At 47.7% G+C, this 71,647-nt stretch overlaps 3 protein-coding genes and 3 pseudogenes across 3 annotated transcripts; 2 read left to right on the top strand and 4 right to left on the bottom strand.

Annotated features, from left to right (window-relative positions):
- Positions 1-30,910: 30,910 nt before the first annotated feature.
- On the top strand, positions 30,911-32,254 carry LOC123057757 (BTB/POZ and MATH domain-containing protein 1-like). Its single transcript, XM_044480663.1, has one exon. The coding sequence runs from the start codon at positions 31,006-31,008 to the stop codon at positions 32,107-32,109; it is 1,104 nt and encodes a 367-aa protein (XP_044336598.1). The 5' UTR covers positions 30,911-31,005; the 3' UTR covers positions 32,110-32,254.
- Positions 32,255-43,233: 10,979 nt separating this feature from the next.
- Positions 43,234-45,152, top strand: LOC123060059 (thylakoid lumenal 15 kDa protein 1, chloroplastic). Its single transcript, XM_044482626.1, has 7 exons — positions 43,234-43,541; positions 43,627-43,722; positions 43,923-43,995; positions 44,136-44,197; positions 44,381-44,462; positions 44,642-44,702; positions 44,825-45,152. The coding sequence occupies exons 1-7, from the start codon at positions 43,368-43,370 to the stop codon at positions 44,874-44,876; spliced, it is 600 nt and encodes a 199-aa protein (XP_044338561.1). The 5' UTR covers positions 43,234-43,367; the 3' UTR covers positions 44,877-45,152.
- Positions 45,081-48,328, bottom strand: LOC123060060 (receptor kinase-like protein Xa21; annotated as a pseudogene).
- A 7,750-nt stretch (positions 48,329-56,078) lies between these two features.
- Positions 56,079-58,976, bottom strand: LOC123057756 (receptor kinase-like protein Xa21). The gene is made up of 2 exons (XM_044480662.1): positions 56,534-58,976; positions 56,079-56,437 (listed from the first exon to the last, which is right to left on the bottom strand). Exons 1-2 carry the CDS (start codon positions 58,908-58,910, stop codon positions 56,079-56,081), a joined length of 2,736 nt encoding a protein of 911 aa, XP_044336597.1. The 5' UTR covers positions 58,911-58,976.
- A 2,577-nt stretch (positions 58,977-61,553) lies between these two features.
- Positions 61,554-62,771, bottom strand: LOC123056688 (probable LRR receptor-like serine/threonine-protein kinase At3g47570; annotated as a pseudogene).
- Positions 62,772-62,782: 11 nt separating this feature from the next.
- On the bottom strand, positions 62,783-70,964 carry LOC123056687 (receptor kinase-like protein Xa21; annotated as a pseudogene).
- Positions 70,965-71,647: the final 683 nt, after the last annotated feature.

The following is a 71,647-nucleotide window of genomic DNA, read 5'->3' as shown; positions in this document are numbered from 1 at the left end:
TCACGTGATCCAAATCAACTAAACCATGTCCGATCATCATGTGAGATGGAGTAGTTTCATTGGTGAACATCACTATGTTGATCATATCTACTATATGATTCACGCTCGACCTTTCGGTCTCCGTGTTCTGAGGCCATATCTGTATATGCTTGGCTCGTCAAGTATAACCTGAGTATTCCGTGTGTGCAACTGTTTTGCACCCATTGTATTTGAACGTAGAGCCTATCACACCCGATCATCACGTGGTGTCTCAGCACGAAGAACTTTCGCAACGGTGCATACTCAGGGAGAACAGTTCTTGATAATTAGTGAGAGATCATCTTAAAATGCTACCGTCAATCAAAGCAAGATAAGATGCATAAAAGATAAACATCACATGCAATCAATATAAGTGATATGATATGGCCATCATCATCTTGTGCTTGTGATCTTCATCTTCGAAGCACCGTCATGATCATCATCGTCACCGGCGCGACACCTTGATCACCATCGTAGCATCGTTGCCGTCTCGCCAATCTTATGCTTCCATGACTATCGCTACTGCTTAGTGATAAAGTAAAGCATTACAGCGCAATTGCATTGCATACAATAAAGCGACAACCATATGGCTCCTGCCAGTTGCCAATAACTCGGTTACAAAACATGATCATCTCATACAGTAAAATTTAGCATCATGTCTTGACCATATCACATCACAACATGCCCTGCAAAAACAAGTTAGACGTCCTCTACTTTGTTGTTGCAAATTTTATGTGGCTACTACGGGCTTAAGCAACAACCAATCTTACCTACGCATCAAAACCACAACGATAGTTTGTCAAGTTGGTGTTGTTTTAACCTTCGCAAGGACCGGGCGTAGCCACACTTGGTTCAACTAAAGTTGGAGAAACTGACACCCGCCAGCCACCTGTGTGCAAAGCACGTCGGTAGAACCAGTCTCGCGTAAGAGTACGCGTAATGTCGGTCCAGGCCGCTTCATCCAACAATACCGCCGAACCAAAGTATGACATGCTGGTAAGCAGTATGACTTATATCGCCCACAACTCACTTGTGTTCTACTCGTGCATATAACATCAACACATAAAACCTAGGCTCGGATGCCACTATTGGGGAACGTAGTAATTTCAAAAAAATTCCTACGCACACACAAGATCATGGTGATGCATAGCAACGAGAGGGGAGAGTGTTGTCTACGTACCCTCGTAGACCGAAAGCGGAAGCGTTATGACAACGCGGTTGATGTAGTCGTACGTCTTCACAGCCGACCGATCAAGCACCGAAACTACGGCACCTCCTAGTTTTAGCACACGTTTAGCTCGATGACGATCCCCGGACTCTGATCCAGCAAAGTGTCGGGGAAGAGTTCCGCCAGCACGACGGCGTGGTGACGATCTTGATGTTCTACTGTCGCAGGGCTTCGCCTAAGCACCACTACAATATTATCGAGGACAATGGTAGAAGGGGCACCGCACACGGCTAAGAAAACGATCACGAGGATCAACTTGTGTGTCTAGAGGTGCCCCCTTGCCCCCGTATATAAAGGAGCAAGGGGAGGTGCGGCCGGCCCTAGGAGGAGGCGCGCAGGAGGAGTCCTACTCCTACCGGGAGTAGGACTCCCCCCCCTTTCCCTAGTTGGATTAGGACTTGGGGGGAAGGAGGAGAGGGAAGAAAGGAAAGGGGGGCGCCGCCCCCCTCCTTGTCCAATTCGGACTTGGGGGGGAGGGGCGCGCGGCAGCCCCTAGGCCTCCTCTCCTCTTCCTCTACTAGGCCCATTAAGGCCCATTAGGTTATCGGGGGGTTCCGGTAACCTCCCGATACTACGGTAAAATGCCGATTTCACCCAAAACACTTCCGATGTCCAAACATAGGCTTCCAATATATCAATCTTTATGTCTCGGCCATTTTGAGACTACTCGTCATGTCCGTGATCACATCCGGGACTCCGAACAAACTTCGGTACATCAAAATATATAAACTCATAATGAAACTGTCATCGTAACGTTAAGCGTGCGGACCCTACGGGTTCGAGAACTATGTAGACATGACCGAGACATGTCTCCGGTCAATAACCAATAGCGGAACCTGGATGCTCATATTGGCTCCTACATATTCTACGAAGATATTTATCGGTCAGACCGCATAACAACATACGTTGTTCCCTTTGTCATCGGTATGTTACTTGCCCGAGATTCGATCGTCGGTATCTCAATACCTAGTTCAATCTCATTACCGGCAAGTCTCTTTACTCGTTTCGTAATACATCATCTTGCAACTAACTCATTAGTTGTAATGCTTGCAAGGCTTATGTGATGTGCATTACCGAGAGGGCCCAGAGATACCTCTCTGACAATCGGAGTGACAAATCCTAATCTCGAAATACGCCAACCCAACATGTACCTTTGGAGACACCTGTAGAGCTCCTTTATAATCACCCGGTTACGTTGTGACGTTTGGTAGCACACAAAGTGTTCCTCCGGCAAACGGGAGTTGCATAATCTCATAGTCATAGGAACATGTATAAGTCAGGAAGAAAGCAGTAGCAACATACTAAACGATCGGGTGCTAAGCTAATGGAATGGGTCATGTCAATCACTTCATTCTTCTAATGATGTGATCCCGTTAATCAAATGACAACACATGTCTATGGTTAGGAAACATAACCATCTTCGATCAACGAGCTAGTCAAGTAGAGGCACACTAGTGACGTTTGGTTTGTCTATGTATTCACACAAGTATTATGTTTCCGGATAATACTATTCTAGCATGAATAATAAACATTTATCATGATATAAGGAAATAAATAATAACTTTATTATTGCCTCTAGGGCATATTTCCTTCAGTTTGGAGCATAGCAAATTCTTGTGTTCATCCATATACGGAGCCACCAAGGCGGAATTCTGTAGAACTGTGTAGTGTGCTTCAGTGAGAGAATATCCGTCCATACATATTATTTGTTCCCCTCCTAGCGTGCCTTTTCCATCCATTCTGCCCTTATGTCGCGATTCAGGAACACCAATCGGCTTAAGGTCAGGAATAAAGTCAATACAAAACTCAATGACCTCCTCATTTTCATGGCCCTTAGAGATGCTTCCTTCTGGCCTAGCACGGTTATGAACATATTTCTTTAAGACTCCCATGAACCTCTCAAAGGGGTACATATTGTGTAGAAATACAGGACCCAAAACGTTAACCTCTTCGCATAGGTGAACTAGGACATGCGTCATGATGTTGAAGAAGGATGGTGGGAACACCAACTCGAAACTGACAAGACATTGCACCAAATCATTCTCTAACCTTGCTATGATTTCTGGATCGATTACCTTCTAAGAGATTGCATTGAGAAATGCACATAGCTTCACAATGGGTAATCGAACGTTTTCCGGTAGAAGCCCCCTCAATGCAACCGGAAGCAGTTGCGTCATAATCACGTGGCAGTCATGAGACTTTAGGTTCTGGAAATTTTTCTATGCCATGTTTATTATTCCCTTTATATTCAACGAGAAGCCAGACGGTACCTTAATACTGAGCAGGCATTCAAAGAAGATTTCCTTCTCTTCTTTGGTAAGAGCGTAGCTTGCATGACCCTGATGTATGCCGTCTTTTCCGTGCATACGTTGCTGGTCCTCCCGTGCCTCAGGTGTATCTTTTGTCTTCCCATACACGCCCAAGAAGCCAAGCAGGGTCACACAAAGATTCTTCGTCACGTGCATCACATCGATTGCGGAGCGGACCTCTAGGTCTTTCCAATAGGGTAGGTCCCAAAATATAGATTTCTTCTTCCACATGGGTGCGCGTCCGTCAGCGTCATTCCGAACAGGTTGTCCACCAGGACCCTTTCCAAAGACCACCTTCAAATCCTTGACCATATAATGTACATCAGCACCAGTACGGTGGCGAGGCTTCGTCCGGTGATCCGCCTCACCGTTGAAATGCTTGCCTTTCTTTCTTACGGGATGCCTGCTCGAAAGAAATCGACGATGTCCCAGGTATACATTCTTCTTACAATTAGCCAAATATATACTATCGGTATCGTCCAAACAGTGCGTGCATGCGCGGTATCCCTTGTTTGTCTGTCCTGAAAGGTTACTGAGAGCAGGCCAATCATTGATAGTCACAAACAGCAACGCCTTTAGGTCAAATTCTTCCCCCATGTGCTCATCCCACGCACGTACACCTGTTCCATTCCACAGTTGTAAGAGTTCTTCAACTAATGGCCTTAGGTACACATCAATGTCGTTGCCGGGTTGCTTAGGGCCTTGGATGAGCACTGGCATCATAATGAACTTCCGCTTCATGCACAACCAAGGAGGAAGGTTATACAAACATAGAGTCACAGGCCAGGTGCTATGGTTGCTGCTCTGCTCCCCAAAAGGATTAATGCCATCTGCGCTTAGACCAAACCATACATTCCTTGCGTCATCCGCAAACTCCTTCACGTACTTTCTTTCGATTTTTCTCCACTGCGACCCGTCAGCGGGTACTCTCAACTTTCCGTCTTTCTTACGGTCTTCTCTGTGCCATCGCATCGCCTTGGCATGCTCTTTGTTTTGGAACAAACGTTTCAACCGTGGTATTATAGGAGCATACCACATCACCTTGGCAGGAATCTTCTTCCTGGGGCGCTCGCCCTCGACATCACCAGGGTCATCGCGGCTGATCTTATAGCGCAATGCACCGCATACCGGGCAAGCGTTCAAATCCTCTTACTCACTGCGGTAGAGGACGCAATCATTAGGGCCTGCATGTATCTTCTGCACCTCTAACCCTAGAGGGCAGACAGCCTTCTTTGCTTCGTACGTACTCTCGGGAAATTCGTTGTCCTTTGGAAGCATATCCTTTATCATTACCAGCAACTTTCCCAATCCCTTGTCAGATACACCATTCTTTGCCTTCCATTGCAGCAATTCCAGTGTGGTGCCCAGCTTTTTCTTGTCACCTACGCAATTCGGGTACAACAATTTTTTGTGATCCTCTAACATGCGCTGCAACTTCTTCTTCTCCAAATCACTTGCGCAGTTTCTCTTTGCATCGGCAATGGCCCGACCTAGATCATCAACGGGCTCATCTGATGCCTCTTCTTCAGCTTCTTCCCGCATTGCCGGCTCAGCTTCTTCCCGCATTACCGGCTCAGCTTCTTCCCTCATTGTTGTATCATCGTATTCAGGGAACCCATGGCCAGGATAGCTGTCGTCGTCCTCTTCTTCTTCATTGTCTTCCATCATAACCCCTCTTTCTCCATGCTTGCTCCAAACATTATAGTGGGGCATGAAACCGGACTCAAACAGGTGGACGTGAATGGTTCTTGACATAGAGTAATTGTGACCATTCTTACAGCCAGCACATGGACAAGGCATAAAACCATCTACTCGCTTGTTTTCCTCGGCCGCAAGCAGAAAAGTACGCACGCCATTAATGAACTCGGGAGAGCATCGGTCATCATACATCCATTGCCGGCTCATCTTCAATACACAGCACCGAAAACATCAAATTAATACAATACACAAAGTTCATACATAAAGATCATACAACACTTAAATGCAATAAACAAATAACTCTCTAGCTAAAGAATTTAAATGCAACTTCAAATGCGATCAAGATCGCAACTAAGGTAACAATTGATCCAACAGCATAATGATACCAAGCCTCACTATGAATGGCATATTTTCTAATCTTTCTAATCTTCAAGCGCATTTTCTCCATCTTAATCTTGTTATCATCGACGACACCGGCAACATGCAACTCCAATTCCATCTTCTCCCCCTCAATTATTTTCAATTTTTCCTTCAAATCCTCGTTTTCTCTTTCAACTAAATTTAACCTCTCGACAATAGGGTCGGTTGGAATTTCCGGTTCAACTACCTCCTACATACAAATATCTATGTCAACTTGATGGGCATAATTTGTCATAAACATGAAATGCAATGAATAGTTTTAAAAGAGAATATACCACATCCGAATCATAACCCGGATGAGGGCCGACGGGGACGGATATCAAAACCATGGCACTATGTATAACAAACAACGTATGGGTAAGATAATTATACGAGTAACTATATATCCAAATCACACAAACATCAATTTTTTATACAAAACTTCATGAACAAGAGGCTCACCACAAGGTGGTGCCGGCGACGGGACGTTGTGAGCGATCGACGGTGGTTACGATGGAGATTTAGAAGGTACTAAGTAAACCACACCTACATATGCAAACTAAGTGTTATTTTTGACCTCAAATTGCATATAAATCAAATACTAGCACATATATATAATTCCTCCCAAATTACTAAACTCAAAAATCAATCACTATATAAAGCATTGCACGAGCTAATCTAGCAATGAGAGATGAAAGGAAAAAGTTGCTAACCTTTGTGATCATTTGAATGGATGGGGGCCTTCAAATCTTGACAAATTTTGGGCAAAATGTGTGATGAGCTTGAGAGGAAGAGGGAAAAGAATAGAGAGGAGAGGGGAAAGGGGAAGAACAGAGCGAGCTCAGGTGGACGAAGGGTCTATGTAGGACGACCTTTAGTACCGGTTCGTGATACGACCCGGTACTAAAGGTGCTGGAGGGGCCCCAGACTGACAACATCCTGCCACCACTCTCATTAGTACCGGTTCGTGGCACGAACCGGTGATAAAGGTTCGCCACGAACCGGTACTAATGAGAGCGGCCCGACTAGCCGTTGGAACCGGCACTAATGGACACATTAGTGCCGGCTCAAATTCAAATCGGCACTAATGTGCTTCACGTTTGACCCTTTTTCTACTAGTGCAACACAGCACGAAGACCAGAGACAAGTGCCCCTCGCTATTGGTGCTGCAACAAGCACACAACTGGGGGTTGGGCTGCTTGCTGCCAGTGTTGCAAGGCAGCACGAAGGCCGTGGCGGGCACCGCTCACCACCAGTGCGCAACGACACACGCAGGAGGTGTTGGGTTGGAGCTTTTTGTCGCGCCGCTGATAACCCACAAGTATAGGGATTGCAACAATTTTCGAGGGTAGAGTATTCAACCCAAATTTATTGAGTCGGCAGAAGGGGAGCCAAAGAATATTTCTAAGTATTAGCAGTTGAGTTGTCAATTCAACCACGCCTGTAGACTAAATATCTACAATAGAGTGATCAGTAGCACAGTAGTATGATAATTTTGATAGTAGTAGCGATGATAATAACAGTAACAGTAGTAGCAATAATTTTGTACTAGTTGTAACAGTAGTAACAACAGTAGTAACTTAGCAAGAAACAATATGTGAAAAGCTCGTAGGCGTTGGATCAGTGATTTCGTTGGATAATATTCATCATATAACAGTCATAACCTAGGGCGACACATAACTAGCTCTAGTTCATCAATCTAATATAGGCATGTATTCCGTAAATAGTCATACGTGCTTATGAAAAAGAACTTGCTTGACATCTTTTGTCCTACCCTCCCGTGGTAGAGGGGTCCATAAGGAAACTAAGGGATATTGAGGCCTCCTTTTAATAGAGAACCGTAAAAAAGCATTAGCACATAATGAATACATGAGCTCCTCAAATTACGGTAATCACCGGAAAAAATCTCAATTATTATCTCCTTGGGGTATGTAGATCATAACACGTAATAGGTGTGTATAACTTACATGGTAGGATCAAGAACACAAATATATTAGTGAAAACATAAACGGTTCAGATCTGAAATCATGTCACTCGGGCCCTAGTGACAAGCATTAAACATAGCAAAGTCATAGCAACATCAACCTCAGAACATAGTGGATACTAGGGATCACGCCATAATAAAACTAACTCAATTACATGATGAATCTCATCCAACACATCACCGTACAGCAAGCCTACGAAGAAATTACTCACTCCCGGCGGTGAGCATCATGAAATTGGTGATGGAGGATGGTTGATGATGACGAAGACGGAAGATCCCCCTCTCCAGAGCCCCGAACGGACTCCAAATTTGGCCTCCCGATGAAGAATAGGATGTGGCGGCGGCTCCTTATCATAAAATGCGATGAAACTTCCTCTCCTATTTTTTCTCAAGAAATCTGAACTTATAGCGTCGGAATTAGGGTCAGCGAAGCCTCGTGGGCCCCACTATCCACCAGGGCGCGCGAGAGGGGGTGGCGCGCCCTGGTGCCTAGTGGGCAGCAGGGGGCCCCTCAAGTGCGTCTTTGCTCCAGTATTTTTCTTTTATTTCAAAATAATTCTCCAAAAAGTTTCGTCCAATTTCAAGAACCTTTATTTCTGCACAAAAACAACATCGTGATAGTTTTGCTGAAAACAATGCCAGTCCGGGTTAGTTTCATTCAAATCATGCAAATTAGAGTCCAAAGTAAGAGCAAAAGTGTTTGAAAAGTAGATATAACGGAGGCGTATCAGCCGCCCAGGGCTACAATGGAGCGCCATCGGGGTCGTTGAAGCTGCGATGGGGATGGAATGTACTCCGCCGGAGCATCAATGAAGCTTTCGCTAGTGGTGTCGCGCTCGGTGTTGCCATGGAGCAGCCCTAGATGGCTCTCGGTGCCGCGATGCAGCCGTTTTCGGCGGCTCTAGGAGATACGATGCAACGCTCGCCGGCATGGAGTGTGACGGCGGGTGCGTCGGTGCGACAACGGGTGTTTCTTTGCATCGTCGTCATTGTTGAGAGGAGGCGGGTGTTGCAGCAGCACCGAGGGCTGGTGGATGCAAGACGAGAGGATAAAGACAATGGGGGGTGGGGTGGGGGCTGAGTTGTAATGAATTGGACGGGCCACTTGAGATCCTAATTGAATAGCTGGCTAGGCGGGTGATTTCCGGTTGATCCGTAGCAGCCGCCTTAAAACAATGGCAAAGATAGTTTGCAAGATTTAGAGGAAGCGAGAAAGTGAGCGTGGAGTATTGGTGATAGGTGGTGTGAAATTGGCCCTAGGAAATTGAGTATGATACTAGAAAGATAATCGTCATTGCGATTTTATATGCAGGAGAGGCATATGTGAAAATACTAACCGTACTTGAAATCGCATGTATTTATGATTGAAATCCTAGTAAGCATCTGCAACTACTAAAAACTTATTAAGGTAAAACTCAACCATAACATTAAGGGCCTCTTTGATTCTCATGATTCTGAAAATACAAGAATGGAAAAGTATAAGATTGAAGAGGCATGTCCACTTAAATTCTATAGGATTAACAAGGTGTGCTTGATGCCACTGGAAAAACAAAGAAATTGTAAAAAGAGGTTGAATTGTATGTTAGATTTCCTATGAAATGTTGATTCCATAGGAAAAAAATCCTATGGAATCCGATCCTATGAATCAAAGAACCAGCGTATGAATAGTTTCAAAGGATTTCAATCCTACAGAATCCTTTGAATCAAATAAGCCCTAAGATAAAATGCCCCCCCCATACATCTCATATGCAATAATTTCACAAACTTGGACGCGGTAATATCTATTACTCCAACCTTCCTTCCTAAGAAAAATCATTACGTACAGCAGATCCTTAAGTGTGATTCACATACGTGCGAGCTCGTATGATATGCACCAAATGGCAACAATAGATTAGAGCACGCACCAATTAACCATAGGACAAAATTAAGGGATATACTCAAACATGACAAAGATGCAAGTAATCATTGATGATAATTTATAACATCAAACACCATGTTCAGGAGGGGATTATAGCGGATAGTGGGAGAGTGAACCACTATTTAGAGAGGGAGGAAGATGATGAAGATGTTGATGAAGACGACATAGTTGATGGAGACTACGGCGGTGATGATGGTTCCCCAGCGGCGCTCCAATGCCACCAGAAGAGAAGGGGAGAGAGGATGGAGTCGTAGGACATACATCACATTCATGAATGTTTAGCTTCTCTTCCTTTAGGTGTGTTCATCGTCGCTCGGCGTACATAAACTATGTTGCGGAAAAATATTAGCAAAGAGAATTCAAATGGAAATCCTGCACAAAAATAAAAAGAGCAAAATGATGGAAAAAAACTTATTCTATTTTTATAAGCTAACTTGAAACATGCAAACGACAGAAAAGGCAAACAAAAAACAAAGTGTTGGAACAAACCAACATGAGTGTATGAAGCTCTCAGTGAGGTGAAGTAACTACAACATCAATACAATTTATTAAAATAATACCACCACATTTTGATGTAGACATGGAAGTAATCACCCCAAACATAAAATTTTGTAAGCTCAACCCGGAGTGATCATTACGGCGGCGGCTAGTAGCCCGGAGCCCATGATTAGCTCCGGTTGGAGAAGTGAGACGCCATGTAGTCGGTGTTGTCTCAGAATGCGTTGGTGAGGTTGCTCATATTGTTGATGGAGCCTCCGAGGTTGTTGACGTCGGGGTAGGTGGCGTAGGGCATGTCCCCTTGTGCATCATCTTGTGGCTACTCCTCCTCATCCTAAGTTCTGCATCCACCTTCTCCGGTTCGGGGTCCTCTTGGTCGAATGCTTCATCACCTTCATGTGCAACATCATGCAAAATTATCTCCTCTGTCGAGAAGCGGTTAGGCATGGGAGAGATAAACAAGTGCCTCACTCGATGAATTTGAACAAAGTAGTGACTGGCGAGATATTACCATTCCCGCACTAAGGAGAACACAAAGACAACAAGGCGATTACTTACAAGCGGGTTCAAACCGGTGATGTCCAAGCAAAGGGAATTGGCCAAGACAATGATTACTCCTCCGCGAGCGATATCACCTTGTGATTGATTCGCTTGGTGTCCAAGGTGAAACAAAATAATCGCGCCCAAATTTGCGTGTACTTGATGTCGGGGTTCACGACCTTCCTAAAGAATATTTTCTTCATTGACTTTTGGAGCTTCTTCGCGTTCCTACAACGAGTTAGTGATAACATAATAGCTAGAGATAACATATAGCAGGACACTCAATGCAACTAGCTCCATGCTTGTAGCCTTGATAACTCATTTGCCCAAATAATTCTACTGGATGTGATTCAAGCATGTTGTAGGTGCAGCAGAAGTGCTCATCGTTGTTGTTGGGGAAGCTAGACAGGTGGTATCACTCCGTCTGAGACATGTCAGCCCTTTGATCCATGAGACGGAAAGTGATCTGTTCTCCTTGTCCTCCGGTATTCTCCCCAATGATGTGCGAGAGCGTGCTCAAAAACTCTAGCATCAACTGATAGTATGTTTCCGCATTCTGTAAACCAAATGTTGCAAACCCACATTAGTCTACTACCCCTAAAAAGGACAAGAGGGCGGAGAACCAAATCATCCTATCCATCCAAACCTGCAATCCGATTGTCTACATCCCTTTAGCATACTAGTAAATGCGCACGTGCAACGCACGTTAATATTTAGGCAATATACTAATTGCATGCGGATATTAGGTATGCTATTATTTGTATGTTAATTATATGATTATTGCAATATTTGGTATGATATTAATTGCATGTTAAACACGTTAAACGCTCGCCATTGGAGCAATCTAGGTCGTTGGATTGACTTAGTTTGATGGTCGAGATCAGTTGGATCTGCCCCTTTGGGTCTTTTTATATTGGTATAGATATAGACTAAAGGCATTTTACGCTTTAATTACCCACCATGCCATTATGTTAATTAATTACCCACCATGCCATTGGATTAATAAGCAACTAATAATCTCGATCTGACCTCGCTGCTGCCATCCGAAAAGAAAAAAAGTGCCAACAACGCACGCACGCACGCCCCCCCCCCCCCCCCCCCCCCCCCCCGCCCCCATAACCTCTCGCCCCCTCATCCTACCATCCGACGCCACAGCACGGCGGGGATGCCATTCACCAATCCTCCCGCGCCCGAGGCGTCTCACCAGAACCGCCAAGCCTGCCCACCCGGAGATCACCACTGCACACACCCCCTCACCTCGAAGGGACCCTGCCTGTCCGGCTCGAGTTCCTTGCATCGCCACCGACCGCTCCACCATCTGCCCGACTATAGGTCAGGGCGCTCGTCGCCGGTGAGAGGCGCGCGGGAGCTGTTGCTGCCGCCGGGGATTTGGACACACGCGGGGCAGCCGCAGGCGAACGAAGCCGCAAGTGAGACCTCGACGGGCGGCGCCGAACACCGGTCTCCTCCCTGCTACGCGTCGTTGACCTCCCTGCTGCAAGCTCCGCCTTCCTCTGGCGCTACTTCCTCCACAACAGGTTGCTCCATCCATTGGTACCCTACAGAGTAGGTAGCCACCATGACATATCTCTCCCTCTAAATCCCTTCTTTGTGTTGTTTGTTTTTCAGAAAAATTATGGATTATTGTGGTTAACCCAATATAACTTTTGAGGTGAACAGAAAAACTATGTTTCACCTTGTAGTGATTTATGAATGGCATATGCACGCCGGATACCAACTCTGGCATAATGAGCTTAAGGACATAATGAAAGATTAGTATGCAAGTTTGTTATCAATTTGATGATACACGACCAGTAATACTTGTTTCTTTTGCCTGAAATAAGGGCTGTAGTGAGTTGTAACTTACAGAAAAAGATTCCATCTTCCCTATATTTCTATTTCTATACTAGCTACTTGTATATCGTGCAGCACTTCACTCGAGTTTAGCTCCTTGTATATTCAGTTCATCCCCCCCCCCCTCCCCCATATTTATCATGTTAGGAATCTGTTTGTTGTATGAAAAGAGGGTAACTTATTAGAGCAACTCTAGCAGACCCCGCAAAACGCCGGCCCGCAAAACGCGTTTGCAGGTCGCGCAGAACCGCTTTTGCGGGCCGGCACGGGCTAGCACAGATGCAGACCCCCTAAACGGACCCGTAAAAAAGTATATTCACAGAATATGCTTTTTTACGGGTCGGCTATGCGGGTTTTGCTCGGGCAACAGCGCAACGATCCGCAAACAGGAAAACTGCAAATCTAAAAAATTTCATAGGGTTTCACAAACAAGTTCAAATTCAAATGACATAAACAGTGTGCGTGCAAATAAAAGCGAAGTTCATTACACAAAAGAGGGCATGCAAAGGTATGCGCCCAGGTCCGGCATCATCTTGGGGGTCGATCTTCACTCCGCGCCATGGAGTCCATCTTGAAGTTCATCGGCGCCACCGTAGCCACCTTCGTTGCTTGTTCCAACTGCCCACGCCGAAATCATCCACATTGCCACCATATGGAGCAGAGAAAACATCACCGGAACTGGCAGACGGACCGGCTGAGGCGACCATTCTCCTCTTCAAGATCTCTCTCTCTCTCCTTGCCATATCATGCCATGTTTTGGTGATGTCATCCATGTCATTGCGGTTCATTGACATGATCTTGTTCTCTTCGACGAGCAACAATGACAGCGATTTGTTTTCAGAGGCGCGTGCTTTTCTCTCCTCAATGGCAGCTTTGTGCAGCCCCTCTTCCTTGAGCATTTGCCATTTTTCTTGCTTCTCTTTTGCCTTCTTCTCGGCCAACTCTTTCTTGATCTCCAATGACTTCAACAACATCAACTCGTTTGATGGCATCAATCTTCTCCCTCAAACTCGATGCTTCTTGCTCTCTCTTTATCAACCGCGATCGTGTCCAACAAGTTCACGAATTCGGTTGTTGCATTGTCCGAACCACCACTATAGCGAACGATAACAAGTCACGAGCTATCAAGAACAATGGCGAAAAATGAAAGAGAATAGCCAAATGCCGAAGAGATATACCTTCCGGCCATTTCGTTGAACACCTCACTCGCAGTGGGAGCGACACCGTTGAATGGCATCGCCGGAGCACCTCGTTGTGGGGGGTGGCGTGAGAGGTTAAAGAAGATGGCTTCCTTGTAGCCGGAACCTTCCTCTGCTTTGCACCCGCGGCCTTGCCGGCCTTCTCCGCCGCCGGCCGGGATCGCACTGCGGCGTTGGCGCTTGGAGCGCGGGCCATCGCGGCGGGGGCAGTCAGATTCCCGCCCTGCATGACCACGTTGCCATGCCGCTTGAGGGCGGGTGTTGGTGTCAAAACCGGCGGATCTCGGGTAGGGGGTCCCGAACTGTGCGTCTAGGCCGGATGGTAACAGGAGGCAGGGGACACGAAGTTTTACCCAGGTTCGGGCCCTCTCGATGGAGGTAAAACCCTACGTCCTGCTTGATTAATATTGATGATATGGGTATTACAAGAGTTGATCTACCACGAGATCAGAGAGGCTATACCCTAGAAGCTAGCCTATGGTATGATTGTTGATGTGTATGTTGTCCTATGGACTAAAATCCTCCAGTTTATATAGACACCGGAGAGGGTTAGGGTTACATAAAGACGGTTACAATGGTAGGAGATCTGAACATCCGTATCTTCAAGCTTGCCTTCCACGCCAAGGAAAGTCCCTTCCGGACACGGGACGGAGTCTTCAATCTTGTATCTTCATAGTCCAGGAGTCCGGCGGAAGGTATAGTTCGGCTATCCGAACACCCCCTAATCCAGGACTCCCTCAGTAGCCCTTGAACCAGGCTTTAATGACGACAGGTCCGGCGCGCAAATTGTCTTCGGCATTACAAGGCGGGTTCCTCCTCCAAGTACTTCATAGAAGATTTTAAATACAAAGATAGTGTCCGGCTCTGCAAAATAAGTTTCCACATATTGCCATAGAGAGAATAATAATATTAACACAAATCTAATCTGCTGACGTATTCCGTGGTGTGACATGCCACGGCCAAGCCTTTATCCGAGTCGTTTAATTATCCCACCTCAGCGCGTTGTGCGAGGCGGTTTCCTTGGCACGTCTTGTTGAAGCAGAGATCGTGTCCCCTCATTTCGGGATTCTCATCAATACGGGCGTGGGTAACCCAACCGCGCCTTTGATTATGGCGCTTGGAGATAAGCAAGTTTTACCAGGCTGGTGGGGACATGTAGTCGCGTCCACCCATATAAGGGATAAGGATCCATCTTTTCACCCACGCCTTCTTCCTCCTTTGCCTATCCATTCTTGCGCACTTGAGCTCCAGCGCCCAAGTCCGCACTACCACCTCAACCTTATCCAGTCATATCCGGAGCGGGAGGCAAGTGGATGGTCTCCTCTGTCATGGAGGGACACATAAAAAAGCTGAGGAAGGTCGGATATCTGGCCAGCGACATCTCGTACCGGCTCCCCGAAAAGGGGCAGCTCATCCCCACTCCTAGGCCCCATGAGAGGGTGGTATTTCTCCCCCATTTGCTCTGCGGACTGGGCTTCCCTCTGCATCCATTTGTCCGGGGGCTCATGTTCTACTACGGCCTGGATTTCCACGACCTGGCCCTGAACTTCATCCTCAACATCTCAGCGTTTATCGTCGTGTGCGAGGCCTTCCTCCGCATCCGCCCCCATTTCGGCCTATGGCTAAAGACTTTCAACGTCAAGCCGAAGGTGGTGCGCGGCAGCCAGGCGGAGTGTGGCAGTGCCATGGTTGGCAAGATGGCCAACGCCCTGTGGCTCGAGGGCTCCTTTGTGGAGACCCTGAAGGGGTGGCAATCAGGGTGGTTTTATGTCACCGAGCCGCGCGACGCCGAATGGGTCGCACGCCCTGAGTTTCGATCCGGCCCCCCTACGCGGCTCACCTCCTGGAAGGAGACAGGCCTGTCTTGGGGTAAAAAAGGGGAGCTGACCGAACTCCAAACATACATCCAAACCCTGGTGGACAAGAAGCTCAAGCTTGTCAACGTAGTCCAGGTTATGCTCATCCGCCTGATCCTCCCGTGTCAACGCCGGGCCTTCAACCTGTGGGATTTCGACCCGGCGCAGCATCAAACTCTAAACAGGCTCTTTGACATGACGTACGAAGACGCCTGGAGGATGCTTTTCAAGGGCGCCGAGGCTCCCGCATCCGCTGCCGAGGATCGCGGATTCAGTACTCAGCATCACGCTCATGCGGTAAGCTGTTTTTGTCCTTTTACAGGGTATCAGTTTTTCATAGTTTGACTTTATGCGGGATCTGAGTTCCCTTATCTTTGATAGGATTGGGTGGTGACGTCCGGACAGATCAACTGTCCGGCTCCTCTGCCCGAAGGCCCAGCGGACGCTCGCTTGGCGAAGCTCCTGGCCCGGCGCCCTATGTAGTGCCGGACAAGAAGGCCACGAAAAGGGCCATGGGGACTCGAAAGAGTGCCCGGCGCCAGGGGGTGTCGGATTCGACATCCGACGGTCCCGAAGTGCCTTCCTCTCGTAAAGATGAGGAGGAGGAAGAAGAGACCTCTCCCCTCCAGCAGGAGGAGAGAAGAAAAGGAAGGCCACCCTCTCTGAGGAGGCCGGAGCGTCCAAGAAGGGGAAAACCCTTCCTCCGAACTGCTCCACCGACGCCGACGACGATGAAGAGGAGTGGCAGCCCAGGGCCAAGCCCCTGGAGAAATCGTAAGTGTTCAGATACCGGAGTAATTCATAGTATTCGTTTTTTGCACAGCTTTCCCTTATGTCGAATATGTTTATGCAGCCCACCCAAAGACCGGCTCGACGCATCGTCGAGCGGCTCACTGGACCCGTCGGATGTGAACTCGCTTCCGACGGCTTCATCCCCCCGCCCTACGGACGACACCGAAGTGTTGTCCCAACAGGTTCCAAGCCGGGAGGAGGTGGTCCTAGAGGCGCAGCAAGGTGACCTCCCAGAATCCAGGAGTAAAGGGGATGAAACCCCCCAGGGCTCCAAGTCCGGCCGACGTCGCTCCGGAACCCTCAAAGGTTCCAGAGTCCGGCGGGCGATCTCCTTCCAAGAGGAACAAGCCCACCGTGTCGGTGATCCCCGTCCAACCGGGGCACCGGACAATCTGTTGGAGGTGCTCGAAGGCGCCTCCATCGACGAGGGACACCGCCAAGAGCGGACTGACTGAAGCTTGTACTAGCCTTTTAACAGGCTTTGAGGTAAGTAAAGAATGTTTAAATAATATTACCGCATAGACAGTAGCCCCTGATGCTCCGTTGGGCGTTCGGGAAGAAAAGCCGAATAGAGGATCAAAGAATTCGCAGGAGTCTAACAAAAGGAGTCAATATGCGTATGCAGGCTTCTCTGCTAGCGTCTGCCGCACTGACTGCGGAAGTGGACGTACTGAAGCAGAGCCTCGAGAAGTCCGAGCAAGAGCTCGGGCGTGCCAAGAAGCAGCTCGAGGAGAAGGAAGGTAAGAAATACCCTGTTTGAATATGTATATAAAAAAGGCGCAATTGCAAAAAATGACAGGATTGACATGGCTATTGTAGGGGCCACGTCTAAGGTGGCGACCCTTAAGCAAGCGCTGCTCGAGGCCGAGAAGAGTGCGGCCGCGGAGCGCACCGAGCGGGAGAGGTATGAGGCTGAGGTTGGCAAGGTGCGGCAAGAGCTCCAGGTTCTCATGAAGAAACATGAGAGTTTGGAGCTTGACTCGAAGACGCGAGCGTCCGAGCTCGCGGCAGCTATAGAAAATGCCAAGTCTGCCAAGACCGAGTCCCAGAAGACCCTCCGAGAGTTGGATGAGGTGAAGAAAATAGCGGTGGGTAAGGCATTTTTTATGCAAAGTAAACATATAAACGTGAGTTACTTGATACTTACCCGAATCCGAAGCTCTCTAGGGGCATTTGCAGATCTTCCCCGGAGTGTATCCGATGCCGCCGCATTCTATCGAGCCGAGGAGGGCAGCTCGACGGAGAAGGTGTTCTGGTCTCAGTATGCTGAGGCCGGACACCCCGTGTCCCTGAGCGACCAACTGAAGCAACTGGTCGAGCTCCACAAGGCGGCCGAACAGGCCATGAAGGGCCTCCTAGTTCGGCTGTGGCCTGGAGAGGTCCTGCCTGGGAGCTATTTCGGGCTGGTGCGGCGGCTGATGGAGGCCTGTCCAAGGTTCGAGGTTATCAAGCGCTCCGTCTGCATCGAAGCTGCCCGTAGGGCTTTTGCCCGTGTTAAGGTGCACTGGGTAAGCTGGATGCGGAGAAGCTTGTGAACGACGGGCCACCAGCGGGGAAAGAGCATCGAAGGCCCGAAAATTATTATAAGGATGTTTTGAAGGGTGCCCGCCTTGTGGCGGATGAATGTAGTAGGGATGTAATTTTTGAGTAAAACTCGCTCGTTTTTGTCCTGTGCATTGGAAAATTGTTCATATGCGCTTAGCAATGCTGTTTGAATTTAAAATATTACCTTCTGTGCGGCTGTTTATCAATTCTGAGAGATGGCGAGTCATCGGCTTCTGCCCCCATGCCGCTAGTGCTGGGGTGTTCGGGGATAAACCTGAGCACTCTTTTCCCATGTTTGGGTCCTTCGAGGGAGGCGCTCAGCCCAGCGAACGAGGCAATCGGACTATAACGCGTGAACACTCTCACTTAGCCATAGAATTCTATAATTTTAAATTTCGGTGAAGCCCCTAGTATTCGGAAGACCGATTTCAGGGCGCTATCCACGCCTTGGTCGGACAGAGCCGACTCCTCGCCCGAAGCGGCATAAGTCTTTAGGGACTCGAAAAAACCTCTCGAACAGCGACCAGCTCTCACTTCATCATGACAGTCAGTTATAGCTTTCTCCACTGAGGTGCTCGGCCCAGCTCAACTGGGGCACAATCGCAGTGGTTCTCCTAGTGCTACCTTAACCGATATAGCGGAACGTAAGGCACCAAAACATAGGAGCCGAGCAAACCCAACTATTGACCCAAGACATGATTCGGAGCTGATGCATATAATGCTATAAGTTCGGGGTGCCGCACTTGTGAGAGTGTGCGGACTTCTCATACCATATTGAGGCGTGTTAAAATCCCCTGGCGTATTTTGGCCGTACCAGGTTGTACAGATGCAACATGTCGTTAAGGAACATTTATTTATAAAAAGATAATGCGAAAATAGACAAAAGCTATGCATTGTTTATTGAAAATAGCTACGATCAAAGCGGAACGATACAAGTAATGCGATAAACGAAAAGTTGGACTATTTAACATGTCTGCTCCAGGGGCAAGCTGCGGAATAGTATGCAGAACAGGTATATTGCTCGTGATAGAGACCACCTGGGATTTCCGTAATGCGGCATGGCTTGTTTGCTTCCCTGGTTCTTGCATCGTTTGTGCGGCAATTGAACTGCCGAACAGGCCTTCCGAAGATTAGAGTCCTAAAAGTAAAGGAAAAATAAAAAATCGGCAGCCCCTGGTGCGGTTTAAGTCGTGTTGTGGGCGTGCCGTGATGGTAGCCCTCCCCCTGTGCCCATGGTATTTCTAGAGCGTAGTTATGTACGCGAAGTACTGGCGTCGCCTTTTTGCAAGGGTTGGGGTTGGGGCCGCATTGCTACGCCTGCTCGGAACGTGCCAGGCGGTCTTGTTGTAGGTTACTCCGGGCACGCTTGACGGTGTCCGGGCGTTTAATGGCCGGACTGGAGAACTGCCTGGAGAGGCTGCTTTGTACTTCCGCTGCAAGGGCCGCCATGTGCTCCTCCGTTCGGAGGGAGCGTTCGGTGTTTCCATTGACCGTAATGACTCCTCGAGGGTCTGGCATCTTGAGCTTAAGGTATGCATAGTGCGGGACCGCATTGAACTTGGCGAATGCGGTTCGCCCGAGCAGTGCATGATAGCCACTGTGGAACGGGACTATGTCGAAGATTAACTCCTCGCTTCGGAAATTATCCGGAGATCCGAAGACCACTTCAAGTGTAACTGAGCCTGTATAGCTGGCCTCTACACCTGGTATTACGCCTTTAAAGGTCGTTTTGGTGGGCTTAATCCTCGAGGGATCTATGCCCATTTTCCGCACTGTATCCTGGTAAAGCAGGTTCAGGCTGTTGCCGCCGTCCATAAGGACTCTAGTGAGATGAAATCCGTCAATAATTGGGTCGAGAACCAATGCGGTGAATCTGCCATGACGGATGCTAGTGGGATGGTCTCTTCGATCAAAGGTGATCGAGCAGGAGGACCATGGGTTGAACTTTGGGGCGACTGGCTCTATCGCATATACGTCCCTTAACGCGCGCTTCCGCTCCCTTTTGGGGACGTAGGTGGCGTATATCATGTTCACCGTCCGCACTTGTGGGGGAAAACCCTTCTGTCCATTGTTGTTCGGCGGCCGGGGCTCCTCGTCCTCATCGCTATGCAACCCCTTGTCTTCATTGTCGGCGCTTAATCTGCCTGCCTGCTTGAACACCCAACAGTCCCTGTTGGTGTATTTCCCAGCTTTTCGGGGGTGCCATGTATTTGGCACAGGCGGTTGAGTATTCGGTCCAAGCTGGACAGGCCCCTAGGATTCCTTTTGAATGACTTTTTCCGCTGACCGGATTTAGAGCCTCTGAATCTGGCATTAACTGCCGTATCCTTAGCATTGTCGCTGTTGATGCGGCGCTTCAGCTGGTTGCGACGCGACCTACCACTAATGTCCCTGGTGTCCGAACGACCAGGGTTCTTGGTCACATTGTTGCTACGAGCAAGCCAGCTGTCTTCTCCCGTGCAAAAGCGGGTCATGAGAGCCGTGAGTGCTGCCATAGATTTCGGCTTCTCCTGTCCTAGGTGCCGAGCAAGCCACTCGTCACGGATATTATGCTTGAAGGCTGCTAAGGCCTCTGCGTCCGGACAATCGAGTATTTGATTTTTCTTTGTTAGGAACCGTGTCCAGAATTGCCTGGCCGATTCGTCTGGCTGCTGAATTACGTGGCTTAGGTCGTCAGCGTCTGGGGGTCGCATATAAGTGCCCTGGAAATTGTCGAGGAAAGCGGCTTCCAGGTCCTCCCAACAGCTGATTGACCCTGTTGGCAGGCTGTTAAGCCACTACCAGGCTGGTCCTTTAAGCTTGAGTGGGAGGTATTTGATGGCGTGGAAATCATCGCTGCGGGCCATGTGGATATGAAGGAGATAATCCTCGATCCATACCGCGGGATCTGTTGAGCCATCATGTCAGGACCCCGATCCTAGGTCACACCGATCTAGCATGTAACACATCATATCACTTTGCGGCCTCACGCACGGTATTCCCACGGGTGCCACCTTACCTGGCCCGGGACCGTTTGCGCCTTTTGGCTCACGTATATGATAGTGTCGCTAGCATCCATATGACAAAGAACCTGGGCCGACATGGCTAGTCGTGAACCCAAAGCGGCACTAACCCATGGGGACAGGCATACATGAATCAACCTCGAGCATGTCGGTCAACAGCGTGTGAATCCAGGCTGTAGCACTGGGCTAACAGGACTCCGGTAACCCGGGCTGTAGCAAACTAGGCAGGACTCCGGATGTCACCGCGTGACATTTCCCTGAAGGGACAGACACAGGAACAAAGTGAAACACATGCCGGCCAGTCAAGTGTCCTAAGCAGTAGTGCTGGGCTAGCAGGACTCCGGTGAACCGGGCTGTAGCGAACTACTATGGTCATGGAAGCACAAGACTACATTTCCCCATAAGAGAGGCTACCAAGGATAAACAACTAGGTTGTCGGATCCCACACATACCAAGCATTTCAATCATACACACAATATGCTCGATATGTGTAATTACAACATGGCATCACAACATAACTCTACGACTCAAGTATTTATTCATTAGGCTCCGAGGAGCGAGATATTACAAACATGGGTCTCATGACCCAACATACAGAGCATACAAGCAACAAGCACATGCGGAAGCTTAACTTGTCTGAGTACAGACAACTACAAATGAAGAAGGCTGAGAAGCCTGACTATCTACAAGATCCTGCTGAGGGCACAAGATCGTAGCTGAGGTAACAGGCTAAACGTCGAAGTCCACGTGGAACTACTAGCGAGACTAAAATCTCTCTGCAAAACATAAAATAAGCAAACGTGAGTACAAATGTACCCAGCAAGACTTACATCAGAACTAGCTACATATGCATCAGTCTCAATAAAGGGGGTGGTGGAGTTTAACTGCAGCAAGCCAGCTTTGACTCGGTGGCTATCCTGAACTACGACTGCTAGTAACTCTTTTGAGGTGGCGCACACGAGTCCACATATTCACCATATCAATACACCACTATGGATCCGCTCCCGTCTTCCTACGAGAACGCCATCCATAGCACTCACGCTTATCTTGCGCATTTTAGAGTATCCACTTTCACTTGTCTATGAACTATGCAAGGGGTCCAAGTTTCCATATCCGAGGAATCCGGTTATTCGAATAGATAATGATAACCCTACAGGGGTGTACTTCTTCACACACGCTCTCGCCACTTATAGCCCTGTACACATCATGTACCTCGGCAACCTTCAAGCGGAAGCCGGGCGAGGGAGTCGGCCACGACCTGACTAACCACCAAGTCTCTAATCCAGGTTTATCGCCTATTCGGGTTCCATCCGCAAGGAGATCCGGCCGGGGTGTCGCTCACGGCCCCAAACGATGTGAGCAGGGTTCCCAAGCCCACCATCCGGGTGCCACTTGGTACACTGTGCCACGGTCCCTAGTCTGTCCCAAGCCCACCTGTACCGGGTGCCACTTGGTAGACTACTAACACTACCTACAAACACCAGAAACTAGTTGCAACTCCTGGACAGAGATCGAGTTGATTAATAAGCCGAGAGGGGCCGAGTTACCGGAACCCAATATGTGGTAGTAACTGTTCATGGATCACAAACACAGAACTCAGTTCCTAAGGACGGCTGCAATGAGACAACCCACCATGCACTCCTACATGGCCTCTCACCGCTTCCTTTACCAAATCGTGTTCACACACTTAGCTCTCAACAGTAGGACATGTTCACCACATTCCAATTCATTCCCGATGAATCAGACCGGACTCAACTCTAAGCAATAGCAGGCATGACAACAAGCACGAATGAGTAGGCACATCAGGGCTCAAACAATTTCTACTCATGCTAGTGGGTTTCATCTATTTACTGTGGCAATGACAGGTCATGCAGAGGAAAGGGGTTCAGCTACCGCAGCATGTAACAGTTGAAATGGTGTTGTCCTAATGCAGTAAAAGAGAGCAGGAGCGAGAGAGTGGGATCATATCATAATGAACAAGGGGGGTTTTGCTTGCCTGGCACTTCTGAAGATAGTATAGCTCTTCATCGGTGTCATCGATCTCATCGTTGAAACCACGTCTACTGAGAGGGGACAAACACCGGCAACTGATAAAGAACACAATCAACACATGGCGATATGCAACAATATGATGCATGCTATGACATGGCAATATGAATGTGTTTTGGGCTAATGCAACAGAAAGTCATTTTAATTGAAGTGGAATTCAAAACTATATCAAATTTCAACTCCAAACCTATTATGAAATTTGCCCTAATCATGTTTCATCCTAAACAGTGAGGTTAACTTGCTCAAACATGCATGAAAATGTTACAGATGGATTCCTTGAATTTTTTGATAATTTTTCATATATAATTTATCTTATTTGGAGTTACGGTTGAATTTCTATGATTTTTCAAAGTTTTGGATATTTTCTGAATTAAACTAATCATTTCTGATTTATTTAAAATCCAGAAAAGGATTACTGCATCAGCCTGACATCATCATGACGTTAGCATGTCAACGGGCGCGGTCCAGGTCAAACTGACCAGTGGGTCCCGCGTGTCAGTTACTAACTAAACTATCCTGGTTTAATTAGCACTAATACTAGATTAATTAGTAGGGCCGGGCCCGCGTGTCAGTGAGTCAGGGGAAAAGTCAAACCCCTGGTCAACAGGGCCTAACCAGCCGGTGGCTCATCGCTGGTGGCAACAGGCGCGGCGGAGGGCTCGGTTTCGCTCTCCCGGTGCCCAAACGAGCGGCGGAGGGCACGTTCGGGTGGTGCGAGGGAGAGAGCCAGAGGAGGGGACGAGGCCGGGGGAGAGTGAGAGGGGGTCGAGAGGGTTGCGTGGCGTCGTCTGGAGCCGTCCAGGCCGTCGAGGGGGCACGCAGACAAGGTGGAGGTGGCACGGGCGTGTGCCTGCGCGCGGCGACCACGCGTGCGCGTCCTCCTGGCAGGAGCTTGAGGACGGTGGTGCTGGTGGGCTGGGCCTGTTGGCTGGGCTGCCAGCTGGGCCGGCTTCAGGTAAGGCCACGTAAACTCTGTCTCTCTCTTTTTATTTCTGTTTTCTATTTATTTTGTTTTGTTTTGATTTAGCAAAAGTACTAAACCATTTGGTAAATTTCTGAAAATAATTGTGGGCACTTGTGAAATTATTTCCAACAGCCCTCATTTAGTTTCAGAATTATTTGAGCATTTAAAATATTTATAGCATTTAAATGCTCAAATTCAAATACTTTATGATTTAATTCAAAAATCCAGGAATGACCTATAAATATGTTCATCATTTTTGGCAGAGGTTTTCACCTTTATCATAAATCACGAACATTTCCAAAGGGCATTCTGGGTCATTGAAAAATATTTTATTTGAACCTATTTGAATTTCATTTGGTGCTAGGGTTTACCAATCCCCATTTCAAATTTCTTGAATTTAACATGATGACATGAATGCTTTCATGCAACTAGTTACAAGCAGATCTAGGGTTGTGACACATCATATGATTCGATGTTTACGGGTTTGAAACCCTCGGGGATTTGATGATCTATTATTTCGTCTGTGAAGCACAATGGGTGTGCGGCGCCTTTGTACTGGGCGATATCATGACGTAGCTCTAATGAGCTTTGTCTACTGTGTTCGGCCCTGCCGAATTTGTGGCCGGCGTGACGGTTGTCGTCTCAGGCCGTGGGGCGCCCACGCGATCTGTAGATCGATCTTGTTTGCCTTGCCTTGTCCTCCAACATGTCTCGTAAGTCTGGCGCATATTCCCGTGCCTTGGTACGGGGTGCGGCTTGGGTGGAGGGCCATGAGGCCTCTCCGTCGCGGCCACGAGGTGGCCTGTCGGCCGCGTCGAGTGCTTCCTCCTCTAATCGGTGTAGCAACCTGCGCTTTGGGTAGCACTTGGAGGGGCGTTCAGGTTTATGCTCTTCGGCCGCAAGGACTTCAGTCCATCTATCGACTAGCCGATCTTGAGCAGCTTTAAGCTGTTGCTATTTTTTCTTGAGGCTTCTTGCCGTGGCCATAAGCCTGCGTTGAAAACGCTCTTGTTCGACGGGATCCTCTGGCACGGCGAATTTGTCGTCGTCGAGGCTTGCCTCGTCTTCGGAGGGAGGCATACAATTATCGTCCTCGACCTCTCTGTCGGCCGCTCTCTCATGAGGGCTGGTTTCTCCATCCTCATGTGCTAAATCTTGCTCGAGGGGATGTTCTTCGGCGCTTTCCGGGGTATTATTATCTCCCGTGCTGGAATCGCCGTTTTTGTGTTGGCGGGATTTTGAGCGGCGCCGCTGACGCCGACGCTTTTGCTGTTTCTTGGAGGGGTCATCCTCCGCTGTTCCATCGCCCTCTCCCTCTTTTGGGGTGTCCACCATGTATATGTCATATGACGAGGTGGCTTTCTAGGGCCTAGTAGGCGCTGGTTCTTCATCATCTCCTTCAGCGGTGTCCATACCGTCGATGTCTTCGGAGTCGAAGTCGAGCATGTCGGTTAAGTCATCGACAGTGGCTACAAAGTGGGTGGTGGATGGGTTTTGAATTTCTTCATCGTTCGTACCCCAACCTTGCTGACCGTAGTCCGGCCAGGCCTCTCCTGACAAAAAGAGAGACTTCAGTGATTTCAGGATATCGCCGAAAGGCGAGTGCTGAAAGACGTCCGCGGCCGTGAACTCCATGATCGGCGCCCAATCGGATTCGCTCGGCAGGGGCGCGGAGGGTTCGGAGTCCGGAGAAGAATCCGGCTCCATGGAGTCACGAGTCTTGCAGAGTACGGGGCTGGTGTTTGGCTCAACCACCGTTGGGATCGCAGCCCCCGAGGTGGCGTCCAACCGCCCATCCTCGATCGGCGCGGTCGGCTCCGAACTAGGGGTCAGAGCCGATGCGGGTGCGGCCTCCAGGGCACTGTTCGGCGGCAGAGCTAGATCATGCTTGTCATGACAGTGCGACGCGCTCGGCAGTGGTTCGAATCCGTCGAAGATCAAATCCCCGCGGATGTCGGTCGTGTAGTTTAAACTTCCAAATCTGACCTGACGGCCAGAGGCGTAGCTTTCGATATGCTCTAGATGGCCAAGTGAATCGGCCCGCAGTGCGAAGCCGCCAAAGACGAAGATCTGTCCGGGGAGGAAAGTCTCACCCTGGACTGCATCGCCATTGATGATCATAGGAGCCATCGGGCCTGACGGCAACGGCACAGAGGAACTCTCAATGAAAGCACCAATGTTGGTGTCAAAACCGGCGGATCTTGGGTAGGGGGTCCCGAACTGTGCGTCTAGGCCAGATGGTAACAGGAGGCAGGGGACACGAAGTTTTACCCAGGTTCAGGCCCTCTCGATGGAGGTAAAACCCTACGTCCTGCTTGATTAATATTGATGATATGGGTATTACAAGAGTTGATCTACCACGAGATCAGAGAGGCTAAACCCTAGAAGCTAGCCTATGGTATGATTGTTGATGTGTATGTTGTCCTACGGACTAAAACCCTCCGGTTTATATAGACACCGGAGAGGGTTAGGATTACATAAAGTCAGTTACAATGGTAGGAGATCTGAACATCCGTATCTTCAAGCTTGCCTTCCACGCCAAGGAAAGTCCCTTCCGGACACGGGACGGAGTCTTCAATCTTGTATCTTCATAGTCCAGGAGTCCGGCGGAAGGTATAGTTCGGCTATCCGAACACCCCCTAATCCAGGACTCCCTCAGCAGGCGCGACAGCGGCAGGGCCAATATGACCGGCGACGAGATCCGCCCGAGGGGAAGGGGCATGCACGACCTCGACACTGACGGGGGACAGCATGGGTCGTCCATGGCAGCGAGGGACGGTCGGCGAGGAGCAGCCAGAGCTTGCGGAAGGGGGGCAATGGTGGCGGAGGGTGCGGGGAGCGGGAAAGGGCGTGCGAAAATGTCCCTCCCGCCAAATCTCGCGCCGGATAGGGGTCAAGCTCGGGTCGGCCTCCCAGCCCGTGAAGATAGAGGTTGGGGGAGAAGATTTTGCTGCGTCCCGCAAAAATTTTTGCAGGCCGGCGCGGGATGCGTGGTCTGATCATGCAGATTTTCTGACCCCGACCCGCAATTTGGCGGTTATTTTGCGGGCCCGAGCGTTTTGCGGGGTCTGCTAGAGTTGCTCTTACTGCCATAGCTAGGGTGTGAATTTGTTTTACCATGTGTTTTGTTATCCATGCAGGTCCCCGATGATTTCTTTTAGCATGTACTATAAAATTAATCTATTGTTTGGTGTAACCATGTTGAAGATTTACCGTTTGTGCATGCATGCTGTTGACTTTAAGTTAGAAGGTGCTTTGCTGTTTCTGCTGAGTTTTTTTGTAGGTCCTATTCATTTCAGCACTCAGATTTACCTACATATGTGTCTACGTACTGAAGAAAGATGCATCCGAGGAAGTTGTAAAGATGGTGTCTAGAGATAGCTTGCTGGCCCTAATGGCTGAACCCCATGAACAATTTCAGCCGACATGCACATCACCACAAGTCCATGTAAGAAAATTAAGCTTTTATTGTCCAAATGATGTTTTCTGGTTTTGCATGTATGAGGAATGGTTATTAGCACAGAAAACATATTTATGTTCTCCTTTTTTTAAACATGCATGGTTCGTGAATACTTATTTCAGTTTTGCCTATCAGAGGATTAGTCAATGAATTTCTATTTGGCTACTTCTGTTCTCCTATTTCTAACATACCTATTTCAGTTTTGAGGAACCCATCCTATCTTTGAAAGTTCTCAGTAAAATGGCTGCTTTGGACTGATGATCTGTGTGTTCTGTCTGATTTTCATCTATGAGTGCTTTAATGCTATTATTTCTGTACTTTATGGTTGCCTTAGCTTGGAAAAAGTCTGTGTTCTAATCTCCAAATTTTATCCAACGTATGGTTGCTCTCTGTTTCCAATATATGTTCTGATAGGATAAAAGATTCTTCAAATGTTGCTTGATAATAATTCTTCCATTTGCTTCTTCAGTAGTGAGTTCTGTGTATTCTTCCATGATGTCAAAAAGTAGAATCAGTTGGTTGGAGTTTCTGATCAGCATGGATAATTGAGAAATGCTCTTTGACCATATCTTAATTGAGTTCCTACACCAGCTGTTACTAGATAAATTGTGTACGACGCCATGCTTGCACCCTTGTTCCAAGAGTATTTGCAGTTCTATTCTTGGTTGTTCGTTGCACAAGAAGGTGAGTATTCTTCTTTCTTTTTTGATTCACAACTATCGAGATGAATTTATCCGTGCATTTCGTCCTAGGATTGACGATAATTTGAACCTGTTATCCGGGAAAAGATATGCCCATCACCATTCCACTTTGTTTAGTTTGAGGAGAACTGAGTAGTCAAATATCTGGTTATTTGTTTTCTGTTCTATGTATATATGTGGTTGCAACATTATGCTGCAGCAACTGTTTTTTTCCTCGGGAGTTGGGGCATGCGTTCAATTGTGTTAAAACATAAGCTAATTTAATTTGGGGCCTAACTATGATAGTTGCCAACTAAAAGAGGATCTACTTTTGCTAATAGTGCTAAAATAAAAGAGGATCTAGACTCTCACGAGTTTGTGTGTGTGTGTGTGTGTGTGTGTGTGTGTGTGTGTGTGTGTGTGTGTGTGTGTGTGTGTGTGTGTGTGTGTGTGTGTGTACGCGCGTGTGCTTCCTTGTATAATGGTGATGATAATTTAAATGACTTTGGTTTTCTTGGAAGCAAATTCTGAATTATGGATTGTCCACTTCACATCATTTTTTTCATGATAGTAACTCTGTATTTGGGTGAGAATTGTTGTGGTTGATATACTATCTGAACTTTTTTTATACTATGTTATGTTTAGTTATTACATATTGGCATAGACATGCATTTGCCAATCCCATTAGTTGATTGCAGCTACCCTCGAAGCTGTTCTGTGTGTGAAGGAAGCTCAGAAACAGTGTTTTCTTGAGGAAACAGAGCATGATTGTGGATCTTTTCAAAATGGTCTGGATGAGAATGATTGGCTTGCTGAATTGACTGAGATTGGAATGCTTGATGTATTTGAAGATGTTGGCCTCTCTACTGTTCAAACAACTTGTTCGTCTCAAGGCAACAACGCAACTGACTTGGAACAACATTGACCCTTTACCGCCACCGTATACCATAGCCTGCACTGAAGGGCCTTCCTACGCCATGGATAAGCCGCGTCAGCTGCTTTACAGAGGCAGTGCTCAATCGAGTTGGGTCGCCATTCGGCTGTCTAGAGCGGGAGCGACAATGACGAAGGCAAGTATGTTGTTGTCCCCTTCTGAAGTTCAGTTATGTCAGGCAGGGAGTCAATCAGTGCATTATCTGTGGTATTGAATTTTCTGATTTTGTGTTGACCAATAAGTGAGCACAATTGTCGGAATGAAGAAAAGAATTAAATAATTTTATTTGAATATATGTGCCTCCTAACTATGATGAACAAGAAAAGTTTCGGTCTAAGGTTAGACGTGCATTGCACCTGCAAGCTTACTACTACATAACAAATTGAAATCGTTACCTATGCCAAGTGTGGCGGTTATGGACAGACACACCCACTTGATTGGCTTTATCCTTCTCTCGTGAAGCACCCGATACTATTTCTTTTCGACGCGGCCAAGGAATGTGATCATCTGAAATAAAACTTGTTGCCTACGCGCAACTTCATCGGCTGAACGAACGGCTTCACCGCATGCAATACGGGAAGACTCCTTGTAAACATCTAATCAAAATTATTTTTCAGTCCAATAGATTGATACAAAAGTATTTCCTCTAAAAACATAACTAATTCACGGTCATCTAAAAATTTGGCTCAAGACATACAAGAACCTAAACATGGAGATGAAAGAGCTATGGAACACGGATTCGCGGAAAATAAATTGGGGATATGAGTAGAAACATACCGTAGATCGTTCACGCCGAAGGACTCGAACTAAAAACGAGTAGGGAGAGGTGTCCGATGAAGCTTTGGAGAGGTTTGGAGGAAAAAGAAAGAAGATATTAAAATTTTAGTGTAGTTTTAGAGTGCAGCGATACGGTGCTCAGGCTCATCTGCACTGGGTCAGAAAAAATTCAAAAAAAAAACTAGAAAAATTCAAAAAAATCCAATTTTTTCCATGATAGACAATTTGTTGCTGAGGTTCGCTCCAAACTTTAGCTCATTTGGATATCTGAGTAGGTCCCGGCAAAAACAACGAATTGGGTCAAAACAGTGCATGAATGGTAAACTGATTTACAGACCCTGAATTTGTCTTTTTGCCAAGAGTTTCTCAGTTGTCCAAATGATTTGAAAATTAGGGCGGACCTCGCGCATCAAATTGTCTACCGTGGGAAAAAAATAGAAGTTTTTGAATTTTTCTAGTATTTGTTTTGACTTTTTTACTTAACACAGATGCAGATAAGCCCGGACTCAGAAAAGGATTTCTCATAGTTTTACCTCTTCTCGGCCTGATATGAGTGAAACTGGAGGCGCTACGAGTGAGTGCGCTCATACCAAGCGTTGTCAAACGCCCTGGTTTCGAAATCTCGCTGAAGCGCACCTGGTACGAACGACTATACAAGCGCTTGCATATCTCCTTCTGTAGGGCTTGCTTGTGTTGTAGCCCCAGCAGAATATGTGTGTCGGTTTGTTGGTACTTTTTGTCGGACTGGTTGGTTGCTTTATTTATAAAGCAGGGCGAAGTCTATTTCGAGAAACAGTGAAACGCACAAAATTATCATTTCTCCTTCCGTAGGTTCTGTCAAGACGCTTACATATAACTATTGTGAAATGTTCACAACAAAATTCAAAATTGTATTATTATCTCAATAGGCTAAGAATAAATCTTAGTTGACTCTACAAATTCGTTCATCCGTGTATCTGAGAAATATCGGCCGCTTCGTAATAATTTGTTAAGAGTTCAAAGAAATGTCAAATCTTGCACTGATCTCTATGCATGGTGGGCGATTAGCAACACGTTTCCTTTTTTAGAGTCCAGAAACGCAACTTCTGCTAATTAATTGTAGCCCAAGTCATCCTAATTTGCTCGCCTGCGAAAAGGCGCTGCGGCCACAAACTGAAGTACCAAAGATAATAATTTGCTCCCGTATCTCTCTCTATCTCCAGCGGCGTTGAAACATGAAATATCCATTCCCACAAAAAAATGAAATAGACAGGCACCTGGAATCCTAGATAGATCTGCGATCTCCTTAATTTGCTCCAATCATGTCGTCCTCGATCAAGCCAATGTCGGCGCTGGTGTCCGCCCTGCGCAGCGCCGGGCGGCAGCACCTCACCGCGTCCACCGTCGCCGCGGGGGAGCCCATCACCGGCTCCCACGTGTTCCGGATCCACGGCTACAAGCAGGTGAGGAAAACGGTCCCCAACGGCTCGGCGGTCGAGTCACCCGCGTTCGACGTCGGCGGCCACCGCTGGAAAGTACAGTGCTACCCGAACGGCGACCGCAAAGAGGCGGACGGCTCCACGTCCATCTTCCTTACCAGCCTCGGCAACGCCACGGCAGAGTTCAAGCTTAGCGTGCTCGACCACGACGGGGAGCCCTCGGTGAATGGAGCCGTGCAGCAGGAACGCTACTCGGCTAATGGCTACTGGGGCTGGACAAAGTTCCTCGACAAGGAAAATCCCAACCACACTAAGCATCTCGAGGATGATTGCCTCACGGTCCTTTGCGACGTCACCGTCGACCCCGGGCTGCGCGCGCAAGCCGAGGTGGCGGCGGCGCCACCGTTCGACCTGCGCGGGCAGCTTGCGGAAGCCCTCTGGAACAAGCACCCAGCCGACGTGATGGTCCACGTCGGCGGCGAGACCTTCGCCGCGCACCGGTGGGTGCTGGAGGCCCGGTCCCCCGTCTTCAAAGCAGACCTCGAGGGAAACGCCACCGGCGAGCTACGTGTCGACGACATGGACGCGGAGGTGTTCAAGACCCTGCTCCAGTTCATGTACACGGACAGCGCGCCGCAGCTCGATACAATGGCGGACAACCAACTTCCTCACATGATGAACGAGCAACCCGATCAGGCCGAGGCGACGAAGGCGGAGCGGCTGCTCGTGGCGGCGGACAGGCACGGGCTGGAGGACCTGAAGCGCGCCTGCGAGAAGGCGCTGCGGCCGCGCGTGGACATGGGCTCTGTGGCCGCCATGCTGTCGCTCGCTGAGCGGCATGGCTGCGCCGTGGTCAAGGAGGCGTGCATGGAGTTCCTCTCTTGTCCCGGTAATCTGAAATCGTTCATAGCCACCGATGGATTTGAGCAGCTGAGGACAAGCTGCCCTTCTGCGGCGCTGGAGCTCGTCATCAAGCAGCTGCCGTGATTCTTCTGCCTTGTTTAATTGCTCTTTACATACAGTATTTAGCAACAGAATTTTCATGTCGACATATTTCATATGTTCGGGTTTATTAGCTCCTCGGTGTTTAGTTCAAACTTTTACTATAGATGTGACTAGTAAAAATATAAGTGATAAGTGTTGCAAAAGTTATCGAAAACACTAACACCCACACGTGTGGGCGTTACCCAACTCGACCACACGTCTGGATCGCCGTTCACTGTCTTTTGCACGAATCTTGACACGCAATGGTGGATTTAGTGTGCCACGTAGGACGGAGCTGGTGTGTGGGCGTTGGAGAGTTTGCCCACACACCCGCACCACGCTGTTTGCCAGCTGCGTTGTGTGGGCGAACTGCTTTTCGCCCACATAGCCACCAACTAGGTCATGCGCGTGTGGGCAAACTGATTTTCACCCACACGACACTACTACTTTGTGGATGGCAATTGCAGTTACGCGAACGTGGCAACTTGTTACACACACATGGAAACTGTGATTCTTTGCTACATGGCAACTGCAGTTACGCAAACGTGGCAACTCGGTACACACACATGACAACTGTGATTCTTTGCTACACGGCAACTGCAGTTGCGCGTATGTGGCAACCAGATAAACACACATGGCAACTGTGATTAACAATACATGGCAACTATGGTTGGACCACACGTGGCAACTAGGTAAACACACATGGCAACTACTGTTTTGACCATATGTGACAAGTAGTTAATCACACACGGCAACTACGGTTTGATTACACGCGGCAACTAGCATAAATTAGACATGGCAACTATAGTTAACCAAAACAAATAGAGTTGCCATGCTTTTACAACTACATTTGCCATCGCGGATAACTACATCCGCCAACCAGGATGGCAACTAAATCGTCATCCCGCGGGGTACCTAACGTAGCTGCGTCAGGACGTGTGGGCATTTTTTGCTTCGTGTCACACGCACGAGGTGGAGATGAGTAGTACTTGTTGGGCGTGTGGCACGAAGTAGCCGCGCCCACACGTGTGGGCAATTCTAATGTTCGCCCACACACAGCCCGTGTGGGCTGCCTCCTGCTCACACCACACACGGTGTGTGGGTGCATGTCGTATATGCCACACGTGTGGCAGTTATCGGCGTCCAAAGTTATTGTTAGATTCATATTTAAAAGAAGTTTTTAATGGTACCCCCTCTCCCGAAATATTTTGCTTATTTGATTTTTTAAAGTCAAATCTTGTCAATTTTGATCAAATTTATAGAAAAAATCTCTACATCTAAAATACCGTTTGATCGTTAGATAGATTTTGCTTTGAGATTCGCCCGCCATATTTTTAATTTTTGAGACAAGTTTACGTACACGGGCTGGTTGGATATGTGATCTGTTTGATGTTCTTGATAAAGAGCTGCCCGTTGAGATATTTTGTGAGTGCTTTTGCTTTTTTTCTAGCAGAGCTAGCTAGGATATATTTATCTAAGTAATGTCTACAGGTATTACAAGAATGTCATGGGGATTGCGTAACCAAATGTGTCTTACCGGGGCTTGGAGACCCCATACCTGGCTATCTTATGTTGAAAGCTCGAAATTCATGAACAAACGTACACGAACTAAATGTTTCCTCCATCTGGTTAACTTCTTTGATGATCCCTCCGTAGGCTCATGCATTGTTATTTCGAATGCCATTGACCACCTCCTTACTATTGGATGCAATGTAGAGATGACACGTCCCATGATCGTCAACCAACGACAAAGCTTTCTACAAGCGATAGCTTCCAGCGATGAAGGATCGATCAACCCATTAATTACCAGGACCGAGGAGCCCAAATATATATATATATATATATGTGTTGTCCTCGCTGCAGCAGAGCCAATATTATGATCCACAGAAACACCCGTGTCAGCGTTCATCTTAATGCACCCCATGGCCAGGGGTAGCCATTTGTTATGTGAGGGCAACTGATCAAGTTCCGCTATGAACCTGTTTATGAACAAATGAGTGGAAAGGGGGCTTTGGTGGATGTCTTTGTGAATTAGCTTTCTTCTTGCCGTTTATATTGCCCACAATGTCATTGTTATACTTGTAAGCTCATTATATGATAATACTTTCATCATATAAATAGTAACCAATTTTTCGCCAATGGCTCGGTAGTGTTTTTGCTGCGTAGGGGTGTGTGGACGGGCCGTTGAGGTGGAAGGGGCCTTTTCTGTTTGTTTTTGACCTTTTTTCTCTCTGTTTTTATGTTAGTTCTTCTGTTTTTTCAATCTAATTTTCAACAAAGAAGGGTTTGACTGACTGGCCACATCTTATTCGTTTTCTAATATATCTTTTCCTTTTCTCCTCAAGCGCACCTGCCCGGCTAGCTTCTCTCCTTCCTTGAACTATGTTTGCGTGCGTGTTTGTGTTTTGGATTTTGTTGATTCTTAATTATTTTTTTACATTTGTTTGTCATTTTTAAATCAAACTACCTGTTACATGTATGTTCATCCACGTGCAACTCCACACATAGTACAACTATGTTTTCTTTTCTTTTTATCCTTTTAGCCTCGAATGATAAATTCATCATATCTTAGAGCATCTACAATCGGACCTCTCAAATCGGTCTCAAAAGCCTTTGCCCGGTCACAATTTTTTGATTCAGACGGGCCTCTCAAACGGCCCTCAAACGCTCGGGATGACCGACACTCCCCCATATCCAGCCCAAATTGAGGCGAATACGGGGGGCGCCAGGGCACGCCCGCCACATCGGCCTGACGAATGTGCCCCACATGAAAATGCCCGAAAACCCGGCGTTCTGATGGACGCCGTGTCCGTCGCCGCGGTGTGAACGCCGCGTGGTGCCGCTCTGGCTCGCCGCCCAAGACAAAATCCGGCTATTCAAGCTGGCCGGCGTCTCGCAACCCTAACTCATGTAGCTACCGCCTATGCTGCCGGTGCCGGGCACAGAGATCGTTGTGATCTCCGACGAGGTAGGATCAACGTAGTAGGTAGGTTATATTTCCTTTTGCATATCTTTATGTGGATATAAGGATCGAGTATGAGATGTCCGGATGCAACAAGTGAAATTTGAGATGTGTCCGGTCACGCCCACGAATGCACCCAGGGGCGTCCGCGGGCGTTTAAGGGGCCGGATTTGCCATATGTCTCTTACATCCATTCATCCACGCACAACTACACACGCCTCGCCTCCATGCAATTGGGCAAAGACTGACCTCTGCATATATGTTGCCTTTTTCTTTTCATTTGTTCAGGGTGAAACTTTCTTTTTTCAGGTGGCACATACATCGGCCGCATGCAGTTGCATGTCCATTGTTCACGTGCAATATTTTTTTGTCAAAAATATTGCCACTCAATTGCACATCGTCAGCCGCAGGCAAATTGCATGTCCTGGATCACACACAATTACATGTCAGCTCACGTGCAACTTACTTTTTTTTGCGAGGGTAAAAAAAGTTTTATTGCAAGTTCATAGAGTTATAGTCAAGAGGCCACAAATCCTCAATACAAGGTGGTACCAAGCCAATCCACACAGTTGTGGCACGCTCGGTTCCGCTATAATTGGCCAACCGATCGGCCACTCTATTCTGACTACGACTAATTTTCTGAAGAACAAACTCCCTACTATCAAGAAGATCCTTAATCTCCAGAACTAAATGTCCATACGCCGACCGATCCAAAGCAGCATTAGACACACTAGTCAAAGCCTTTGAAGAATCCGACTGCAAGACCATCGGGAGGTTTGAGTGTTGAATTGCCAGTACCATAACCTGCATGATCGCATGCAGTTCTGCTTCCAGCGAGTCATTGCAGTGGAAAATGAACCTGCACGCTGCAAAAATAATAGACCCCTCGCTGTTCCGATGAACCATCCCCACGACCACCGAACCATCCATCGCCTGAAAAGACCCATCGACAGAGAGGGCCACCGTACCCAAAGCCGGGGCTCGCGCGCAACTTACAGTGCTACCCAGTTGCACATTAGCTGTCGCACACAGTTGCACCATATCTTGTAACTGTTGCAGTATTGTTGCACATTTCCTATCCAACCCGCACTGCGTCAAGTAGTTGTCGCATCCCACAGGCTAGCCCCCCTAGCTAGCATTAGGTGCTGATGGAATCGCGGTTTTGTGAACCTTCTGGAAGGTTCTGGACCAGTTTTGGGAAACTTTTAAAAGGTTTCTGAATGGTTTTCTTTTTCTCTGTTGTTTTTCTTTACTAGTTTCTTTCGTGTTTTCTTTCTCTTTTCTTTTTTCAGTTTATTTTTATTATCTATTTTGTTTTTGAAAAATTCAAAAATATATATAAAAAATAAAAGTTCTAAAAATGATCCCACATTCGAAAACTAATTCACATTTTAAAAAATGTACACAAATTTCAAGTTTTTTGTGTATTCTCACATTTTTGAAAATGTTTGCAAAACTAAAAAAAATAACATTTTCAGAGAATTTGCAAAATTATCAAACAAAAATTGAGTTCTTCGTAAATTTTTCAAAATTTCAAAAATAAATCATATTTCTCAGAAAATATTCCGAAAATTCAAAAAGTACTGGAAGTTTCAAAAACCGGAACTTAAAAGTTCATTCATCTTAGAAAAGGTCGCATTTAAAAATATTTATAATTTTTAAAAACAATTTCTCATATTTTTCCTAAATATTGTTGCTACAGTAACTTAGCACTGCAGGCTACAATGTCTGAGTACGGTTCAGTGGTTCACTACAGTGCCTTGGTCCGATTCTCTACACGGTCCGGTTCTCCGGCTCGTTGCGTGCACCAGTGGGCCGGCCCAGTTGGGTGGGTGCCTGTGCGTTTCCCTGACAATCTGCCGCTCTTTGCGGCGGATAGGAGCTCTCGTATTGTAGGGACTAACAATCTATAAATAAAAAACAAAACAGAAAAACACAGGCACAAGAATGGACGATGACAACACAGGCTAACACCAGCCCTTGTGGTGATCCTAAGGCAACACAGAACGCACAAGGAAAAACGTGCTCCATTGGTTTTATTTTTGTTCTTTTGCTCTGTATGAGCATTTTTTGTACTTTGTTGAGACTTTAAGACTGCTGTCGTACTATTTTGCTTTGTAATAAAGGTGGCCGTATGCATCATTCTGATGCAGAGGCCGGGGATGCCCATTTTCAAAAATAAAATAAAAATGAGAGGAAAATGAAAAGTGAACGGAGTTAACGTGTGATCGATTTATCCCTCGCAGAAAAACACGTGTGATCGATTTATGTATGATGGCAGTCTACTGAGCCTAGTCACACCTATTTTTATATGGTATAAATTTAGTACACCCTAAATGTAAGACATTTTTTCAGTTTGATTTGAACTGTCAAAACGTCTTACATTTAAAAACAGAGGTAATATTATGATACACATTGTTTCCTCTATGAATTTAATCAAATTTTATAACTTATGCAAAAATCAATACGTGCTATATTATGAATGGAAGGAGAACTATATTTTTCTACATATGAATAATATTTTATTAGTCAATTATGATTAAAATTTGATCCAAAATCAAAAGAGGATTAATAAACCGAACAAAGAAATTACTAAATAAACAGTGCATTCATATTGTCAGCTTATCGCTGATGATTTCCCTAGGAATAGGTAGTACGCTCCGTGTGCTGAATTACTAATTTCATACTACCTGAAAAACGAAAATCAAGCTCTGTTTATTTAATTGGAACGTTAAAACTAAGCACTCTAAAGAAACTTCTCACTCGTCTACCCCATGTATATGTTTTCACACTCTGGTGTCCCTACCTGTCAAATGTAAGTCGTGAGAAGGGAAAACCGGTGGCTTACATGGTTGATTGAGCCTTTCTCAGTGATTTGCAAACGAAGTCATGTAATAAATTCAATGCTTGTTGACCAAGTCCTTAACAAGTTGTTCATGTAAAAAATATTGTAATGGAATTTGTATGAGATGTCGATTTATTTGCAAGGTTCAAGGAGAGTGCGCTCTTGAACGATAACATGCACGAGATCTTCGAATCCTCGATATTTAATGATTTCTCGTATAAGGTATTTAATGAGGCAACAATAATATAAGCATTGTGATATTCATTTCTCCTTGGGTTTTTTTAGAAAGAGTTTCTTTTGCCGCATTATGTCATCTCGCAATCAAAACATTTCCTTTTTATGAATGCATCATGTCAATGTATACGTCCATGTGTCATTCTTGCGTGTCTGTGTACATTGGTGCGCGGAGCACCGTCGAGAGGGACTCATATCTCTCCTAGGAAATAATTAAGTTCCAGAGCTAAAGAATGTACTCCCTCTGTTCCTAAATATTTGTCTTTCTAGACATTTCAAATGACTACTACATACGGATGTATGTAGACATATTTTAGAGTGTAGATTCACTCATTTTGCTTCGTATGTAGTCACTTGTTGAAATGCCTAGAAAGACAAGTATTTAGGAACGGAGGGAGTAGTTCTCAAGCGAGCACTCGAAAAGAATTTGGAGGGTCCTCATTTAAAAAAAAGGAGGATGACCCCCGGCCTCTGCATCTGGGAGATGCATACAGCCACTTTATTGATTATTTTCGAGGATCTTACAAAGTATTACAGACAATATACCTGAATCCACCATCTTGGCAACATATGCCGCTACTCCTATTCATATGATGAAGGGATACTAGCTGGGCCACTACCCAAACCACTCACCTAAACCTAACATCAAAAGCTGAAAGCCCCAGCCGAGCCACATACTGGGTTTGGGGCACAATCCGGTCAAACGCACTCGTGTGTCGTCGCAGCCATCTTCCATAGGTCCGTCTTCAGATAATATTGAGGCTTCTACCTTATCTGGCCACTTTGCCATCGACGTCACCATGAGGCCAGACAGCCACCTCCTCCTGCGCGAGTCCATCTCCGCGCATCGGACGCCAAGCCTCCACAGCGCCATGCCGCCGATCTCCACCTCTATCAACGTGTGAGATGAAGTACCGCTCCACCACGGCAGGTACAAGGTAAGGAAGGGCGAGGTCCCCATCGGAGACACGGCCGGACGGGCCGCCACCAGGAACCAGACAAGCTCGCCATACACGCTCAGCATACTCATGCCCAAGTCGGCGCCTTCAAGAAGGTGACGACACTGTGGCGCCGCCGCCGCTTAGCCACCGGGCTAGGGTTTTCACCCGGGCGCAGGGGAAGGGGGAGGCAGGGGAAGTTAAGCCTCGGCGCCACCACCAAGGAGGGAATGGCGTCCGGGACGCCATCGACGTCGTGACCGCCACCGGCGGCCAAGGGTTTCCCCCGGCCAAGCACCCTGCCGCCACCTTCGAACCAGCCACAGCATCAGCAGGCGCGTGCACGCCGGAGATCCAGGCCGGCCGGAGGTCATGCATCACGAGCGGACCAGAACGCCTCAGATCTGACGAGGGAAGCCCGGGGCCTCCCCGCGCCAAGACCAGCTCCCACTGGGACCTCGCTGCCGACGCAACCGAGGGGACCCGGCCGACCTCACCGACGAGCACTCCCCGCAGCCGGAGGAGCGCCGTCCGCACCAGCGAGGCCGCCGCCTCAGATGCGGGCCCTCACCACCAAAAGGGAGCGGCCAGAGGCCTCGTCGCCGCCCTGACAGGCAGCCGCGCGGGGCCCCGGCGACCGCCTCCTGCAGCAGCGAGGAGGAGGGAAAGGGGGAGGTGGCGGCGCGAGGGTGTTGGGGAACGTAGCAGAAATTCAAAAATTTTCTACGTGTCACCAAGATCTATCTATGGAGAAACCAGCAACGAGGGGAGGAGAGTGCATCTACATACCCTTGTAGATCGCTATGCGGAAGCGTTCAAGAGAACGGGGTTGAAGGAGTCGTACTCGTCGTGATCCAAATCACCGGAGATCCTAGTGCCGAACGGACGGCACCTCCGCGTTCAACACACGTACAGCCCGGTGACGTCTCCCATGCCTTGATCCAGCAAGGAGAGAGGGAGAGGTTGAGGAAGACTCCATCCAGCAGCAGCACAACGACGTGGTGGTGGTGGAGGAGCGTGGCTATCCAGCAGGGCTTCGCCAAGCACCGCGAGAGATGAGGAGAAAGAGAGATAGGGCTGCACCAACAGGGAGAGATCAAATCGCGTCTTGGGCAGCCCCTAGGCCTCAAGTATATATAGGGGAAGGGGAGGGGGCTGCGCCCCCTTTAGGGTTCCCACCCCAAGGGGTGCGGCAGCCCCAGATCCCATCTGAGGGAGGCGGCCAAGGGGGGAGGAGAGGGAGGCGCAGGGAGCATGGGCCTTAGGGCCCATCTGCCCTTAGGGTTTGCCCCCTCTCCCCCTCTAGGCGCATGGGCCATGGTGGGAGGCGCCCTAGCCCACCTAGGGGCTGGTGCCTTCTCACACTTGGCCCATGTATGCCTCTGGGGCCCATGGCACCCCCAGTGGACCCCCGGACCCCTCCGGTGGTCCCGGTACATTACCGATAACACCCGAAACTTTTTCGGTGATCAAAACAGGACTTCCCATATATAAATCTTTACCTCCGGACCATTCTGGAACTCCTCGTGACGTCCGCGATCTCATCCGGGACTCCGAACAACATTCGGTAACCACATACAAACTTCCTTTATAACCCTAGCGTCATCGAACCTTAAGTGTGTAGACCCTACGGGTTCGGGAACCATGCAGACATGACCGAGACGTTCTTTGGTCAATAACCAACAGCGGGATCTGGATACCCATGTTGGCTCCCACATGCTCCACGATGATCTCATCGGATGAACCACGATGCCAAGGATTTAATCAATCCCGTATGCAATTCCCTTTGTCCATCGGTACGATACTTGCCCGAGATTCGATCGTCGGTATCCCGATACCTTGTTTAATCTCGTTACCGGCAAGTCTCTTTACTCGTTCTGTAACACATCATCCCGTGATCAACTCCTTGATCACATTGTGCACATTATGATGATGTCCTACCGAGTGGGCCCAGAGATACCTCTCCGTCACACGGAGTGACAAATCCCAGTCTCGATTCGTGCCAACCCAACATACACTTTCGGAGATACCCGTAGTGCACCTTTATAGCCACCCAGTTACGTTGTGACATTTGGCACACCCAAAGTATTCCTACGGTATCCGGGAGTTGCACAATCTCATGGTCTAAGGAAATGATACTTGACATTAGAAAAGCTTTAGCATACGAACTACACGATCTTTGTGCTAGGCTTAGGATTGGGTCTTGTCCATCACATCATTCTCCCAATGATGTGATCCCGTTATCAACGACATCCAATGTCCATGGTCGGGAAACCGTAACCATCTATTGATCAACGAGCTAGTCAACTAGAGGCTTACTAGGGACATGGTGTTGTCTATGTATCCACACATGTATCTGAGTTTCCTATCAATACAATTCTAGCATGGATAATAAACGATTATCATGAACAAGGAAATATAATAATAACCAATTTATTATTGCCTCTAGGGCATATTTCCAACAGAGGGAACCCTAGGTCGCCCCCGAGTCGCCCTCGGGAGAGCGACGCTGGGGTGGGGGGGAGGGGGAGGTATACCTCATGATTCGGTATTCTTTCCCTTCAGATCATAGCATCAAATTTCTTGACAAGCTATAAGATGGTTAGATTTATAGGTGGCACTTCTCAGAAATGTTGTGCTCAAGTTTTTCGCAACAATGACACGTCCCCTCTATCACGAGTGATCGGCAACAGGTTCCGCGGGGCCAGAAACATGAGGTTATCGCCACCTACTATGAGCGAAAACCAACCAAAAAAATCGCGTTATTATTATGGGAAATGTTTCAGGCCGGGGCACCGGACGAACCTTCGGCCGGTCGCAAGCCACGCTGGCGCCCCGTGCCCGCCCAAGACACGCCCCGCGCGAGACTCCTGTTGATTGCTGGGCCCCACGTGGACCACCCCTCCTTCCTTATCTTTCTCCTAACTGCTGCCTTCATCCTCTACCTCCAGACACATCCTTTCCTGTGGCCATATTTCTTCTTCCTTTTCCCCACGCTGCTGCCTACTGGCAGCCGCTGCCAGCCGTGTGCTTCGCCGAGCCAGGTGGACTACCCGACTGCTGCCAGTCCTCCTCCTCCACACATCTTCTCCCCAAAACATCTCTCTCCTTCTCTCTCAAATAAGCCATGGTTCAAGATGAGGCAAGGTCTTGGAAGGAGGCCGCAACCCGTGCCCGGGGAGGCTACGACCGACCATGAGACGGCGAGCATGACCTCAGGATGGCGAGGATGGGGCGACGCTCCTATGAGAAAACAATCAATGTCGTTATTTTTGCTACATGCTTCAACCGGCGTCGGAATTTGCTACAAACGGCATCGCATATTGCTGCCACCGGTGTCACGTTTTGCTGCAATGCACAATCGACCTCGCGTTTTTGCTACAATCGATGTCGCTTTTTGCTACAACCGTTTTCATTTTTTGCTACATATGTTCAGGCTGAGTTGCGACCCGACGACGGCGGCGATGACATTTTTGTTGCAACCGTAATAGATTTTTGGTACACCCAACAACAATTTTTACTACATCCATTCTTTTTTCACCGACGACGATACAATGGCGAGATACAACCGCCGGCAATGATGACAAGTTTTTTTGCCAAAAAGCTGCAACGGGCATCATCAAAAGTTGGAACCGGCCATGAGCGAAACTGCATCTAGTGTGGCGGTGCCCGCCCATGGCCATGGCGACAGCCCCGCGCGGAGCTTGACGGCCGCCATGGCAGGACCCCTCGCGGAGCTCGATGCCGATGGCCATGGCAGCACCCCTCCCGGAGCTCGACTCCCATGGCCATGGCGTGCCCTAGCAGCCACGGCGGCATCCCTCGAGCGGAGCTCAACGAACATGGCCATCGTGTCCATCACCAGGCGAGGAATCATGCAACTCGCGGGTCACAGGGGGCGCGCGTCCAGCGCGAGGAAGGAGACGAGTTTGGGAGAGAATCGGACGGTTACAGGCGCGCAGATCGTACGGCTACCGAGTGACCGGCCGAACTTTTGGCCGGCGCACCGGCGCCTATCGTTGCCCTATTATTATTCAATACGTATGTGCTAAAAGAACATTTTTTTTGAATTAAAAAATGCTTCTGAGGTTCAGTAATGAGTGGAGTCATCCATCGACATTTGGAAAGAAAGAATACGAGGAAAAATGGCCATCGTGGCAACAATCGTTTGATTGGCCAAGCAAACATGGTGGCAACGAGATGAAGATAAGACGGATAAACTCGTCGGCGCAGCCCAAAAAAGAGAGACCGCGACAACAGCCAGCCAGGAAGCTAGCTCGCCATGGCCATGTCCATCCTCGGCGCTCTGAAGCTCGCCCCTTCCCAGCCGGCGACGACGGCGCAGCCGACACCGGGGCGCGCCCCCTCCTCGCTGCACTTCCACCTCGCCAACGCCGGCGCCGCCGCGCTGGTCGCCGCCTCGCTGCTCCTCGCCGACCCGGCCCTCGCTTTCAGGGTTAGTTCTACTGTATTTGCACCTGTCGACCGAGTGTGGTGGCGAGGCGATTGAGGCGGCGTTAATGGCGTGTGGGTGGATGCAGGGAGGCGGGCCATACGGGCAGCAGGTGACGCGGGGGCAGGACCTCACCGGCAAGGACTTCAGCGGCCAGACGCTCATCAAGCAGGACTTCAAGACCGTACCTACTCCATCTCTTCCCATCGATTCCTACACTATGATGTTATCATGCCTCAAATTTGTTCTTGCAGTAATTATCAAATACGGAGTACATAGTAGGCTCTGACCTCTGACTGAAATTTCTACCGTGTAGAAATAGAGCAGAGCATCGGAATGTCCAGAATGTTTTGCTGATTTTCTGAATTTTTGCTTCTGCTGCAGTCCATTCTGCGGCAGACCAACTTCAAAGGCGCAAACCTGCTCGGCGCCAGCTTCTTCGATGCAGACCTCACAGGTAGCCTACTGATTCGCATCTGTTCTTCATCTCCTCGGTGGTTCCAGCCAGCAGACAGACACTAGTTGTTGTCTGTCAAGTGTTCAGTTGTGACAAAATGGGTGATATTATTATATTTGGCTATTTGATGGTGAATTCAGGTGCTGATCTCTCTGATGCTGATCTTAGAAACGCCGACTTCTCGCTGGCAAATGTTACAAAGGTACACCAGTAGCAGCTATAGACAGTAGACAGCAAAGCATATCATGATTGTTTGGGTTCAGAATAAGCAGTAACATAGCTGTTCTGAATTTTGCTTGAAATCGTGTACTCGGTCGAGTGGTCACCGCATCTGATCGTCAGAGCATCGGACTATGGTTTCACAGCAATCTGGTTCATTCTGCAGGTAAATTTGACAAATGCCAACTTGGAAGGGGCACTTGTGACAGGGAACACTTCTTTCAAAGGTTCCAACATATACGGGGCAGGCAAGTGCTAAGTGTTTATCTCCAAGTTCTGTCTGGAATCTTAACATATTTATTCTCAAAAAAAAAAAAATTCTTAACATGTTTGGATTATCACCATGTGATCAATGTCGTACTGAAATTATCTTGCTGTACTGTGGCATCACCAAGTCATGGTTTCCCCATTTTTCTCTCCTCTCCAGATTTCACGGATGTTCCACTACGAGACGATCAGAGGGACTACCTTTGCAAAATTGCTGACGGGTGAGAAGAAAAAAAAATGTCGATATGCAGGAACTTGCCATCCATTCTCTTAATCTCTTTCTCCATCTGCATTTCTGTATGATGACATGGTTCTTAGCGATTTTGCAACTGTTGTGCACCAGGGTAAATACGACTACCGGAAATGCCACAAAGGAGACTCTTTTCTGCAAATAAATGTACAAGGGTGAAGAAGAATGAAGAGACTAAAGAGTTCGGAGGCTGATTTAGTTCTTGAATAGTACGCCAATTTTTTTCTTCAACTTCCTTATCCCCCCCAGGGGTGCAGAGAGTTCTTGAACACAAGAGTGTGAAGTGGTTGCTAGGAAATCAATGGGTGGTGTCAGCATGCCAGGTGTGTTTGGGAAGGGCAAAAGTTACTAGTAGTAAATAAAAAACATGTTGGTCTGGTAATATTGATACATGGAAATGCCATTCATCTCAGTTTTTCAATGTGCACTAGCTGGGCTGACTCAAAGACACGCAGAATGTTTGGATTGTAAATCTGGGCCCTTACATACATTCTATGTGATAAACGTCAATTGTACAAGTAAACAACTTATTCAGGTAGCTAATACTACCGAAACAACGGCACTGCTTCTGAGATATGCATCCTTGATTCCATGTAGCTTAGCAGCCACCTCCTGCATGTTGATGCGTTCGCCCGGGGATGTCTTAGTGCAGCAAAGGCCAACATTTAGCACAGATAACAGACAATGTGAGTGTTTTTCCTTGAAGGCTATTGGAGTTTCATCCAACTCTTTTAGCAGCTGGGGGTCGACAATCTCAAATACCCTGTCAGGGAAACTTGGCCTCCGTAAGCTTCACAATGCTGAGTCCATCCTTAAACATGTCGCCAGTTTCATCTTCACTGCTTAACATAGATGCCGCAAAATGTAGAAGCACAAGATAAAGAGAAGACCATTACCCGGAGCAGTGTATCCAATTGTTCCCATCACTGCAATTGAAGAAGAGTTTGAGTTACCGTGAGATGACGTTGTGGAACCAACTTTGAATCTTGACAAGCCAAAGTCTCCAACATGAGCTGTCATATTGTCATTCAAAAGAATGTTGCTAGGCTTCAGATCACAGTGAATCAGTGCTTCTTGGTTGTTATGGTGTAGGTACTCCAGTGCATCCGCTACATCCACCACAATGCTTATCCTTTGACCAATCGTAATAAGGTTCAAATCCGAAGAGCCTTCATAGTCTGGAGTTGAGTATAGTAGTTTATGCAAATCCCCTCGCGGCATGAGCTCATACACTAGGGCCTTGAAATCATTACCACTGGAATCAATGCTTGAGCACACAGTTATTATAGGGACCAAATTACGGTGCCGCACATTTCTCAACGCGTTACATTCTGAGATGAAGCTCTTTTGTGCTCCTCTTGTCTCTAGGTTGAAGACTTTCACGGCAACCTCATTTTCATCTTCAACTAGTTTTCCTTGGTAAACAGAACTATATCTCCCACTGCCTATTAAGTTGGATACTGAGAATCCCTGTGTTGCTCTGGCTAGATCATTGAAAGAAACCATGGGAAATTTTGTAGAAAATGATGGCAGAGATTTAGATTTTCTCTTGTGTTTTCCTCCCCAGAGAAAGAAGCAAAATATGACAATAACAATTGACACCATACTCGCTATTGGGATAACCACTTTTAGCACCAAAGATTTCTTGTTCCTAATTGAATTTGGAGGCATAACAAAACATGCTAGTATGTGTAACTCCGGTACCCCACCACAAAGCCCCTGATTTCCATCAATTTGCACGGCAGTTGCATTCTTGAATATCCCTTTTGTTGGAACCTCACCATTGAGGTGGTTGAATGACAAATCTAGTTTCTCAAGAACTTGTAGGTTGCCAAGAGATGTTGGTATTGAACCAGTTAAGTTATTGGCAGAAATATTCAAAACTTTGAGGCCTCTTATGCTGCCTAATGAAGCGGGAATGCTTCCGCTGAAAATATTCGAGTCTAACTCAATGTATTCTAAACTTCCACAGTCACCCAGAGTGTTTGGAACATCTCCAGATAGCTTATTGGATGAAAGTACCAAATGTACGAGTTGTTTAGCATTGCCAATGTCGGTAGGAAGTTGTCCATCCAGGTTGTTGAAAGATAAATCAATTGCAATTATTGACGGGATTCTGAATATCTCCTTTGGAACCCTACCATGAAGGTTGTTGCTAGCAGTGTTCAAATATTGAAGCCTTGGAAAGTTACCAAAGCTTTTCGGTATGTGGCCAATGAATTGGTTTGAGGCTACATAGAGCTGTCCCAGTTGAGACAAGTTTGACAAGGATGATGGAATGACCCCCGTAAAGAAGTTTGCTGCTAAATCTACTTGTTGCAAATTTTTGAGAGTCCCAATCCACTCTGGAACGATACCTGTGAAGTGATTCCCCCCCACTGACACAGCAACTAGATTGTGAAGGTTGGCTATGCCGGAAGGGAAATTTCCCGATAGTTGATTTTCTCCCAAGTACAGAGTCTGGAGTTTATTGGAAAGGTTAGCTAATGAACTTGGTACATGCCCTGATAGAAAATTGACACTCATGGACAATATTTGTAGCTCTGTGCAGTTGCCTAAGCTGTCCAAAAACTCCCAGTCTTCTCGACTATGTGCTTGGAGCTGATTATTTTCAAGATTCAACATTGAGAGTTTGGTAAGTTTGCTCATCGTGGTGGGCACCAATCCGGTGAAGTTGTTCGTTGATAAATCAATGACACTTAGATTGGAAGCATTAGTGAATGAACTAGGAATGTGTCCTAGAAATAAGTTGCCACCTAATGTAAGTATACGGAGATTGGCGAGAGAGGTACAAAGATTTGGTGGCAGCTCCCCACTTAGACCATTGAGAGTTAAGCCAAGGCCGATGAGAGTAGAAACATTCAAGATGGCTTGTGGAAACCTACCTGTTAGCTGATTTGCACCCGCATACAGGTATTGCAAGCCTGACAAACCTGCAAACTCACTTGGGATATTTCCCTTGATTCGATTATGCGCGCAACTAATAAAGACTAGTGTTGTGATATTACCCAGAGAAGCTGGGATGATGCCAGTGAGGTTATTAAAGGAAACTTGCAGCATGTGAAGACGAGGAGGCAAATCACCGGGAAATTGGCCAACTAGATTGTTAACCGAAACATCCAACTCCTTGAGCTTTGAGCAGTTTGCAAAACTCGGTATCCTTCCTTGCAGCGTGTTTCTGTTCAAGTGCAAGGTTTCGAGGCGATGCATGTGACCAAGGGATGATGGGATCTCTCCGGCGAGTGTGTTCTCTGTCAAGGCCAGAGATTGCAAGAAGGTTAGGTTCCCAAGTGAAGGAGAGATATGTCCTACCAACCCTCGACCTGTAAGGTTTAGGGAAGTGACACGGGGTGGAGCCTTCACCCTGCACACGACACCTTCCCAATCGCAAAAGTGGGTGCTATCATTCCAGGACATCAAGGCTTGCTGCGGGTCGAGGCTGATTGCGTCCTTGAATCCAAGCAGTGATAACCGATCTGTCTCGTTACCATGTACGGAGGATGAGCTGCCGATGACGACCACATATTGTGCACTGAAAGTCACCAGTATCAAGAGAAGTAACTGTCCGAGTGTGGTAACTTTCATGGCCGGGTATCTCTGTACGTATATATGTTGGTCGAGTTAGTTTTCAGTATTATCTATGTAGGCATGCATATATAGGATGAAGGAGAAACTTCAATAGTAAATATAACCAATACTACTAGCAGATATTCATTAATTCATGAAATGTACATGCATGTGCGCTGTGAATCATGTACGAACCTGGGGATTTCTTCCTCTTCTTCCACGCGCTAGCTTTTCCTTTCCTGACCGGAACAAGAGCTACAGCTGCTGTAGGGCAGAGGCGAGAGCGAAACCAAGAATATTGTGTGCACAGGTTTGGAGTGTGGTGGAGTGTTTGATCCACCTTCACCAGTGAGCCCTCACTTTATATCGGTGATCTTCTCTGCTAGCTTGCTGCTGCCCGGTCGACTTCGGTCCACTTTGAAATAATGCACTAGCTAGCTAGCTAGGTACAATACATTATGCCCGGTCTTTGGTCATCGTCGTTCACACTGTATTATCTCGTACCGCATGTCTACATAGTACCACCTTCCAGAGATGGTGTCGGCAAGAATCATCATATGATAATACGGTAACTGTACCTGGCAAACATCGGGGTAAGAGGGTGGCAAGCGAACCATCTATGCCGACAGTTTTAGTAGGTGTAAAACGAGATCAAATGACGACAGTTTTTAAATGAAAATTGCCTTCTCGGAAAGAAACTGCCATGTGTCTTCTAAAGAAAATGTCACCTCTCCCCACTTCACCACTACTAAAATAGCCATCACATTGTTCGCATGTCCCACATCCTTTGGCAACGTTGGGCAGTTAGGAGGGTACATATAATATGCCTGCCGTATTTTTTTAGTGTCCGTGCCGGGTGTGGGTGTCCCGATCCGTGATTTTGGCCACCCATGTCACCCATCGCCGCTGTCAGACCCCGAGGTAGGTCCTCGTCGGTGGCTGGGGCGGAGGAAGGACGGGGAAGTCCTCAAACCGGCATAGGGACGTGGCGACGACGGCTCAATGAAGTGCCCGCAGAGGACGACCCATGCGTGTGGCGGCGTGGATCGGCGCAGGGACCAACGGCCAACTAGTCCGGCCATCGGAGAGGCGAGGAAGGGTGGGGGCCGTGACGGCGGCGGTGCGGGGGGGGGGGGGGGGGGGGGGGGGGGGGGTGAGAGAAGAGGAGGCGGGGAGAAGGGAGCCGATTTTACTCGACCGCAGAGAGTGGGAGTAAATATACTTCGGTGGATAGGAAAGGAGTAAAAATTATACTCTAGGCTGGCACGAGAGACCTCACCGGTAGTCTCACTCGGCGTCAGGCGACGACCGACTTCTTCGAATCTAATGCCGTCAGACACGGGCCAACCCCGATTAATCAACGGGTCCATATATAGTGTACTACCATAGTGAATGATTACTGTACGTTGATTGATTATTCGAGATAGTTATCGGTTGATGTGATCAATTCTCCTAACCAATAACTACACTATATTCAGAGTGCTCCGACTGAACTTTCTAGCGTGTGGAAATACAACAGAAGGCCTGATTGTTGAGAGTGTTTTGTTTAGTCTGAATCTGTGCTCTTTTGCCGCCAGTCTATTCTGCGGCAGACCAGCTTCAAAAGACGCGCAGCTGCTCGGCACCAGCTTCTTCCATGCCGACCTCATATGTGTACAGTACTGATTTTGCATCTGTTCTTGATCTCCTCAGCGATTCCAACTACACTAGTACACAGACACTAGTTGCTCTGATCTCCTGACTCCTCGGAGGTACCAACCAGGACAACCGTCAAGTCTCAAGCTCTAAAACAACCAGTGATACTTTGAGCGTTTGATTTGATGGTGAATTCAGGTGCTGATCTCTCTGATGCCAACCTTCGAAACTCCTGCTTCTCGCTGGCAACTGTAGCAAAGGTGCATTGGTAGCTACACGGTAGGCAGCAAAGCATATCATAATCGTTTGGGTTCAGAATAAGCAGCGCTCGTTTGGATTTTGCTTCAGGAACCATCACACAGGACATGACTTGTTTTTCTGTTCCTTCCTGATCATCAAACTACTCTCTTCACAGGAAGCAATCTGGCCGTCAGTGGAACAGAAAATAATATTTTCATAATTGGTTGGGAGTGCGTTGCCTTAACTACGGGATATGGTTTTACAGAAATCTTATGATTTGGATGACCTTTGAGTTCATTCTGCAGGTAAATTTAACAAAAGCTAACTTGAAACTCGGAAGGGATGCTTGTCAGAGGGAACACCTCTTTCAAAGGTTCCGACATATACAGGGTCGGCAAGTGCTACTTGCTCATCTTCAATTCCTCTCCCAACTCTTAACATATTTGGATATGATCAATGTCATATCTCTTCTCACCACAAGAAGTTGCAGACGAGGAGGGTTTCTGCGGTGGGAAAGAACATAGATTATGTCGGAGAAAAAATTCTGAAAGATTTATCCTAGATTCTAGTTAGAAAGCTTTGGCACGCTGCATAGGTTTGAACTTCAAGATATGTTCTATGTGGGAGAAACAAAAAAAGAGAAAACTTTATATAGAAAGTTAGTTGTGTCGCACGAATCTTAAAGCGATATTGGAGAGATAGGATAGCAGGGCCTGGATGCAAGTACTCTAAAAATCCATGTCCCTTGGATAGTGTCAGCCTGTCAGGCATACTTGTTGACTACAATGGAAACCAAATAAACTCCCAACATCAGGTATTAATCAATAAATTATTTATTTGATTGCTGATATTGATGCCTGGAAATGCTATTCATTTTTCCTTCTTCACTATCAAGGCTGATGCAGTAACGCCGATAGGGTGTGGATTTGTAAATAAGGGGTCCTTACGTACACGCTATGGGACAAATAATAACTATACATAAACTTGCTTGTTCAGCTAGCTAATACTTGTTACTGTTAAAGTATAACTTTGAATAGCTAACAGCGTGTATTCCCATTTGCATACGGTTGTACATATACGCGTATAGGTTCTTTCTTGGTCTCCAAGACTTGTAATCTTGCTATAAATATATGAGCCGATCGCCCCTTGAGAGGCGTCTTCCCTCAAACCAATTTTCGTTTACATGGTATCAGCCCTTCGTTCCTAAAACCCTAGCTTCCGCCGCTCCAACCCCATCCGCCGCCGCCCTAAACCCTAGGCGCTGCCGCGGTTTCCCCTCCCCTCCCAGATCGCCGCCATGTCCACCTCCGCCTCCTCGTCGTCCATGCTCGGGGCGCAGACGTCCGGCACCCTCACCACCTCCACCAACGCTGCCGCATCGCCCGCCCTCACGTCGCCGGCATCCCAGGCCGTTCACGTGGCCAGCGTCAAGACGCATGTTCCCGTCGTCCTCGATCTGCAGCAGTCCAACTTCGTCAAGTGGCGGATGCTCATCACCGTCCTCCTCGGCAAGTACGAGCTGATGGATCACATCTCCGAGTGGCAGCGTCAGGACTACGTCGTCCGCTCGTGGATCTACGGCTCCATCAGCAACGACATCCTGGACACCATCATGGCCCAAGATCAGACCGCGCATGACGCCTACACCCTGATCCGGAACCTCTTCCTCGATAATCAGCTCACCCGGGCCGTCTACCTCGAGGCACAGTTCCGAGCCCTTGTCCAGGGCGACCTCACCATCACCGCCTACTGCCACCGCCTGAAGGCCCTCTCCGACGCGCTGGCGGATGTGGGGCAGCCCGTGACCGACCAGACCTTGGTCCTCACCTGCCTTCGGGGCCTGAACCCACGCTTCTCCGACATCACGAACCTCGTCAAGATGCAAGTTCCGGCTCCCACCTTCCTGCAGACACGCTCCATCCTCCTTCTGCGCGAGAACCAGCTCGCCAACGCCGCTCCCGGCAGCTCCCTGTCGTCTCAAGTCGCCCTCTATGGCAACACCGCCAGGTCCTCCACCGGCGGCAACCCGGGCGGCCACGGCAACTCAGGCGGCAACTCGGGCGGCAACGGCGGCCGCTGGTCGAAGAAGAAGAAGAACGCCGGCGGGGGTGCAGCCAACTCCACCCAACCCCCCGCGGCACCCGGCCCGTGGATCTGCTTCAACCCGTACACCGGCCAGACCCAACAAATGCAGCCCGCCTGGCGTCCCTACGCCGCGCCGGTTCCTCCTGCCGGGGGTGCTGGTCTACTCGGACCGGCCCCGCGGTCCACCTCTTCCGCGCCGCCACCTCGTCAGTCTACCTGGGTGCCCCCAGGTCAAGTCGCCTATACGACCCAACTGGCGCCGCTGCACGGCCAGGCTTGGGGCACTAACCCGCCCCCACCCGCGGTGCCCTACACCCCCGGCCCGGCCTGGGACTGCTCCGCCCTCGTCGCCACCCTGAACGCCACTGCCGGCCCTTCAGCCGCCGGCCCTGCCACACCGGGCGCATGGGTCATGGACTCCGGCGCAACCTCGCACATGGTCTCCGATCCGAGTATACTCTCCACTCCCTCCCATTCTCCTCCTTCTCTTCGTGTCACCGTTGGCAATGGCGATCCCCTCCCCATCACTGCCACCGGCCACGTCACTCTTCGCACACCTAGCCACACTTTCCACCTTAACAATGTTTTAGTTGTTCCAGATATCATCAAAAATCTTCTTTCTACTCGTCAATTTACCATTGATAATTCCGTTTCTGTTGAATATGACCCGTGTGGCTTTTCTATAAAGGATCTTCACACTCGGCGCGAGATCATTCGCTGCAGTAGCACCGGTCCACTCTACGAGTTCTTCGCCAACACCAACACCACCACCTCGCCGTTTGGACTCGTCGCCACCACCACCACATCGGAGCTATGGCATCGTCGCTTAGGACATCCAGGTCGTGACTCTATGTCACATTTATCTTCAGAATTTGATATTCCATGTAATAAAAGCACTCAAGTGTTTCATGCATGCCAACTTGGCAAGCACGTGCGTTTACCATTTTCTCGATCATCCACAGTTTGTGTCGTTCCGTTCCAATTGCTTCATTGTGATTTGTGGACATCACCTGTTGCTAGTAACTCTGGCTTCAAATATTACTTGGTCATTGTTGATGATTCTTCTCATTTTATGTGGACCTTCCCACTACGTCGGAAATCCGACACATGTGATATTCTCGTTAACTTTGTAGCATATGCACGTACACAATTCAATCTCCCGGTCGTGTCCTTCCAAACCGACAATGGTACTGAGTTCGTTAACTCCACATTTGTCGAGTTCCTTTCTCGCCAAGGCATCCATCTACGTATGTCTTGCCCGTACACTTCACCTCAAAACGGCAAGGCTGAGCGTGCTCTTCGCACACTGAACGATATCACTCGCACCCTTCTCTTCCAGGCTTACATGCCTCCCCCCTACTAGGCCGAGGCTCTCGTTGTCGCCACCTTCTTACTAAATCGCCGCCCCAGCCAAGCCCTGCACTTCCGCATCCCATATACTCTTCTCTACCAACAAAAGCCCTCCTTCTCCGACCTTCGTGTCTTCGGGTGTTTGTGGTACCCGAATCAATCCGCCACGGCAACGCACAAACTCGCTCCGCGGTCCACCGCGTGCGTGTTCCTCGGCTACCCCACCTTGCATCGCGGCTATAGATGTCTTGACCTATCCACCCGTCGTGTCATCATCTCTCGCCACGTCATATTTGACGAACACACCTTTCCCTTCGCCACAAATCGCGCGGCCTCCTCTCCGGATGACCTCGATTTTCTACTCGACCTGGCCGCCACGCACCCGGCTCCCGCGATCATGTCGCCCTTGGCAGGCCAGCCCAGCATGGCGCTGACCTTATCGGCCCAGCCTGCTATGCATGGCACTGCCTCCACGCCACCCACACCCACCCGCGACGCACACACCTCGCCCGCGCCATCTCCACCCGCGTCTCCTGGCCGGTCTCCCTCTCCTTCACCACCACCACCGCCACCTCCTCCCCCCTCGTCGCTCTCGCAGCAACACCGCTCCTGCCACCAACACCCATACCATGCTCACACGCGCCAAGCGTGGCATCGTCCAGCCGATTGACAGACTTAATCTCTCGGCCGAACACTCCCACATCTCTCCCATTCCCAAAACCTATCGCTCCGCCCTTCAGGACCCTCTTTGGCGTGCCGCCATGTCCGAGGAGTACAGTGCTATCATTCAGAACCACACTTGGTCTCTAGTCCCTCGCCCGGTTGGCACTAACATTGTTTCAGGCAAGTGGATCTTCAAGCACAAGTTTGGCGCTGATGGCGGCCTTGCTCGGTACAAGGCCAGGTGGGTCGTCCGTGGATTCTCCCAGCAGCCTGGTATTGACTACGACGAGACTTTTAGTCCCGTTGTCAAACCGGCTACGATCCGCGTTGTACTCAGCATCGCTGTCTCTCACGCTTGGCCGGTTCATCAGCTGGATGTCAAGAACGCCTTTCTTCATGGTGACCTTGACGAGGTGGTCCATTGTGAGCAGCCACCCGGCTTCATCGACCCTACGTGTCCCCACCACGTCTGTCTGCTTCACAAGTCTCTCTATGGACTTAAGCAGGCACCTCGCGCATGGTACCAGCGGTTCGCTCATCATGCTCATCGCCTTGGGTTCGTGGCATCCCAGAGTGACGTATCTCTCTTTGTGCTTCGGCGCGGCACCGAGATGGCCTACCTGCTCCTCTATGTTGACCACATCATCCTTACTGCCTCCAGCACCGGGCTCCTTCAACACATCACCGACCAGCTCCACCGTGAGTTCTCCATGACCGATCTCGGGGACTTGTCCTACTTCCTCGGGATCTCGGTTTCCCGCTCTACATCGGGGATGCTTCTCTCGCAGCGCCAGTACGCCATCGACCTTCTTCAGCGCGCTGGTATGATGGACTGCAACCCGTGTGTGACACCCATCGACACCCGTTGCAAGCTCTCTGCCGATGAGGGACCACTCGCCACCGATGCTACTGAGTACCGGAGCTTTGCCGGGGCCCTTCAGTACCTGACGCTCACTCGTCCTGACATTGCTCATGCCGTTCAGCAGGCGTGCCTCTACATGCACGCCCCTCGGGAGCCTCATCTCAACCTCGTCAAGCGGATCCTCCACTACGTTCGTGGCACCCTCGACCTCGGGCTGCAGCTCCACTCCACGCCGGCCACCTCGCTCACTGCCTACTCCGACGCGGATTGGGCCAGCTGCCCCGACACACGCCGCTCCACATCCGGCTACTGCGTCTATCTCGGTGATAACCTGGTGTCTTGGTCCTCCAAACGCCAGGCCACCATGTCTCGCTCCAGTGTCGAGGCGGAGTACAGAGCGGTGGCGCATGCCGTGGCCGAGTGTTGTTGGCTCCGACAGCTTCTTCTTGAGCTTCATCGTCCCCTTTCGTCCGCGACCGTTGTTTTCTGTGATAACGTCAGTGCTGTTTACATGGCGTGTAACCCGGTCCAGCATCGCCGCACGAAGCACATCGAGATCGACATCCACTTCGTTCGGGAGAAGGTGTCTCTCGGTCAGATTCGGGTTCTTCATGTGCCATCTTCACAGCAGTTTGCCGATATCATGACGAAGGGGCTGCCGTCGCACCTCTTCGAGGATTTTCGGTACAGTTTATGCGTTCGCCCGACGCACAAACTGCGGGGGGATGTTAAAGTATAACTTTGTATAGCTAACAGCGCGTATTCCCGTTTGCATACGGTTGTACATATACGCGTATAGGTTCTTTCTTGGTCTCCAAGACTTGTAATCTTGCTATAAATATATGAGCCGATCGCCCCTTGAGAGGCGTCTTCCCTCAAACCAATTCTCGTTTACAGTTACATACACGCTATGTGATAAACGCCAATTATACAACAACTTGTCTTTCAGTTAGCATCAAAGTAAGCATCCTTGATTCCATGTAGCTTGGCCGCCACCTCCTGCATGTTGATACGATCACCGGGAGATGGCTTGGTGCAAGAAAGGCCAACCTTTAGCATAGACAAAAGACATTCTGAACATTTTTCCTTCAAGGCCATTGGAGTTTCCTCCAACTCCTGTAGAAGTTGGGGGTCGACAATCTCCAATACCCTACCGGGGAAGCTAGCCTCTATAAAGTTCACAATGTTGAGTCCATCCTTAAACATGTCATCCGTTGGCCTTCTTCGAACAAATATCTCGAGGAGAACGACACCAAAGCTGTAAACATCCGCGGCAGTTGAAACTTGACCGCCCCCAGCATATTCTAAAGAATGAAAAGAGTGGAGTTATTTCGCTTTCGCTGCTTAACATAGATGCAGAAAAAATAATGTACCAACTTCAGCTAAAAAAAGACCATTACCTGGAGCGGCGTATCCAATCGTCCCCATTACTGCAACAGAAGAAGAGTTGGGGTTACCAAGAGATGACATTGTAGAACCAACTTTGAATCTTGACAGCCCAAAGTCTCCAACATGAGCTGTCATATTATCATCCAAAAGAATGTTGCTAGGCTTCAGATCACAATGAATCATTGTTTCTTGGTTATTATGGTGTAGATACTCCAGTGCATCTGCCACGTCCACCACAATGCTTATCCTTTGAGCCATCATAATGAGGTTCAAATCTGAAGAGCATTCATAGTCTTGAGTTGAGTATAGTAGCTTATGTAAGTCTCCACGTGGCATGAGCTCATACACCAGGGCCTTGAAGTCATTGCCCTTAGAATCAATACTTGAGCATGCAGTCAGAATAGGGACCAGATTGCGATGTCGCACATTTCTCAATGCATTACATTCTGCAATGAAGCTCTTGTGTGCTCCTCTTATCTCTAGGTTGAAGACTTTTATGGCAACCTCATTTTGGTCTTCAAGTAGTTTTCCTTGGTATACAGAACTGTATCTTCCTCTACCAATCAAATTAGGCGTGGAGAACCCTGCTGTTGCTCTAGTTAGGTCGTTGAAAGAAACTTTCGGTAATTTTGTAGAAAACGATGGCAGTGATATAGATTTGCTATTGTGTTTTCTTATCCATAGCAAATAGCCAAATATGACTACAGCAAGTGACACAACACATGCTATTGGGATGACCACTTTGAGCACTAAAGATTCCTTGTGCCTAGTTGAATTTGAAGGCACGTCAGAACAAGCTAGTATGTGTAACTCCTTTACCCCGCCACAAAGCCCTTGATTTCCGTTAATCTTCAAGGTAGTTGCATTCCTGAAGATCCCTTTTGTTGGAACCTCTCCATTAAGATGGTTGAATGACAAATCTAGGTCCTCAAGGAGTTCCAGGCTGCCAAGAGATGCTGGTATTGACCCAGTTAAGTTGTTGGTAGACAAATTCAAAACTTTGAGGCTGCTTATCTTGGCTAACGATGTGGGAATGCTTCCGCTGAAAATGTTTGAATCTAACTCAATGCCTTCTAAGCTTTCACAATCACCCAAAGTGTTTGGAATATCTCCGGATAGTTTATTTGATGAAACTCTCAATATCACGAGTTGTTTGGCATTTCCAATGCCCGTAGGAAGTTGTCCATCAAGGCTATTGAATGATAAATCAATTCCAGTTATTGCTGGGATTCTAAAGATCTCCATTGGAACCTTGCCATGGAGTTCATTGCGGGAAATGTCCAATATTTGAAGCATTGGAAAGTTTCCAAAGCTTGATGGTATGTGACCGGTGAACTGGTTCGAGCGTAGGTAGAGAGCTCCCAATTGAGTCAAGTTTGACAAGGATGATGGGAGGGCCCCCGCAAAGAAGTTTTTGAATAAGCCTATTACCTGCACAGCTTTGAGAGTTCCTATCCACATAGGAACCACACCTGTAAAGTTATTTCGTCCCAATGCTACAAAAATCAGGTTGCGAAGGTTTGCTATGCCAGATGGAAAATCTCCTGATAGTTGATTGTTTGTCAAGTATAATTCCTGGAGTTGACTTGAAAGGTTACCTAATGAACTCGGTACATGCCCTGATAGATGATTATAACCCATGGAAAACATTTGTAGCTCCGTGCAGTTGCCTAAGCTATTCAAAAACTCCCAATCTTCTCTGTTGTGTGCTTGGAGTTCATTATTTTCAAGATTCAAGCTCAAGAGTTTGGTAAGTTTTCCAATCGTGGTAGGCATCAATCCTGTGAAGTTGTTTCTTGACAAATCGAGAGCTTGTATATTGGAAGCGTTGGTGAATGAACTAGGAAGGTGCCCTAAAAATAAGTTGCCACCTAAGAAAAGTATCTGGAGATCGGGAAGAGAGGTAAAGAGATTTGGTGGAACCTCTCCACTTAGACCATTGGCAGCAAGTTCGAGGATGGTAAGAGTAGAAAGATTCAAGATGGCTTGTGGAAATCTTCCTGATAGCCGATTAGCACTGGCAGACAGGTGCTGCAAGCTGGACAAATGTGCAAATTCACTTGGGATATTTCCCTTGATGTGATTATCTTGGCAGTTAATTTGGGTTAATGTTGTGATATTGGCAAGAGTAGCTGGGATGGTGCCAGTAAGGTTATTAGACCAAACGTGCAACACTTGCAAGTAAAGAGGCAAGTTGGCATGGAGATGGCCTACTAGGTTGTTTTTCGAAACATCCATCACCTTGAGCTTTGAGCAGTTAGCGAAACTCGGCACCCTTCCTTGTAGCATGTTACTATTCAAGAGGAAGGTTTGGAGGCGAGGTAGGTGACCAAGCGAGGGTGGGATCTCCCCGGCGAGTGTGTTCTCTGTGAGGACCAGAGACCGCATGAATGTTAGGTTTCCAAGTGAAGGAGAGATGTGCCCCACCAAACCTCGACTTGTAAGGTTTAGAGAAGTGACACGACGTGGAGCCTTGACCCTGCATAGGACACCTTCCCAATTGCAGAAGTGAGTGCTATGGTTCCAGGACATGAAGGTTTGTTGTGGACCGAGACTGATGATTGCATCCTTGAATGCAAGCAGCGATAACCGATCCGTCTCGTTTCCGTACGAGATGGAGGTGTTGCAGATGACGACATGTGCGCTGCAAGCCGCCAACACCCACAGAAGTAACCTGGCAGCTTTCATGGCCGGGTGGCTATGAATGTATATTGGTCAAGTCAGATCTTCAGTACTATTCACTACATATGCATGCATAAAAACAAGGCGAGTTTTAAACTAAATAGTTAATAATAAGTAATAGATATGTTGCTAGTATTAATTACCTGAGGATTCCTTCTTCTTCTGTATATACTGATACTCTAGCTCCTCCTTTCCGGGCCGAGACACAAGAGCTACAACCGCCAGAGGACAAAGGCGAACAAGAGAGAAACCAAGCATATGTGTGTACGAGTTAATTTGGAGTCTAGACTGTGGAGTGTTTGATCTACGTCCGCCATTGTGGCCTTCCTTTTATAGGCGCGACGTCGTTATTACGTGCCTGGTCACCAGTCCACTGTGAGTGTTAATCATCACAAATCGTGGTGTTAGATGCACTAATCCTCTTTTTTTGGAGTGAAGGCGCACTAATTTTCAGATTAACGTATTTGTTTGGTTGGCCCGAACCCACCCAGAGCCCGGGCCAGCGAGGCAACTGACTTTTTTTTCAAATGCAGGAAAAGGTCCCACCGGACAACGTGAGGAAGCCCACGACTGGTCATTGATACGATCTCGATCAAATCTAATACCTTCAGTAACACAAAAATGAGGATTGGAAACAATGAAGTCCCAAGTCCCTTTGCATTTCAGTGAGTTTTAAGTTCTTTTTTTCCCGGAAAGGTCTTTTAGTGATTAAGTAGCAGGCTATGACTGAACTTTCTAGTTCTAGCTTGCTCTCTCCAGATTTTACTGATGTTTGGAGCAACATGTTTTAGTGATTAAGTTAAGTAGAAATAGAACAGAACCTCTCAAGTTCAGATTTCTGTTGTTGTTTTTTTTTGCGGGGTAAGTTCAGATTGTTCTTTTTTCTCTGAATCTGTGTTCTTTTGCTGTGGCATATACCGCCGCGGACCAACTTCAAATCGCAAAGCTTCTCGGTGCTAGTTTCTTCAATGTAGACGCCATGGGTAGCATACTGATCTTGCATCTGTTCTTGATCTCCTTGGCACTAGTCAGACACAAGTTGCTGTGATGCTTGCCCGCTGTCAGTTGTCAAGTCTGAAACAATGTGTAATTGTCTTTGCCTGTTTGATTGTCAGTGCAGGTGCCTATCTCTCGAACTCTGGCCTACTTAGAAACGCCGACTTCTCGCTGGCAAATGTAATAATGGCACATCAGTAGCTACATGGTAGGCGACAACTCATGTGATCAAGTTACCGTATAAAATTAGCTTGTAGAATTTCCATCGATTCCTGTACTTCAACCGATGTGATCAAGTCTCTTGCGGTGAGGCTCTGACTCAACTTTCTAGCTTGTAGAAATACAACAGAAGTACTGAATATTCAGAGTGTTTTTTGGTGTTTTTCTGAATTTGTATTCCTGCTGCAGCCTACTGATTTGCATTTCTTTTTCATCTCCTCTCCTCAGAGATTCCAACCAGCAGTAGACAGAAAATTAGGCGATTTGTGATGATGCTTTCCCACTGTCAAGTGTCAAGTTCTGAGACGGTAAGTGATATTTTTTGACTGTTCGATGGTGAATTCAGGTGCATGCTGATCTATCTGACGCCGACCTTATAAACACCGACTACTAGCTGGCAAGTGTGACAAAGGTACAATAGTAGGCAAACATCAAGCATGTCATAAGAGTTCAGGTTCAGAATAAGCAGTGACATCTTGTGCTGGCCTGAGTTTTGGTGCAAACCAGTGACCATTACACAAAACTTATTGTTTTGTTTCTTTCTGGCCTACCATACAAGCTAGTACCTCCAGAGAGACCAAACTGGAATGTCACTGGAGCAGATTTAATAATCTATAACTGATGATTAGCATACCGGCCCCCTGAATTACTGGATACGGTTTTACATCAATCTCTTTTGTTCCATTCTGTAGGTAAATTTAACAAATGGTCCTCTGTTTTGTCCTGTAGGTAAAATTGTTGCCATACTCAATAGTGTCAGCCTGTCAGGCATACTTGTTTGAAGGGTAGTTTTACCACAGATAAAGCTATAAGTGTGGGAAAAACATCATATCTATGAAGTGTGGCAAGCGACGACTACAACGGAAACCAAATAAACTGCAAACTAGATGTATTAATCAATAAAATATTAATTTGATTGCTCATATTGATGCCTGGGACATGCTATTCATTTTTCCCTGTTCACTATCTAGGATGATGTGGTAACACCGAGAGTGTGTGGATTTGTAAATACGCCGCCCTTATCTACACGCTATGTGACAAATACCAACTATAAAAATCTTACTTGTTCAGGTAGCCAATACTTCTTACATACACACAATTTCATAAAAGCCAATTATACAACGACTTGTCTATTCAGTTAGCTATTGCTACCGAAACAATAGAATTGAGATAAGCATCCTTGATTCCATGTAGCTTGGCAGCCACCTCCTGCATGTTGATACGGTCGCCAGGAGATGGCTTGGTGCAAGAAAGGCCAACGTTTAGCATAGATAGAAGACATTCTGAACATTTTTCCTTCAAGGCCATTGGAGTTTCCTCCAACTCTTGTAGCAGTTGGGGGTCAACAATCTCCAATACCCGACCTGGGAAGCTGGCCTCTATAAACTTCACTATGTTGAGTTCATCCTTAAATATGTCATCAGTCGGCCTTCTTCGGATGAATATCTCGAAGAGAACGACACCAAAGCTGTAAACATCCGCGGCAGTTGAAACTTGACCGCCCCCAGCATATTCTGAAAAATGAAAAGAGCGGAGTTATGTCACTGTCGCTGCTTAATATAGATGTGGAAAAAATGTACCAACTTGAAATATAAAAAAAAGACCGTTACCTGGAGCGGCGTATCCAATCGTCCCCATTACTGCAATAGAAGAGGAGTTGGAGTTACCAAGAGATGACATTGTGGAACCAACTTTGAATCTTGCCAGGCCGAAGTCTCCAACATGAGCTGTCATATTGTCATCCAAAAGAATGTTTCTTGGTTGTTATGGTGTACATACTCCAGTGCATCCGCTACGTCCACCACAATACTTATCCTTTGAGCCATCGTAATGAGGATAAAATCTGAAGAGCTTTCATACTGCCCAGTTGAGTATAGTAGTTTATGTAAGTCCCCTCGTGGCATGAGCTCATACACTAGAGCCTTGAAATCATTGCCATTAGAATCAATGCTAGAGCATGCAGTTAGGATAGGGACTAGATTGCGGTGTCTCACATTTCTCAACGTATTACATTCTGCAATGAAGCTCTTGTGTGCCCCTCTTGTCTCTAGGTTGAACACTTTCACAGCAACCTCTTTTTCATCATGAACTAGTTTCCCTTTATATACAGAACCGTAACTCCCTCTGCCAATTAGGTTGGAAGTTGAGAATCCCTCTGTTGCTCGCTAGATCATTGAAAGAAACTTGGGGGAATTTTGTAACAAATGATGGTAGAGATGTAGATTTGCTCTTGTGCTTTCCTCTTGAGAGCAATAAGCCAAATATGACCATAGCAAGTGAGACCAAACTAGCTATTGGGATAACTACTTTGAGCACTAAATATTCCTTGTGCCTAGTTGAATTTGAAGGCATCACAGAACATGCTAGCATATGTAACTCCAATACCCCACCACAAAGCCCCTGATTTTCATCAATCCGCACGGCAGCTGCATTATTGAAGATCCCTTTTGTTGGAACCACACCATGAAGTTGGTTGAATGACAAATCTAGTTTCTCAAGAAGTTGTAGGTTTCCAAGAGATGTCGGTATTGACCCACTTAAGTTATTGGCAGAAAAATTCAAAACTTTGAGGTTGCTTATCTTTCCTAATGAAGTGGGAATGCTTCCGCTGAAAAAATTCGAGCCTAACTGAATTTCTTCTAAGCTTTCGCAATCACCTAGTGTATTTGGAATATCTCCAGATAGCTTATTTGAAGAAAGTTGAAAATATATGAGTTGTTTGGCATTGCCAATGTCATTAGAAAGTTGTTCATCAAGGTTGTTGAATGACAAATCAATTCCTATCATTGATGGGATTCTGAAGATCTCCACTGGAACTGGGCCTTGAAGATTGTTGTTGGAAATGTCCAAATATTGAAGCATTGGAAAGTCTCCAATGCTTACTGGTATGTGACCAAAGAACTGGTTCAAGTGTAGAAAGAGCCCTCCCAGCTGAGACAAGTTTGACAAGGACGAGGGGATGGCCCCTGTAAAGAAGTTTCTCTCTAATACAATTTGCTGTAAAAAAATTAGAGTCCCAATCCACTCCGGAACCACACCTGTAAAGTGATTCCCCCCCAATGCTACAACAGTTAGGTTGTGAAAGTTTGCTATACCAGAAGGAAAATCTCCTGATAGTTGATTGTCTTCTAAGTATAGATAGTGGAGTTGATTGGAAAGGTTGCCTAATGAACTTGGTATATTCCCTGATAGACGATTCATACTCATGGAGAAACTTTGTAGCTCTGTGCAGTTGCCTAAGCTGTCCAAAAACTCCCAATCTTCCCTGATGTGTGCTTGGAGTTGATTCAGTTCAAGATTCAACTGCGAGAGTTTGGTAAGTTTGCAATCATGTTGGGTACCAATCCGGTGAAATTGTTACTCGACAAATCAATGCAGTGTAGGTTGGAAGAATTAGTAAATGAACTCAGAATGAACCTTTGAGCTGTCCCACTGGTGGAAAAACAGGCTTCCGTCCAGCCCCATAAGTCGCGAAGCTGTAGGAACCGCGACTAATGGGACCTTTAGTCGCGGTTCTGGAGGTGAACCGCGACCAAAGGCCTGGGCCCAGGGCGCTCGGTGGCCAGCTGGCGCACGTGAGGGTCTTTAGTCGCGGTTGGCCAGGACAACCGCGACTAAAGGCCTTCGGGCACCTTTAGTCACGGTTTGCCAGGCCAACCGCAACTAAATCCCCTCCCCTATATATACCCATCCAGCAGCCAACACTTAGCCATTTGGAGCCATTCTCTTCACAAGTGGGTGTAGGTTTGCTTTTGGTTCCTCTTATGCACATAAGGTGTTTGATGAAATGCCCCAAGAGCATGAAACAAACATGACATGAAGTGTTGGAGCCACACTCCTCGATCGCGGTTAGCAACTTGATGAACCTTTGATGTGTCATTGATAAAATATGCATGTGTGCAGTTCATTGTTTAATTTATATTGTTTGTAGCTAGTTAGTTTAACAAATGCATGATGGTTAATTATATATTTTATATTATAATAATGCAGATGAATCGGCAATGGATGTACGGTAACCGACTCTCCGGCGAGTTCACTACGGGTTTGAAAGATTTCCTCGTAGTGGCTAATGCGAACAAGCAGGGGGGTTTTGTTATCTGTCCATGTGTTATCTGTAAGAATCAGAAGGGTTACTCTTCCTCAAGAGATGTTCACATGCATCTGCTTCGGCACGGTTTCATGCCAAGCTATAATTGTTGGACCAAGCATGGAGAAAGAGGGGTTATAATGGAAGAAGATGAAGAAGGGGATGATTTCATCGATGAAAGCTATCTTGCTCATTTCGGTGATACTTTCATGGAGGATGCTGAAGGTGAAGGGGAAGGTGAAGAAGAGGCACGTGATGATCCCGTTGATGATCTTGGTCGGACCATTGCTGATGCACGGAGACGCTGCGAAACTGAAAAGGAGAGGGAGAATTTGGATCGCATGTTAGAGGATCACAGAAAGGCGCTGTACCCCGGATGCGATGATGGTCTGAAAAAGCTGGGCTGCACACTGGATTTGCTGAAATGGAAGGCAGAGGCAGGTGTAGCTGACTCGGCATTTGAAAACTTGCTGAAAATGTTGAAGAATATGTTTCCAAAGGATAACGAGTTGCCCGCCAGTACGTACGAAGCAAAGAAGGTTGTTTGCCCTCTAGGTTTAGAGGTTCTGAAGATACATGCATGCATCAACGACTGCATCCTCTACCGCGGTGAATACGAGAATTTGAATGAATGCCCGGTATGCACTGCATTGCGTTATAAGATCAGAGGCGATGACCCTGGTGACGATGTTGAGGGCCAGAAACCCAGGAAGAGGGTTCCCGCCAAGGTGATGTGGTATGCTCCTATAATACCACGGTTGAAACGTCTGTTCAGGAACAAAGAGCGTGCCAAGTTGTTGCGATGGCACAAAGAGGACCGTAAGTCGGACGGGGAGTTGAGACACACCGCAGATGGAACGCAATGGAGAAAGATCGACAGATGGTTCAAAGATTTTGCAGCTGACGCAAGGAACATAAGATTTGCTCTAAGTACGGATGGCATGAATCCTTTTGGCGAGCAGAGCTCCAGCCATAGCACCTGGCCCGTGACTCTATGCATCTACAACCTTCCTCCTTGGTTGTGCATGAAGCGGAAGTTCATTATGATGCCAGTGCTCATCCAAGGTCCGAAGCAACTCGGCAACGACATCGATGTGTACCTAAGGCCATTAGTTGATGAACTTTTACAGCTGTGGGGTGGTGTCCGTGTGTGGGATGAGCACAAACAAGAGGAATTTGACCTACGAGCGTTGCTTTTCGTAACCATCAACGATTGGCCTGCTCTTAGTAACCTTTCGGGACTGTCAAATAAGGGATACAATGCATGCACGCACTGCTTACATGAGACTGAAAGTGTACATTTGCCAAATTGTAAGAAGAACGTGTACCTTGGGCATCGTCGATTTCTTCCGAAAATTCATCCAGTAAGAAAGAAAGGCAAGCATTACAACGGCAAGGCAGATCACCGGCCGAAGCCTGCGGAACGCACTGGTGCTGAGGTATTTGATATGGTCAAGGATTTGAAAGTCATCTTTGGAAAGGGTCCTGGCGGACAATCAGTTCCGAAGGGAGCTGACGGGCACGCAGCCATGTGGAAGAAGAAATCTATATTCTGGGAGCTAGAATATTTGAAAGTCCTAGATGTACGCTCTGCAATCGACGTGATGCACGTTACGAAGAATATTTGCGTGAACCTCCTAAGCTTCTTGGGCGTGTATGGGAAGACAAATGATACAAAGGAAGCACGGCAGGACCAGCAACGTTTGAAAGACGCTGATGACCGGCATCCGGAATGGTTTCAAGGTCGTGCCAGCTACGCTCTGACCAAAGAAGAGAAGGTCATCTTTTTTGAATGCCTGAGCAGTATGAAGGTCCCGTCTGGATTCTCGTCCAATATAAAGGGAATAATAAACATGGAGGAGAAAAAGTTCCAAAACCTGAAGTCTCACGACTGCCACGTGATTATGACGCAATTGCTTCCGATTGCTTTGAGGGGGCTCCTGCCGGAAAATGTTCGAGTAGCCATTGTGAAGCTATGTGCATTCCTCAATGCAATCTCTCAGAAGGTAATCAATCCAGAAGTTCTACCACGGTTACAGAACGATGTGATCCAATGTCTTGTCAGTTTCGAGTTGGTGTTCCCGCCATCCTTCTTCAATATTATGACGCACCTCCTGGTTCACCTAGTCGAAGAGATTTTCGTTCTCGGTCCTGTATTTCTACACAATATGTTCCCCTTCGAGAGGTTCATGGGAGTATTAAAGAAATATGTTCGTAACCGTGCTAGGCCAGAAGGAAGCATCGCCAAGGGCTATGGAAATGAGGAGGTAATTGAGTTTTGTGTTGACTTTGTTCCTGACCTTAAGCCGATTGGTCTTCCTCGATCGCGGCACGAGGGGAGACTAAGTGGAAAAGGCACGATCGGAAGGAAATCAACGATATGTATGGACGGCCATTCTCTGACTGAAGCACACCACACTGTACTGACCAATTCCAGCTTGGTGGCTCCGTACTTTGAGAAACACAAGAATATTTTACGCTCGGACAACCCGGGGAAGCCTGAATCCTGGATTAGGAAGGCCCACATGGAGACTTTCGGCAGTTGGTTGAGAAAACATTTAATGAATGACAATGATGTTGTAGATCAGCTGTACATGTTGGTCAAGACACCATCTTCGACTATAACGACTTTCCAAGGGTACGAGATAAATGGGAATACATTTTACACGATCGCCCAAGATAAAAAGAGCACCAACCAAAACAGTGGTGTCCGCTTTGATGCAGCAACCGAGAATGGGCAAAAGGTCACATATTATGGTTACATAGAGGAGATATGGGAACTTGACTATGGACCCTCCTTTAAGGTCCCTTTGTTCCGGTGCAAATGGTTCAAGCTAACAGGAGGTGGGGTAAAGGTGGATCAGCAATACGGAATGACAATGGTGGATTTCAACAATCTTGGTTACCTTGACGAACCATTCGTCCTAGCGAAAGATGTCGCTCAGGTTTTCTATGTGAAGGACATGAGTAGCAAACCGAGGAAACGGAAAGATAAGAAAACGATCAGTACATCATGCGATGATCCAAAGCGCCACATTGTTCTTTCAGGGAAAAGAAACATCGTGGGAGTGGAGGACAAGACAGACATGTCAGAAGATTATAATATGTTTGCTGAAATTCCGCCCTTCAAAGTGAACACCGACCCAAGCATTAAGTTAAATGATGAGGATGCTCCATGGATACGGCACAATCGTAAGCAAGCAGGGACACAAGGGAAGAAATGATGTGTAATAATTTATTGTACCAAACTTTGTTGAATGGATCATGTGAATTATATTACCCGTGATGTGTTTGGTGTCCATTTTCGAATGATACATGAAATTTGGAGTGATGTAGTCCATGACGCTCTGCAGAGTCCGGCCGTACCACCATAGCCGACGACCGGCCTCTGGTATATTATTTTGAATTGAATTAGTTTTATTTTTCTGAATTTTTTGATATATTATTTGTATTTTTAACATTTTGAATTGAATTAGTTTTATTTTTCTGAATTTTTTGATATATTATTTGTATTTTTAACATTTTGAATTGAATTAGTTTTATTTTTCTTAATTTTTTGATATATTATTTGTATTTTTAGAATTTTGAATTGAATTAGTTTTATTTTTCTGAATTTTTTGATATATTATTTGTATTTTTAGAATTTTGAATTGAATTAGTTTTATTTTTCTGAATTTTTTGATATATTATTTGTATTTTTAACATTTTGAATTGAATTAGTTTTTTTTTCTGAATTTTTTGATATATTATTAGTATTTTTAACATATTGAATTGAATTAGTTCTATTTTTCTTAATTTTTTGATATATTATTTGTATTTTTAACATATTGAATTGAATTAGTTTTATTTTTCTTAATTTTTTGATATATTATTTGTATTTTTAGAATTTTGAATTGAATTAGTTTTATTTTTCTGAATTTTTTGATATATTATTAGTATTTTTAAGATTTTGAAAAAGAAAAAGTATTTGGAAAATACCTTTAGTCGCGGTTGGCCTGCCCAACCGCGACTAAAGGTGGTTGCGCGCGGGAACGAAAAACCCGCCAAAAAAGTCCTTTAGTCGCGGGTCGCCTCCCCAACCGCGACTAAAGGTTACCCTTTAGTCGCGGGTCGCCTCCCCAACCGCGACTAAAGGGGGGGGGGCTATAAATACAACCGCCCGACCCGTCGCCTCCATTTCTCCGCTCGTTCTCTGCCGCGCCGAAGGCCTGCCGCCCTCGCCCTCGACGCCGCCCGCCGTCGACCTCGCCCTCGACGCCGCCCGCCGTCGCCCGTGCCCTCGACGCCGCCCGCCGTCGCCCGCCGCCCCCTCTCGCCCACGTACGGCGCCCGCCGCCCCCTTTCGCCCTAGTACGCCGCCCGCCGGCCTCCCTCGCCCACCGCGCCGCCTCGCTGCCCTCAACGCCGGCGGCCGGCCTCGCCGCCCTCAACGCCGGCGTTGATCGAGAGAGAGAGAGAGAGCAGAGAGAGAGCAGAGAGAGAGAGAGAGCAGAGAGCAGAGAGAAAGAGCGATGATCGAGAGAGAGAGAGAGAGCAGAGAGAGAGAGAGCAGAGAACAGAGAGAGCGAGAGAGAGAGAGAGAGAGAGAGAGAGAGAGAGAGCAGAGAGAGAGAGAGAGAGAATTTTTTAACTAGTTAATTAACAAAAAAAAGGTAAAATTTGATAATTAACAAAAACGGTAAATAACTTAGTTTAACAAAAACGGTAAATAACTTAAAACTTGATAATTAACAAAAAAAACCCGTAAAATTTGATAATTAACAAAAAAAACGTATATACGGAGAGGGGCGGCGAGGGGGGCGGCGATGCGCGCGGTGTTTTTTTAGGGATCGAGAGGGGACGGCGAGGGTTATAAATGTGTTGTCCTCGCCTCCCCTCTCCGTGACGCCGTCGTCTGCCGCCCCGTCTCGCGCTCTACCGCGACACCCTCTCCCACCCCTTCCTCGCCCCCTCCTTTTGCCACCGCCATTTCGCCACCGCCACCGCCACCGCCCCCCTTCTTTTGTTTACTCCATGCATGGTATGTGGCCGGCTAATCGATGAGTTATGCATGACGTACTGTGCATGTATCGTGTCCGCAGGTTCCACTGGATTCTGCTAGTAATTAAAGTTAACACCTCAGAATGTCTCGTCCACGACTCTGTGAATATGGATCCAAAGCTTTGGGGCGGCATGAGAAGAATGCTGCAGAAGTAATTATTTTCATTCATTTGCGCTCTATATCGATCGGCCTATTTCGTTCATTTCCTAATATCAAGTAACTAATTAATAACTCTCTTGTTCATTTAATTTTCTTTGCCTCGTAGGGTTTGGAGACGGTTCGTAGATACAAAGGTCGGTGAATTCAAAAAAGAGCTAGAATTCAAAATGTTAAAGGCTAAGAATGCTGGGGATATTCAGCCACCGGGGACCAATCTATGTGGATACTATGTCTGTGAGATGATCCGGAGATACACCTCTGAGCGGGTTCCGAGTGATACCAATGCTCAGAGGAATAACCTCCGGTGGATGCTTAGTCCAGAAGCTCGCTTCCGACCACTTCAAGAGGAACTAGCTGGATGGTTCAGCAGGGAAGTCCTCCATCCTAAAGGAGAACACTATTATGAGGACGTAGAACTTTATATGCATTAAATCATGTATGGAAACTTGTTCAAAATTGTATATGGTCATCCGATGATATTGAATATATATTGTATATTCCTCTTGAATTCTTTTTGGTTCTAATTTCAAATTTATTTGAAATTGTACATTCATATGCATGTATGTAGTACCGTAGAATATATGAAACTCCTTCAAAATTAAAATAAAGCACAAAAGAAATAAAACAATACAAATTAAACAGAAAACAGGTTTAGGGGGGGGGCTAAAACCCTAAACCTGTGGCGGCCTTTAGTCGCGGTTGGCCAGAAGAACCGCGACTAAAGGTCCTCCGCCCCGACGGCCGCCTGGCGCCCACGTGGACGGGCCGTTAGTCGCGGTTCTTAAGCAGCCGCGACTAAAGGTGGGGGGCTTTAGTCGCGCTTATTTGGTCGCGGTTGCGCAACCGCGACTAATGGCAGTTGCGAACCGCGACCAAAGGCCTTTTTTCCACCAGTGTCCCCTGTCCCCCGTGCCGCTCCCGCGAGCGGCCCGGGCGGAACCCTAGATTGCCGCCACCAGGGGATGCCGCCGGGCAAAGCCCGCGCTTGTGTTGGCGGCGGCGGGGCTCCCTCCCTCCTCGCGAGGCTCCTGGACGGCACGGGACAGTCGGCCCTCGCGGCGGCGCTCGGCTCGGCGGCAGGTCGGGCTGCCGGCGGATCTGCAGGGCTCCCCTTTGGTGGCGCTGCGGCGATGGTGGCGGCCTGGTCTGCGCCGGGCGGCGAGGCGCAGGCTCCTCCTCCTCCCGATCTGATGGCGCCGCGGTGGTGCCAGCGCTCGAGCGTGCGGCGGGGTCTGCGAGGGTGGTCGGCGCGCGACATCTTCCTCCCCGATCTGATGGCTCCACGGTGGCGCCAGTGCTCAGGTGGTGGTTGCCTTCGGCAAGCGGTGGTGGGCACTGGGCTCTCGGTGGCGCTCCGGCGTGTGCAGGCGGCGGCAATCCCTATGCGCGGTCGGCGGCTCCGTCTCTGATCCGGATGGCGCGGGGGATGGCGGCGGCCCGACGTGGCCGGCGATCTGGATGCGGTGGTGCCGGCGGCTCGCTAATCTGCCGGTACTCCAGGGTCTGCCTGGTGGTGCTGGTGGTGACGGCGGCCTGTGCACGAGAGTTGGATCCCTTCGAACTGATCAGGGTGAAAACTTGCCTTCGGCTTCTGCTAAGGCCGGCGGTGGCGGCGCTATCTGCGTCGTTCCCTTCTTGAAGGCATCGCCGTGGAGAAGTTCAAGGCCACTCTCTGCTACCTCCAGGGGAAACCCTAGATCGGATGATCGGATGACAGCGGCGCTCTGGTGTCATTCCTCCCTTGGGGCGTCATTCTTGGAGGTACACACGTGATCGAGGGACCAGAGGACGGATTCTTTGGTGGAGCGGTGCTTCATCCTACACATTGATGGCGACGGATCTTGAAGGCATGGCGCGGTGCAGATTTGGAGTTTGCTGTGGGAGGATGGACTCGCGCAGGAGGACGACGCTGTCGGGCGTCGTGGTGGCGTCCTGGCACGG

This window comes from Triticum aestivum, chromosome 3A, assembly GCF_018294505.1.
Source record: "Triticum aestivum cultivar Chinese Spring chromosome 3A, IWGSC CS RefSeq v2.1, whole genome shotgun sequence".
NCBI classification, from domain to species: Eukaryota; Viridiplantae; Streptophyta; class Magnoliopsida; order Poales; family Poaceae; genus Triticum; species Triticum aestivum.
Note: the sequence above shows the minus strand (reverse complement) of the source record. Positions and strands in the feature narration are given on the sequence as shown.

Bases quoted from the DNA above. Each gene is read 5' to 3' on its own strand.
- LOC123057757 (XM_044480663.1), top strand. From the start codon at position 31,006: ATGTCGTCCTCGATCAAGCCAATGTCGGCGCTGGTGTCCGCCCTGCGC.
- LOC123060059 (XM_044482626.1), top strand. From the start codon at position 43,368: ATGGCCATGTCCATCCTCGGCGCTCTGAAGCTCGCCCCTTCCCAGCCG. The intron at 43,542-43,626 runs GTTAGTTCTACT...GGGTGGATGCAG, and splicing joins ACCCGGCCCTCGCTTTCAGG to GGAGGCGGGCCATACGGGCA. The intron at 43,996-44,135 runs GTAGCCTACTGA...TGGTGAATTCAG, and splicing joins CTTCGATGCAGACCTCACAG to GTGCTGATCTCTCTGATGCT.
- LOC123057756 (XM_044480662.1), bottom strand. From the start codon at position 58,910: ATGCGGTCTCTGGTCCTCACAGAGAACACACTCGCCGGGGAGATCCCA. The intron at 56,438-56,533 runs GTAATGGTCTTT...TTCATTCTTTAG, and splicing joins GATTGGATACGCCGCTCCAG to AATATGCTGGGGGCGGTCAA.